General features: G+C 33.5%; 3 protein-coding genes across 3 annotated transcripts; 1 reads left to right on the plus strand and 2 right to left on the minus strand.

The window, feature by feature from the left end:
• Window positions 1-9,334: 9,334 nt before the first annotated feature.
• Window positions 9,335-10,444, minus strand: LOC131646267 (zinc finger protein 5-like). Its single transcript, XM_058916359.1, has one exon. The coding sequence runs from the start codon at window positions 10,340-10,342 to the stop codon at window positions 9,641-9,643; it is 702 nt and encodes a 233-aa protein (XP_058772342.1). The 5' UTR covers window positions 10,343-10,444; the 3' UTR covers window positions 9,335-9,640.
• A 35,935-nt stretch (window positions 10,445-46,379) lies between these two features.
• Window positions 46,380-52,710, minus strand: LOC131651299 (uncharacterized). The gene is made up of 7 exons (XM_058920967.1): window positions 52,272-52,710; window positions 51,825-51,970; window positions 51,532-51,569; window positions 50,864-51,432; window positions 48,808-48,894; window positions 47,779-47,841; window positions 46,380-46,711 (listed from the first exon to the last, which is right to left on the minus strand). Exons 1-7 carry the CDS (start codon window positions 52,323-52,325, stop codon window positions 46,655-46,657), a joined length of 1,014 nt encoding a protein of 337 aa, XP_058776950.1. The 5' UTR covers window positions 52,326-52,710; the 3' UTR covers window positions 46,380-46,654.
• A 10,553-nt stretch (window positions 52,711-63,263) lies between these two features.
• Window positions 63,264-65,367, plus strand: LOC131649321 (uncharacterized). The gene is made up of 5 exons (XM_058919087.1): window positions 63,264-63,775; window positions 63,870-63,990; window positions 64,075-64,296; window positions 64,442-64,543; window positions 64,756-65,367. The coding sequence occupies exons 1-5, from the start codon at window positions 63,264-63,266 to the stop codon at window positions 65,365-65,367; spliced, it is 1,569 nt and encodes a 522-aa protein (XP_058775070.1).
• Window positions 65,368-70,170: the final 4,803 nt, after the last annotated feature.

Below are 70,170 nucleotides of genomic sequence, written 5' to 3' on the forward strand. Positions count from 1 at the left end.
TGATGATTTGTTCCTAAGTGTAGCATGACGAATGACTTATGAATAAAATGGTTTAAATTGAATTGTGGCACCCTTGTTTTATGTTTCACTCTGAATTTTTATATAATTGTCGCGGGGTTTAGAAGGGTGTTACACCATGGTCCCTAGGTTTCCAATCACTTTCATTAAGTACAAATCATTCTAAAAATAATCAATCAAGTGATCTCTAAAATCCTAATTTTTCCTATAAATACCTAAAGTTTTTTCATGATACAATAACTAATAATCCACCAATTACATTAACAATTCTCTCAATTTTCCAAGTCAAAACCTTGTTTTTATTTTTTAGTCAAACATCATTTTTAGAAAAACCAATTTCATTAACCATTCTAATTTCTTGTTTTCAACTAACAATTACACATCACACGTACATAATTTTCCACTACACTAATTTCCAACCATCCAAACATTTTTCCTTGTTTTACCATTTGAGTCAAATAACACCAAACTTTAGTCGAAAAATCCTTTCCAATAATTCTCACGAAAAACTCACTAACCTATGACTTTTTTCAACACCTTTTACACTACACCATTTTCAAATTCTAACAATATCCTTCACAAATTTCCCTTTGAATTCACACCATAATCACATTACAACTTTTATCACAATTTAACCGAAACACCAACACTCCATAAACCTATCATCACTCTCCTTCAATCATCACGAAAACAATTCAAAACTACCTTCAAAACCTTCCAAAACTCAAATAACCATAAACCATCATTCCAAATTAATCTCTTCAAACAAAATTTCTAAACACGAGCCATGCACGATAAAAAACCAAACATAAAACTACAACATTATCATCATTCAAAAACTCCAAACAACCAAAATAACAACACAACCACAATCAGTGAAACGAAAATTCAAAATAAAAAGAAGAAACTAGTTCAGTTTCGGAACCAACCACCACATTCAGATTTTTGACGATATCAAAGCTCCCTTTGCCCCGTCCATGCACAACTTACGATGAAGCATAGCCATAGTGGATCATACCACCTTCAAACCGAACACACACGTCCCCAGCTTGCGATGACTACTCCATCCATCCGCGAATCTTGCTGCCATACAACATGCAACCAACGACAGGTTTACCTCTCTGTGAATACTAGATTCCCCCAAGCTCCGTAGGTCGTTCCTTGTTATAGATCCTTGTTTCATATACTGGAATAATATGTGATTTGTTGATGTTGAGAAAAAAGAAGAAGAACAAATGTCTTTGATGGCGAAAGCATAATTTCTTTTCTTTCTTTCATATACAGAGAGGAAGAGGAAGAAAAGATAAATGGATTATGTTGTTCAATGGTCTGGACCATATATTGCGAGTAAGGTGTTTCCAAATAGAGTTGTAGAAGTAAAAGATCCAGGAGATTTGTACAATTTCACCGTAAATGGACGAAGGTTAAAGATTTATGTAGGAAGTGAAATAGCTTCAAAGAAGGTTTCTCTGGTGCTTGGTGAACCTTAGAAGAAATATTCAAGCTAGTGACCTTAAACAAACGCTTAATGAGAGGCAACCCATCATTTTTTAATTCAGTTTTTTTTCTTTTCCAAAGAAGAGTAATAGCCAGAACTGAAGAAACTCTTCCCCTTTTACTTTTCATTGTTTGAAATTTATGAACTTGTCTGTTTATGTTGTTTCTTTCACTTTTATTTTGCTACCTTACTAGTGACATGATGATAAATAAAATATAAACTCGCTAGAAAAAGAACGAAAAGATCATTAGTGAAATTCCCTTGCAGATAGAATGTTGATAAAGAAAAGGTAAACCGACTACTTATACTCAACTTTCATATACCTCGGCTAGTAAGGTTTGAGCCAAATATTTCCATAGTTAACTTTTCCTTCTTATGAGAGTATTCATGCATTAGTCATTTTCTGGAATTTGTCCTTTTTCTGATTTTGAATCTAGTGTTTTAATAAATACACAATGAGACAATTGTTTATGAAAACTCTGAGCCTTTTTAAACCATCATGTTTCAATATGATAATATTCATTTTTTAACCACTTTGAGCCTAAAACCTTTCTTTCAGTGACATAGCCCTATCATATAGCCATTGACTTGGAAGACAAATTTTTTCCATCCTCTTAGAGTTAGGTAGAAATAATTATTTTATTTGTCTGATGGAAAAGAATAAATTTGGGGTTAATCTTGAAAGTTAGCAACGAATAAGTTTGGGGTTGGGGACTAAAGAAATTGGTCAAAAAGAAAAAGAAATAAAAACAAGAAGTTATAATAGCTTCTTAAAAAAAAGTTAAAAATAGGACCAACATTGTGCAATTATCTAGTACCAAGTACATTATAAAAGAGTGAGTTGAAAGCACTACTAAGGAATACACATATAACCACGGTAGGTAGAAAGATTCTATTGCGGATGATGGTTTGTAATAAGGTAACTTGTGGTGTATGTGTCCTCTTTAGAATAACATTAGACTAGTCGTGGTCGAAAGGTTGTAGCGTGTAACATGCCACAACGGTTGTTTTAAATAATCGTAGTAAAAGGTTGTGGTATTGGGTTCAATTCCTACTGTCTGCATTTTTTCTTCAGATTTCAACAAATTTTCCCATGATCCTAGAATCCAAATGTGGTGAAAGACTTAGCACACAAGCCTTATATATATATATATATATATATATATATATATATATATATATATATATATATATATATATATATATATATATATATATATATTCGGTAATAGGTTAAAAAAACTCAATCCACATCTGATATAATAAAATCATCTTCTATAATATGTTGACTAAACTTAATGAAGTTGCAATTTAGTGAAAACAACAATCATTAAATAATCACAGTGGTAACAAACATTAACAACAACAACAACAACAACAAAAATCATCACCAACAAACCTTAAACATCATGCAACATACATCAAACAACTTTTATTAACAAAAACAAAATCATCAATAACATACCTTAAACAACATATAACATACAACTTTTATTACTAACAACATACAACTTTTACCAACAACAACATAACTTAAACAACATACAACTTGCAACATACCATAAATAACTTACAAAATAAATTACCAACAACATACAACTTTTATCAAGAACAACGTACATTAAACAACATATAACACATATCAACAGACAAAATCATCAACCACATACATTAAACAACATATAACATGCAACTTTTATTACCAACAACATAATTTTTTTATCAATAACAACATACATTAACAACAAAATACAACATATATAAACAAAAATAATATCGTCAACAACATACAACAAATATATAAAAAAATCATCAACAACAACAACACACACGCGCACACACACGCGCGCGCGAGCGCACACACACACCACACACACACACACACACACACACACACACACACACACATATATATATATATATATATATATATAACACTTACTCTACATCCTGACCATTAATTCTTCTAAATCTATTGGTTAAAAATTATAAGTAATAGTTTTCCCTCTATATTTAATTACTTATTATTTCTAGCCATTAGATTGAAAAGAATTAATAGTCAAGATGTGGAGTAAGTTTTAATAACTTACTCTTAGAGTAATAATATCTCTTCTCCTATATAAATAAACAAAATCAACGATAACATAAAACGTGGAAAAGTCTCATGTACCTGAAATGTGATGAGGAAGTGAAACAAATAAACCTTTCCTTGATCCAAGAGAGATGAAGAATACATTTTGGAATTTTGTGAAGAGGTAGTATGGGTATCGTTCATGGAGTTAAGATGAAACGTGACAGGGAGAGAGAGAGAGAGAGAGAGAGAGAGAGAGAGAGAGTTAGGGTTTTGTTTTGAGAGAGATGATTGTGTTTAGTCTTGAATGAGCAAACTTACGACCGTGATTAAATATAGGTACATTTCATAATGGTTTCTATTATAAGTCATGGTGAAAGGTATTTTAGTTTTAATATAAATATTATGATTGACACACTCATTTTTGTAACCAAAAAAGAAAAATGGTTGGTGTTGAGATTCGGAGCTTGTATGACTTAACATATTACTACAATTACTAATATGGACCATCGTGAAATATCTTTAAATAAAAATAAATTTTTTGCACCTGACTGAATAAGAGCTCTTACTACAGTTGGCCTAATGACTAAGGTTATTAATAACATGTTACGTTAGGTATTGTTTCTTGTAGTGAAGAAATTTGATAACATATGGAAAACTAGATACATAACTCCAAAGGTTTAAGCCTAATATCCTAAATCATCTCACCCTGACATAAGCCACGTTACAACCTATAGAGGACCTCAAAATGTGTGTTTAAATATGACTTTGATTGATTTGATTAGAAAGTTTTCAAATTCATTGTTAAATGCTTATGTATATTGATTGAGTGATTAACCTATCAAATTAAATGGATAATGGTGAAATGAGAGACAGGTTGAGTACTTGTATGTCAGAAGAAATTTTATGAGTTGTTTGAATTTAAGCAGGGAAATAAGTTTTTGATCGTAAAAAGGTGACATTCAATTAAGCATTTCAATTCAGATGAAATGTGCAGTGTGCAAACAGATTACTTGAAGACAAGCAATATATTAAATTTGGGATTGTGATGAAGTCGTCATCACGTGACTTTTACGAGGAAATTGAGATGAATTTGTAAGAATAATGACCAAAATTCATGTCAAAGTGTGAAGAATTGATCAAAAAGGCAAGACAAGGAAGAAATAAATAGTTAGTGAAAATGGAAGAAAAAGAGATGAAAACATGCAATTTGCTTCTAGAATTCTCGCCCTCGCGATGCATCCTATCGTGGCACAACGAGGCTTGCATCATGATGCGATACTAACTTATCATGGCGTGATGGAACATGTTTGATTGACTTATAATTTTCTATTTAAAGGAACTTTTTGCTACTTTTTTAGGGTTCCGAATTTTAGAGAAAAAGTGATGGCTAAGGACATTCAAGGGCCGATTTTGGAGCACGTTGGAGTCATTGCAGATAAATTCTTTTGTAGATTTTGATGATGATGACTTATCAACTCATGGTATTTGTTAACTTATCAATGAGTAGCTAAGTTTTTCTAAATTAGATCTTTTTGAGATGAACCTTATTATTACTTTGTTGGGTTATATGGTTGTTTGAGATTTATTTAGTACTTTTATTACTATTATTTTTATTTTATTTAAATTTTCTTGTGTTTAGCTTTTTGTTGCTTACGAGCGTACGAATTGATGTAGATACTCAGAAATTTATAACCGTTAGTCTATTTATCTAATCTAATTAATTTATTCAACTTTGTAATTAACTAGGGGTGGATAATTAGAAGTTATTACTTATGAGTTAATGCACATAAACTCCTACTTTAACTTTGAATTGCCTAATAAAATAGGAGATTGTCGTATAAATTAGTGGGTTGCACACCAAGGAATTGGGTCTAGTGGTTTTGTTAATTCGCGATGAGATAATAATTTAATTGAAACTCAATAAATACATAATTTATTAACAGGTAAAAATAAGGGGATTCAATAATAAAGACATAATCGCCTTTCACATCTTGAATTTCATTCTTTTAATTCTCATTTTAGAACAACTTTTCAAATGAAACTCCCATATTTAATTCATTAAATTCGCACATAATTTTCTTGTTAAATTACAATCCTCATAGAGACGATATTCTTATTATTACTTCGACGTTATTGGTACACTTGCTGAGAGGTCATAATTAGGCTATCTTGTTGGATTCTTATTAGAGATTCTTAGTGTCTTATTAGACTATCTTGTTGGACCTTTATCAGAGATCTTTTTTTCCATATAAGGCTATCTTGCTGGACCGTTATCATGAATCATTGTCTCCTTATCAAACAATTTTAGTAGACCTTTATTAAGGATCATTTCCACCTTATTAAGTCATCTTGTTAGACCCTTATCAGGTATCTATACCATCTTAGCAGGCTATCTTGCTAGACCATTATTAGGGATTTTTACATCCTTATCAAGCTATCTTGTTAGACCCTTATCAAGGACCATTGTCGCCTCATTGAGCTATCTTACTCGAGTCCAATAAAATCAAAGGAGTGCATGTAATGGAGCGTCTTCACAGACTTAGGCAGAGTGAACTTATTAATGCCAAACAATAAAGGAGCGATAACGCAAAATCAGTAAACATGTCATCTGAAGGCATGCGTATTATCTTTAAAAGATTTTGGAGGACAATATTATAAACGTCCCCAAATGGCAGCAATGCAAGCAACTTAAAATAATACAAAGGACTTTTAAAGGTGGCATTATAATGAATTCAAATTAAGCGAAAGAAAAATATGAATGGGATGCAAAGGGCCTTTCAAGTGCTAATAGTCGCGAGTTGGTTAATTTATAAATACATAAATTTGTGAAGACATCTGCTATTATTCAATTTTAAATGTATGTAAACTTTTGTACTAATTATTAGTTAGAATAAAGTGGATGAAATTGGTAGAAATTATAATAAACAAGTTTGGCTTCAATGACTATAACAATTGTGTTCTTTTCTATGTTTAGTGATAAATATTTATAATATTATTCCTTTCAAAAAAATTATAATATTTTTGAACACAATTTAAAGTATTTTTTTATAAAGTATTAATAATTTTAGTTTTGTTTAATATAGGAAGTACATTTACACTAATAATATAATAATGGTAATTGGACAAAATATTTATAATATTAATATCAATAATTTAGTGAAGGAAATATATTCTATCACTAAATTAATGATTTAATATTTTGTGATAAGATATTGTTACATCACGAATAATGACGGAAATTATGTTTTAAAACTATTTTTTTTCTCAACTTTTAGTGAAGGAATAACATGATTAGTGACGGATTTATTTCATAACTATTTGTGACGGATTGAAAATTCCCTCATTAAAGTTTTGCGACACTGAGATTCAATTTGTATATATGGTCGTCACAAAATCCATCACTATATTCGTTTGTGACGGAAATTTAGTGCATTAGTTAGGGAAAACTATCCTCCCTAAATTCAATTTTTTTTAGTAGTGATTCAGATGATCTCTCTTTTTTCTCATTAACTTAAGCATTCACAAATGTCACCCGTCCATCCATACCTCCAATTTCGAGACCCCTTATGAGGGCCACACCTGTACAAGCCTCGCGTGAGGGAAATGCCCTTCCAAGTCTTACCCGAAGAGAGATTTTCGACCACCTAGCTTAAATCACCTCGCCCTTTACAAACCTCGTGTTTGAAGGACTAAGGATTGGATAAATTTTAATTAGGCCCTAGAAGAGAAGGGTCAAAAGAGAAGTCAAGCGAGCGTGGCATGTTGGATTATGAGTCGTATGTCCCGCCTCTGCTAGAGCTTGTGTCGCCTGACTCAGACCCATATCTTTCAAAGCCAACTGCCTCATTGCATGGTAGATAAGGAATCCTTGAAACGGCCGATTTAGTTAAGTTCGTGAGGAACCACTCCTCAAAACAAGAAGAGGAACAAGTCTCTCTATTCTCCGCGTTTTCGATGAAGAGTTAGGAAAAAACTAGTTCTTGGCTGCAATTCAACTCCTAGGTCATGGCTACAAATTCCCCCATTTTTCATAGTTCCAGATATTAAGATCATGACAATTCTCTAAGTAAATGAAAAATCTATTAAATTTTATTTTATAATAATATATATAAGAAAATTTATTATTTCTATTAAGGCCCTATTTTTATTATTAGAAAGATGCTTCCAGTCGAGACGGCCCTGATCAATTTTTCTATATAAACAAATTCAATTATCCATCCTTTACACAAAAAGAAAAGATATACGACCAATATCTATCAATATTCAAATATTATCAGAAAGGACGTAAATTATTGACTTTTATTTTCTTTTCCAGTTTTCAAGCTCTATATTTAAAAATTTACTTTAATTAAATCCTAAGCTAATAAAATATCAAGAAATACGGTCGTCCAAGGCATGTGTCTGGCGGCTGGTTATTTAATAATATGAAAAGAAAATACATCAAGAGAGCTCTATTTTGTCTTCTAGTATTTCAAAATAAAAATATATATGTGTGATATATTTTTCTTTTGACCCCTACGTTAGAGTAATATATTTTATTTATAATTTTAAATAATATTAAATTTTTATAGATACCGACTAATTAAAATAAGGATGTAATAGGTTATAGGGTTAGGTTTATCATGTAACTAACATATGCATGAATGCTTCCAAAATTTATTTGAAGAAAGATAAGACAAAGTGATCAAATATTTTTAATACAAAAAAATAATTAGATAAATATTTAAAATGCTTAATGTAATATATAGTCTTTGCTGCAATATTAGTTTGCTTGTAATTGTTAATTGATGGTGAATGGGAAGGAGGAACATGCATTAAAATATTAGGATTTAAAAATGAAGATATGGTAAGCAAAAAAGGAAAGCCAATATATAGGTTAGATTAGGATAAGCACAATGCCAAAAAGAAAATTATGCTTTTAATTATTTATAAATAAAATGATGCTGTTGAGCATATCAAAAACAGTAAAGTCAAATTAACAGTAAAATGTATTATAGTGATGATATAATTAGAGATTAGTATTAATAATCCCATGATGATTACATGCATGTATTTTTCACCATAATTACAACTCTTACATTATATTTTTTTAAATTAAAAAATTACTAATATTAACTTCCATAATATTAGTTTATTTTACAACTTTATTTAATTTTACAATTGTGTCACACAATATTTAATAAAAATGTAAAATTATACCTCTTTATAGAGTTGTAAATTAATGGAGATAGGGAAAAATCCACAAGAGGTTTTTATTTATTTATGTTAAGTACTCATTGATTACTTTTTTTTATAAGTACTCATTGATTAACTTCTTTATTAGAAAAGCAATTACACATGAAAAACTTATTATCAAGTGAGATGAGATTATAAAAAATATTTGCATGAAAACAAATATGTGATTTTATAAATAACTAATCACAATTTTTTATTATTTAAAAATAAAAATAAATTTTTCTTTCATCTACTCAATCACAACCACCCCATTAATTCAATTAAAAAATAATTAAATTTAAAATTTTCTCTTTTTATTAATTATTTTTAATACTAAAAATTTAAGTTCGTATTCATGTAATTTTTTTCCGGAGTTTATAGAATATACCAAAATCTTTTATATCATTATTATCACAATTACATTACTCCATTATTATCCTACCCATTCTAATTGCTCATGTTATGAAGAAAATAAATTTATGTTTTTTATATGTGTTAATTTATATTATTTAAATAAATCGAAACGATAAGAGTTCAATCTAAACAATCATGTGATATTAAAAAGAGAATTAAAATGATAGAATAAATGAGACAATTTATAAATGTAATTAAATGAAATATATAGGTAATTGCCAATGGCTATATATACTGTAAAATAAATACATCATAAGAATTGTAAATATTGTTCGAACAATCATTAATCAGACTCTTCGATAATTAGTTTGGTAAGGTTAGGGCCAACCAACAAATAGTGATTTCTTTTCATTTCCTTGATGTTTGAGAATTTATGCATTCAAATAATTCAAGGAAATTGCTACCATATCTTTTATACCAAACTATGTCCTTTTGAAAGAGCTTCTTGAATTTGACTCCAAATTGAGACCTAATTGAAGATCTAAACCTTTACTATGACTTTGATTCAAAGAAGGATCCAAAATGAAAGGCCTAACATCTTTATTAGAGAAAGTAAACATGCAAGTATCTTGTTGAGAGGTAGGAACATGATGAGGAGGCAAAGAATACCAAGAATTGGCATCATGATGAACATTTTTTGACTTGAAACTAATTTGAGACTCTTCACACAAAGAGAATTGATCAGAGTTGTTATAAGAAGAAGGGTCATAAAACCAATGAGTATCAGAAGAACCATGGTAAGAAGAAAAACCATGGTGATTCTTTTGAAAAGGTTGTAAGTAATAGTTTATGCTAGCTTTTCTAGCTTGAAGTTGCAATCTTTTTTTCTTCATTCTTTCTTTCTTGTGTGCATTTTGATGGCCTCCTAATGCTTGTGAGTTTGCAAATTCTTTGAAACAATATTGACACTCAAATTTTCTCTCATCTTGTTGGTCTCTAGATGAAACTTTTTCTTGCACTATTTTCTCTCCTCCGGATGAAAATGAATTAGAGGAATTCACACTTTCATCTCCTTCATTAGACTCTTTCACAAGTCCTTCAATATTATTCTTTATTGGATTTAGCTCAAAACCAAATAGTCTAAGCCTTTTCTCAACAGAAATATCACACATTTCCTTTTCCATAGTCTCTCTTAGATAAATGAAAGAAATATTTTTTTGAGGTTGAATTGGGTTGATTAGTTGGTATGCATATATGTTCCTTTTATAGTAAGCTCTTAGGTTTAAACATGCACTATGCATATATTAAAAAATACTAAACTATAGTTTTATGATACATTGGACAACATATGGAACCTAAGGTCAATAATTATACATTATAATAGAAACTTCAAAAGAAAAATACCATAAAATGGAAGCAGTCTTACATGCAATGTTTCTTATGAAAAAAAAAAAACTATTAATATTATAATTAACGGAGCATCGATATTTCAAATTAAAGATGTGTTTGATCTCGGAGAATATAACAACACAGGTATATTTATTTATATTAAAAAATTTGTGTATATTTTTTTCTCGACAAATGCTATATTTTATATGCAAAACCCTAAAATTAAACTCGTAATCACTTATTTAAAATATATGAATCTTTTATCATTTGATGCAAAACCCTAAATTTAACTCTTAATTACTTATTTAAGATGTTTGAATCTTTTTTCATTCGAATTTTTTAAAATGGTGTCGATGTATTCATGTTCGTATCTGCATTAATGTTTCATACTTCGTAATTGGATACACTTCAAACTCTCAATTAGGGAGAGATTCATTGTAATTTATAAAAGTGTAATTAATTAGAGGGTATATAAGCACTTAATGTTAATTATTGTTCCACTTGGCTTTCTTTTATATTAAAAAATAGATATATTCCTTGCTTAAGACATGATTAAAGTTATTTAACTAACTGTAGCTACAAAAAGTCAAAGGAAAAAAAGAAGTGATCATCTGGAAGAAAGATGCACTAACTTTATAACGTATCTACTATTGTACTAAAATTTGCATATCTAAGATTATTTTAGAGACTAACCAATGACTTTATGGCTTATTGTATTGTCCTCTACCTAAGCTTATCATATATTATATTAAAGATTGGCAAATTAATATTGCTATAATAGGTGCTAAGCATTAGCCAAGTCCCATCTACTAGAGTTATATTCAATTGAAGTTATTTATATAATGCTAACATCTGTACAAATTTGATTATTCAGCACTAATTATAGTTTTTAATAAACATCCACCATCCACAAGCACATTATTAAAAAATGTTAATATAATTTTCTTGACCATGTTTTTATATACAATATTATAGGAATAAATATTTGTTATTGAGATCACTTAGCCAAACAGATATTTTAGTGTATCGTTGGATAGGAGAAAAACATATATGAATTTAATTGAAATTTCTTCATTGGTGAGATTGAGATTGAAGATTTTATCGTGTGATAGACGTTTCTCAAAGTGACTTCAAGTATAGTGGTCAAATATGATAAAAATGCATGTTAATACAGTTTATTTTTTACTCTTTTAGTTTATTAATATCACAGACAGTGAATTTTTTATCGAGAGTCTGAAAGTTCATGCATGTAATACTGTATCTCCTTGATCAATAAATATAGTTCTTAAGATTATTGATTTTACAATCAAAAAAAGATAGTAACGTAGTTTATTTTCTATTTGTTTTTTATTTTTGTATAATCTTATGTTATATATGTGAAAACGGTAAAATCGTGAGTGCAGAAAACCTAATTAAATAATGTTCTATTATAAAAATTAATTTATAAGAAATAATGTTAATTTATGAGCATGATTTATAAATGCATATCAAATTTTCTATTAAGATATATCATTCATTTAAATCAAATGTTGGTTTATGACCATGTTTTACAAATGCTTTTCTAATGGAGAGAAAAAGAAATATAAATAAAAAAAATAGTAGAAGAAACTAAATGATGGAATATAAGAAGTGGGAAATGAGGTAAGCATATATACTAATAATAGTCTTCCATAAGATCTTAGCATATCTTCATAGAGCAGGCAAAGCCTATATTTTAAACAAAATAATATTTTTCAGGTGAATCAAGTCATCAACTATAGTATTATTCTACAAATAAAAGTTGGACAGTTGTTATAGTTGGGCCTACAATCTAGTTGCTTTTGGGACAATTTAGAAAAATCATAAGATTGTGTTTTATTCTATTGTCTTTTAATTTGATCTCCCATTGGTTGACTTATTCCACCAATAAAACTCTCATGCTCATCAATTCCCACTCCTTTTTAATTTTATTTAAGTAAATAATTGTTTGCTTTTGAAAGAGAATTCCAAGTAGGCATGCTGTCATATACTAGCATTTCTTATTTCATTATCCTAACATGTGAATAAAAAGAAGCCATGTGGGAGGAAATTGGGTTATGGTGGCTTAAGTGGGTGGGTTGGATGATTGATTGATTCTTAGCCAATTCCATTTTCATTACACGTTGGTTTAAATATATCAAATCATGGTGTTATCCATCAGCTTCATAAACTTGCTCTCCAACCATCGGATTCTATGGCCTTCACCTTTTTCATAATTAAATGTTTTTATATATATATATATATATATATATATATATATATATATATATATATATATATATATATATATATATATATATATATATATATATGAGTCATATTTAGTCAAAGAATATGAGCAAAGAGAGCTGTGTTTTGCCCAAACGTGTCTTAAGTCAACCGCTTGTTATGGGTCGTCGGTCGATTCGCGGCGCGGGGAGCGAGAGCCCCCACAATATGATTTGATAAAACAAAAGTGATTGGAAAGCAAATGTTTATTCAAAATCTTCAAGCAAATAATATGTCCATTGTTTGTGATTTGTTGTTCTAACAATTGATATTAGTTGACAATTAACTTTGATGCGAAATTTGATGTGGAAAGGCTTAACGGAACTGACAACTTTAAATTATGGCAAATGAGGGTTAAAGATTTTTTGATTCAACAATGCTTTCAAAAGGTGTTGTATAAAGCGAGACATGAAAGATGTGGATTGGTCAGAGTTGCTGGAAAAGATTAGATGAGCTATATGTTTATGTGTATAAGAGGAGGTGATGTAGCATATCATAAACCTAATATCTCCTAAGGTGGTTTAGAGTTTGTTTGAAATGAATTAGAGAATCCGTATATGTTCAAGACGTTGATGAACGAACTCTTCGTGAAGCAGTGACTATATAGTCTAAAGATGTAGGGAAGATTCAATTAGCGACAATATGGAAATAACTTAACACAATAGTCACTTATTGGGTGAGGCTTGCATTAAACAAGTAACTTCAAACACAAGAGGGGTGAATTGTGTTATATGATTTTTGAATTTTTTTTTTTTGCAAATCATTGATTTTACGGTTAAATATACAATACCCCCCTGTAATATAGACAAAATTTGCTTTACCACCTATAGATAAAAAATTGGATCACCGTCTTGAAAAGTTAAAATCTATGTTTTTTGCCCCTAAATGCACAAGTTACCCCCTTGTAATATTTTTTTTATTTACCCCTAGATTCATTATTTAATTTGTACGCTCAGGGGGGAATCCAAAAAATATATATTATAGGGGATAATACAAATATATATATATATATATATATATATATATATATATATATATATATATATATATATATATATATATATATATATATATATATATATATATATATATATATATATATATATATATATATATATATATATATTGTAGGGGGTAAAGTGAAAAAACACCTACGTACATTTCAGGAGAATAAAGTGGTATTAACACTTGATTTTAAGATTGATCATTTAAAAAAAATGAAGCCAAATTTAACATGTGAAAGATAGAATACTGAAATATAAAAGAGACTGTTTAAAAAGAGAACATTGCGATTTATACTCGTTCGGTCTTAAATTATGTAGTCTAATCCAGTCCCCAAGAATTTTCCATTGAGATTTCCACTAATAACTTTGAATTTTTACAATAGGATCAACCCATAACCTTCTTACACCAAGCTTTTAACCTGTTTCAGCTTGCAACCTTTATATCACTACAATTTTACAAGATAACTAAGTTCTTGAATTACAAGTACAACAAAATCTAATCAGAAAAAAATTATAAAACTCTTACTTTAGAGAGCGAGATTTCTTCATTGGAATTAGTTGGAGTCGGTATTTATCGGTATTATTCTAAAGGCGTAAATTGGATTAATATGTTATTTTGAGCAGTTAAGTTGTGGTCGGATTTATTAGTCGGATTAGTCAGAGAAGTACAATTGCGAGTTGGTATTAATTAAGTTAAGGAGCAATTGTAGTTGGGGAATATTATTGGGAATAATATTCGTTATGTTATGTGATTATTCGATTATGTGTGTTATTTGACTTAATTATGTAATTAGAGTAATATTATGAATTGGGCCTATATAGAATATGAGATTGGATAGTGGGTTAAGCCCAATAAAGAAAAGAAAGATAGTAAGAGTTATGGTTTTAGAGATTAAACCTCATAACTCATTTTGTGAGAAAGAAGAGAAAGAAGAGAAAGAAAAGAGGAAGAGAAGAAAGTTATGGCATGAAGAGAGGGATGACTCCATTGAAGATGAGACTTTTGCTAAGGTAAGGGTGGGGTTCTTACTCTCTAAGGGTTGGCATGATGATGGGTATGGTAGAGATTAGGCTTCATAATTGAAATTCATGATTGTGTTGCAATGTTGATGAATGTGGAATTGATAATGTTGTGTATGCTTTCTATTCTTCTATTTCATGAATTTAGAAAATGATAGGGTTTGTGTGAAATCAACTGGATTTTGTGGTTTGTTCATGTTTAATGTGTTGTATGAATGACCCATGGTTAGGAACATGTGTAGGAACCTTCTATGTGTGCTAAAATTCGTTTCAATTGATGTATGGATTGTATATGGGTTAATGGGTGTTGTAGGAGGGGATTAGGGAAGAAAAATGGTGAAATCTGAGTTTTCACGCATCTTAGGTCGACCTATGCAGAACCTGAGTCGACCAAACAGTACAGAAAGCCAAAAATCTATTTTTCCTTCAGTTAGGTCGACCTAGAGGAGTTTTGAGTCGACCTAACTGAGTTTGCGTCGACCTAGAGGAGTTTTGAGTCGACCTAACTGAGCTTGCATTTGTAAAGACCATAACTTTTGATCCGTAACTCCGTTTTAGGCGCCGTTCGAAGCGTTGGAAAGCTAACGTAATGAACTATACCATGATGCAATAAAATGATCCATATGATATAGTTTCCTATGATGTTTATTAGGATTAATTGGTGAACTATGCTATGTTAATATATGAAGTATGCTTTTTGCGATGAATTGACATAATTGTGTTGTAGTATAACTTGATGTATGTTTTCCTTATGACGATACAATGTTATTGAAATGATAATATGTGCCTTCCTTATAATGAGATAATGAGATATGTGATGATATGCATAATTGATAAAGATGTTGTATGCTATATGTGATTAATTGTGCGTATTTGATATGTATGAGTCGACGATGATGCCATGTGATGAATTAAGAATATATATGTCTTTATTAGGAAGTTGAATATAACATGTTATGATGATTACTTAAATTAAGGAATATGAAGAAGTTGTTGATGTTTGTTGTTGTTATGCAATATAATGAATTGTTGTTGTTGTAACATGATGAATCGTTGTTATTGTTGTATTATGTTGATAAGAATGAAGTTGAATAGAGGTTGTATGTCGATATGATGTGATGATATGATTGAGATGTGGTAAATTACTATGATACGGTTATTGCCATAGAACCTTGGCATTGAGTTGATGTTGTTTAGTTGATGTTGTTTAGTTGATGTTGTTATGTTGTTTAAGATGATTATGTCGTTCAAGTTGATTATGTCGTTTAAGTTGATTAAGTGGTTTAAGTGTGTTTGTGGATGTGCATCATTTGAGTCGCATCCATTGCATTGTTTGAGACGGCCCTTGTGGCAATTGTTTGAGACGACCCTTGTGGCAATTGTTTGAGACGGCCCTTGTGGCAAATGTTTGAGACGGCCCAATGGCAAACTGTTTGAGACGGGAGTTTTACTCCAATGGTACCACATGCATATGCATAAGTTTGAGTCACATTCGAGTCGCATTTGAATTGCATTTGAATTGTGTTTGGATTGTTGAGATGACGAGGTGTTTGTTGTGACGAGATAATGATATGTTTGTTGTGATGTATTTGATATCATACTTGTATATTTGAATATGTGATTAATGACATCGTTTCCGTTTTGAAAGTTGCATTATATTGATAAGTTGTTTTATGAGGAAACTTGTTGTGAGATGTTATGTGATGTGAAGTGGTGAAATTATGTATGATCTATATCTCCTATATTATTTATCATGCATTCCTTTATACTGTAAGATATCTCACCCCTTTGCTGATATTTCCCCTACCATGGGAAATGGGCAGGTACTCAAGATTAGTCATGGATGTTCGAGGTTATTGATGTGAAGTCTTTATGTTGCTTTATGGCAAGTCGAGTTGGTGTCCATTGCTCTGATACGTAGCACTCGGGGGGATTAGTAGTTATTACTTGATTGTTGTATTCTATGACGATATTTGTGTTGAGTTGAATTGAAAGATGTCTATGAGTTGAAATTGGAAGTTATTGGATAAAGTTTTGTTTCCGAATGTTATGTATCTTGGTTGATTACAATATGTAGGGGTGGGCAACGGTTCGGTTCGGATTCGGATTCGGGCCCAAAACCAAAAACCGAACCAACCCACGGGTGGGATATGTGGACCCTAATTCCGACCGGTCTGGTTTTCGGTTTACTCGGGTTCGGTTTGCAATGTCGGTTTTTTTCGGTTAGTGTTTTATTGGGCTATTCAAAATTTGAAGCCCAGATTTAAATTCAAGCTAACTTTTATTTTATTTTAATATTTATATAAATTGAGACAATTTTTGGGCCATTGTAAATTGTGGGCCAATTGAAATATTTTATTTCTTGGAGCCATTTTAAAATGTCGAAATTGAATGATTTCAACTGTTTTTAATTTAAAAAATCAGATTATTTCGAAGTTTTATTCATTCTGATCAAACTATTATATTTTTTTCCATTAAAAATTAAAGTTATTTAAGTCTAAATGTTTCTTAATTATTAAAATTAAAACATTAGAAAATATATAGTAAATATCAACTGTTGCTCAGTCCTTCAATTGTGAGTTGTGACAATTAATTTTATAAATAAAGACATGAATATGTCTTTTCTCCACAGATTCTTTATATTTTTCTTTGACAGTAATCCACAGCAAGATCCTAAAAAAAAAACAAATTTGAAATTAGAAAATTTAAGGAAATAGAAAAATATTGTTTACTTCTAATTTCTAATTTCACATACATAAACTAACAAATAGCTAGCTTAACCCAAAGTAATAATAACAAGTAGAAATCATATATCAACAATTTCTGTAAAACAATATTTTACTCTTCTTCCATTTTATCCCATAATCCACTTAATTCAATCCACCTATTAGACTTGAAAATATTCATGAAATACTACATGATTATTCCAAAAGAATGTTAAGCAAACATTAGCCACAACACAAGAGCACCCCTAAATAATACAAGAAATTCACAATAGATATAATTTCTACACATAAAACTAGTTTTTCAACAGCTCAAATCAACACTGCCACAAAACTAATTAGTTGTTTTGACTCTTTCTCTTAGCTTTCCATGTTTAAATAACAATATAAAAATTAGACTCCAACAACAAAGTTAGAAAACTCACCAACTCTAATGCTTGTTTTGTAAATAAATCCATCTCTAATGAAGTGTCTTTTTATCTTCCTGCAGTATACAACAAAAAAAAAAGAACTCTCAACATTAATGGATACATAAAAGTAAAGTAAATTATGCAGATGAAATAAAAATGATATTGATGCATTTTATTCTCCAGCCAAAGATATCATTTTGTTATCAAATTTAGCCAACTGTGTCATTTAGAGCTATCAACATATTAATGCTCTGTTATAGCTTATAGGTTATGAACACACATACTAAATCTCATCCTGTACAGACAAAGAACACTAATGTTAGTACACATACATGCACTTTTAAGCAATGGAAGTAACAACTAATAACACATTTGTAAGATGAACATTAGTATTTATAGGAGCAAAGGGAAAACACTATATCAAGTATAAACTATTTCTCACAGAAAAACCTAATCATGCATAGATTTAATCAAACATAAACTTTTACACACCCACGCACCAATAAGTCGTTGAGTGACAGCCGAGAGCTCCATGAAAAGCAATTGAAATCGTAGATCTGAAATAGTGAGAGAAGACAAGTCAAATAAAAGGGAAAAGATTTTGATAGCGATTGAAATCATAGATCTGAAATACAGGGAAAAGATTTCCATCCTACACTAAAAGCCCATGTATACTAAGAACTGTCTAGCAACATAAAGATGAGTACTATGTTATGAAATCATAGATCTGAGAGAGAGTGTTAGAAATTTTACCTCCACAAAATAAATGCTAGAAAACAACCGTTAAAAGTTGCTGCGATGAATGCAGGGCCTGGAATATGCCAAAACTCCTAAAATCTATTTACCTGAAAATAGCAAACAAAATACTTGTTGTGAATGAAGTATTATGAACACTAAATAATGCTTTAAATTGATCAGAAACTAATTTAAATAAGAAAAGGAAAAAAAACCTTATGAGGGTTCTTGTGTTGTTTCTCATCGTTGTCCACCTTGAATTGAGTTGACTCTGAATATCCTCAGAAACACCAGATCTTCTCCAAACACTAGATCTGCACACACAATGATCTAAATCAATAGATAAAAATAAAATATCACAAAAACGCATACAAAATCAAAATTATTTTCATAAATACAAAACTGTACAGTTCATCATAATCAATCCTAAATAACTTGTGAAACTTTAAAAACTGAAACATTAAACCCACTTTGAAAGCACAAACTAAACAAACCAAAAAACCCAATATTTAATACCTTTGAAGATACAGTAACACAAAACCTAAATCACAATCCTAAAAAAGAAGAAAAAAAAATAACCTTTCGTAGAAGTTCATGTCCTCAAAGTCGTAGATCCACCTTTGGTTCCATCAAATCAACTCATCAAAGTGATTGTAAAGCAAAGGCTACATGCAGTGAGAAGGTGGTAAGGATGAATGGGTGGTGAGGCGACGGTGAGAGAGGAAGATGAATATGAGTGAAACCAAAGAGAGAGGAGGGGGTAACGATGATGGTTGAAGACGGCGGCTGAGACTAAGGAAAGAAAAGGAAATGAGAGAGAATGATCTAGGGTTTTCTATGTGAGTAAGTTTAAGAGTGAGAGAAAGATACTAATGGGTGATATAAATAATAAATAATAAATAATTAATATAAAATATCATTTAAATTTGGTCGGGTTCGGTTTCCGACGGACCCAAAATAGTCACCCGAACCGAACCGGTCCAACCCAATTATATCCTAATTAACCATCCGACTAGACCCGAAAACCGTTCAAATCCGACCGAATGCCAAATAAATGAAACGGATCGGGCGGTTATCACCGGTTGATAATGTTTTGTCCAGCCCTAATAATATGAATGTTTGTTTGTTTAAGTCGAATTGTGACATCCCATCTTTGATGAATATTTGCGGGGTAGATTTGGGGTGTTACAAAGCAGTGACTATATAGTCTAAAGATGTAGGGAAGATTCAATTAGCGACAATATGGAAATAACTTAACACAGTAGTCACTTATTAGGTGAGGCTTGCATTAAACAAGTAACTTCAAACACAAGAGGGGTGAATTGTGTTATATGATTTTTGAATTTTTTTTTTTTTGCAAATCATTGATTTTACGGTTAAATATACAATACCCCCTGTAATATAGACAAAATTTGCTTTACCACCTATAGATAAAAAATTGGATCACCGTCTTGAAAAGTTAAAATCTATGTTTTTTGCCCCTAAATGCACAAGTTACCCCCTTTAATATTTTTTTATTTACCCCTAGATTCATTATTTAATTTGTACGCTCAGGGGGGAATCCAAAAAGTATATATTATAGGAGATAATACAAAAAAATATATATATATATATATATATATATATATATATATATATATATATATATATATATATATATATATGTATGTATATATATTGTAGGGGGTAAAGTGAAAAAACACCTACGTACATTACAGGAGAGTAAAGTGGTATTAACACTTGATTTTAAGATTGATCATTTAAAAAAAATGAAGTCAAATTTAACATGTGAAAGATAGAATACTGAAATATAAAAGAGACTGTTTAAAAAGAGAACATTGCGATTTATACTCGTTCGGTCTTAAATTTGTGAATACAAGATTACACTCAAAGATGTTTTTGATTTATGGCAAACTCAAATGAGCATCCAAACAACAAGGAGGAATCAGAAAAGTAAAGCATTTGATCACTCATGAAAGCACAAGATGATCTACTATGCATATAAGTCGACTCAACACAAGCTGAACATGAAAAATGCAGAAAATCAGCAGTTAGGTCGACCTACTGTCAACCCAGGTCGACCTAAAATGAAGGAAAATCCATATACTTCTGCTAGGTCGACTCACAGACCATTCAGGTCGACTCAAAATGAAGAAATCTTCATATCAGTCTGTTAGGTCGACCTACATAGCAACTAGGTCGACCTAATCTGAGAAAATGTTCCCAGAACGCACCAGAAGAGGATTCTGGTCGACCTACTCCTTCAACAGGTCGACCTAACTGGGAGCAAAATTCAGCAAGCACTGCTAGGTCGACCTAACCTCTACAAGAGGTCGACCTAACTGATCAAGAAAGTCCAAAATTCAGTTATTCTTGATTCCAACTGCTATGCAATCATATATATTGTGCAAGGGTTAATTATTCAGTAACACCAACGACTGAAAGATACACAAACGCTTCTCATCTTCGTTCTTCATCATCTCCAACACAATTACACATAATCATTCTTGCGTTGCGGGTTAGTGATGAGTTCGATAACGTCCATGGAACGGAATTGAAGATTCCTAGTGGGTGAAGGTTTGTGGGGTTTGTTGGTGAATAAAATCTGCGGGTTTTGTCCTCCACGACGGGTGGTTCTTGGGGGTTTTTATCAAGAGGTGTTCATTGAGGATTCGGCTGAGTGTAACGATTGAGGAACGGGGAGTTCAAGGAATCAAGACACTGCAGAAGGGAATCAAAGTGAAGCTCTTGCATAACCTTGATCTGACTCAAGATTAAGGGGGAAGAAGATTCAAAGGATCGACATAATTGGTTTATCGTTTATCGCTTTGTTATCTTCTTTGTATATACTACTTTCAACATTAATGAAAGATTACCCAATTTCAATTTGGAATTGGGGGCAGACGTAGTCGTAGCGAGGACGATCGACGAACTGCCTAAACAAATATCGTGTTCTTGTCGCTTTTACTTTCTCTTTTACTTTCTGTTCATAATTGGTTATAAGTGCAAAATTGATCAACGATTCAAGTGTTAAAATTGTGAATTAAAGTTCTGCACAAACATCACAATTCACCACAACTTGAATCACTATCAATTTGAACCTATCACCAAGTGTTTGTGTTTTTGCTTAATCCAATCTTACTGCATTGCAAATCAAAGTTGTCAATCTAGAAGTTAATTGGATTTCAGTTGTTAAACGTATTGGTTAGCTATCATATTACTTCACCATCAATTCCACTTACTTTTTGGTTTTGAAACACATACGACCTTTGCAATAGCGGTCCAGAATAGACGCAAGTCGATTCAGAACCGCTTTCGCTCGAGTCTGTAGAAAAATCTGTAAAAACTTAGTGAGATCTATTCACCCCCCCCTCTAGATCTATAGGCCAGCGTCTAACAAGTGGCATCAAGAGCTCTGGTTTATTCCGTGCTACGTGAAACACTTATTGGAAAGATGGCTTCTGGACCTAAAGGGGCTCATAATAGAGCTCCAGTTTTCAACGGAGAAAACTACGGCTATTGGAAGGATTGTATGTGTGTCCATATCAATGCAATTGATAGGAACATCTGGACAGCTATTGTCAATGGTCCATTTCAGATCACTATGACAAATGCAGCTGGTGCAGTTGTTCCAAAACCAGAAGATACTTGGAATGCTGAAGATGAAAAGAAATATGCATACGATTGGAAAGCGAGAAACATTCTAATCTCAGCTCTAGGAGTTGATGAATACTATCGCGTTTCCCATTGTAGATCAGCTAAAGCTATGTGGGACACATTGCAAGTTGCCCACGAGGGAACGGATGATGTCAAACTAGCTAGGATCAATACGTTAACTCAAGAGTTCGAACTTTTCCACATGGAAGATGGTGAAACCATCGAAAGCATGCAGAAAAGATTCGTTCACCTGAAAAATCGATTAAATTCTCTTGATAGACCTGTTTCCAATGCAGTTGCTACTAACAAAATCTTAAGGTGTTTGAACAGGGAATGGCAGCCCAAAGTTACAGCAATTAAGGAAGCAAATGATCTCAACACTTTAGACATTACCACTCTTTTTGGTAAACTAGAGGAACATGAACAGCATCTTAAATGCCTTGACATGCATGAGAAGAGGACAAAGAAAGAAAAGAACATGGAGAAAGAGGTAGAGAAGAAGTCAATAGCTCTAAAAGCTTCGAGCTCCAAGACCTCAAAACGAGAGCCAAAGGATAGTGACACAAGTGATGACGAAGACTCCGATGATGAGGAAATGGGACTGTTTGTGCGAAGATACAACAAATATCTAAAGAAAAATGGAGCAAAACATTCCGACAAAGGATTGATCAACTATAGAAAGCAATCAAACATGTTCAAACAAGATGACGACAACAAAGGAAAGATCAAAGGTCTTTGCTTCAATTGTGGGAAAGCCGGTCACTACAAACCGGATTGTCCATACCTTAAGAAAGAAAAGGAGAAGAACCAAAGCAAAGGTCATAACAAATCTAAAAGAGCTTACATAGCATGGGAAAGTGATTCATCTAGTGAAAGCTCGTCAAGCGATGAAGAAGAATCAGCAAACCTATGTTTCATGGCTCATCAAAACAAGAAAAAGAAAGCTGTAAGTCATCTTAAACCTGAACTCGTAGATAAGGTATCTCATTCTCAACTAAAACTTGCTTTTGAAGAATTACATAGAGATGCAATTAAAGCTTTCAAACTTTTGGCCTCAAATAAGAAATTATTTTCATATCTTGAATCAAAAGTTGAGAAAACCGAAAGGGATATGGAAGCTTTAAAACAATCTATGCTAGACATTCAAAAGGACAAAGTTGAATTAGATCCTACGTCATGGTTTGGTTGTGAGACATGTCATATTTGGCAAAAAGAAGTAAGAGATCTAAAAGTCAAGTTAGACAAGGCTCTACAACCAAAAATAACTTTTGCAGTTGATCCAAATAAGTTCAAAAGATCATATACTCCGTTATATAGTAAATACACTTTTGTACCTAAAGTATCAACTAGCAAGACAGCTCATTCTCATCATATTACCTGTCATTATTGTTGCAAAAAGGGTCATACCATTGAAAAATGCAAATTTAGGAGAATCTTAGTCCCTAAAGGAGTGTTTCAATGGTTACCTAAGTGCAACACATTATGTACTCACCAATTAGGACCCAATGAAGATTGGGGACCTTCCACTCTAAATTAATCTTGCAGGAAAAGTGTCTTGACATCATTGATAGGTGATGATCCCATTGATAAAGGATGTTCAAGACACATAAAAGAAGGCATATCTCTCTTGATATGTCATCTATGAAGACTGAAAACCAAAAGATCTACACTTAACAAGAGGGTGTCACACAATGAAGACAGAACACCTACATATTAAGAAAGCGGTAACATGCACATTGTTCACTTCCAAAAATTTCATTGATTCTATAATATGCTATCAATTAACATGCTTATAGTGACTTCATGTATGTTTATTCATATATCTCGATTTAATATATGTTTTCATCATTCTCATTCATAACATATCATATTTTGGGCATACAAGCAAAGAACAAAGCAAAAATACATCATATAGAAACATCTCTAAGGCTTTTTTTCATCATCTAAGGGAACTTAGGTCGACCTACTCTGTTCTTGAGTCGACCTACAGAAGAATCCTCTTTTCAGAAAACTAAAAAGGCCCAGTTGCGTCGACCTACTCATATTTTAGGTCGACCTAAATTGGTCGGTTTTCATGTTACTTCTGTTAGGTCGACCCAGCCTCACTTTAGGTCGACCTACTGCGTTAAGTTTTCCAAATTTGGGTCTGTTAGGTCGACCCGACCCACTCTCATTCATTCAAAACATTCCATTTGTTCATTCCCTCTCATCCTCATCACATTTGGTACGGCTAACCCTAACTCCTCAAACTCAAAAACTGTTCAAAATCACCCTTCTTACACAAAATCATCAACAACTATGCCTCCAAAATCAAGAAAGGGAAAGGAAGTTGCATCTGGATCATCCTCACAACCGGTAAGTGCTGTAGCCCTTGTTCACCCTGATTGTAGAGATAATTTTGAAAAATGGCAAATGAAAAGGAAGGTAGTGAAGCAGTACATCTTCAATCAACATGTTGCTAAAAATATGCATATTCCTGAAGTTGTGAGTCTTATTGAGCATCAAAATGTTCATCCCCTTTTGGAATGTGCCACACCATACTGTGAGAACACTGTTAGGGCATTCTATGCAGGGTTCACAAGAGAGGCAGGCTGTAATTTTAGGTTTAAGATGGGGTCAAGATCTCATATCGTTGACAAACGTGCTTGGATCAGTATCTTTGGTCTCAACATTGTAGGCGATGAATTACGTATAGAAGACGGGGACGTACCGGGAGTCTATGATCATGTGGCCTACATGAAGTCTATCCTCAAAGATCCTTCCGTCTTTGACAAACCTAATGAAACAATAACAGCCGGTCACCTGAAGAGAGATCCTAGGCTTCTAAATTGGGTCATCTCAAGAGTCATTCGACCACGAGCAGGCGGATTTTCCAGAATTGAAAGGAATGAGATTATGTTGATGTACTTGATTCAAAACAGAACACGTGTGCACTGGCCACACTTTCTAACTGCTAAGTTTGAGGAAGTAAAGCAGAAGACTACTGCTCTTTGTTATGGCTCGATCATACAAACAATTGTGAACCATTTCGGCATGAAGCTCGATGGATTATCATACATTAGCATGAAACAGAACCAGGACTTTTCCCAAACAACCTTAACTCTCATGGGATATCATTGGGATCCAAATAGGGGAACCTATTATCTCATTCAAAAGGGGACCGGAAAAATCATCTACAACTATGATGATCCTACAGAATTTGGTCACACTGCAGAAAATGAAGAAGAAGGAAATGATCAAGAAATAGCAAATGATGAGGATCATACCATGGAAGATGCAGCTCATGACACGGATGCAAATTGGAGATATGTTCCGCCACAACAAGAGGATATCCCTTGGGGATACACAGCTCCACCTCCTCCTGATCAATCCAACATAATATCTATGCTTGAAGCTATGCAACTTCAACAACAGCAGAACTTTGAAACTCAACAGCTTCAATTTCAAACAATGCAGCAGCTTCAACAAGAGAGATATGAGGAACAACAACGTCAATATCAATCGTTGTACGGCTTGGTTCAGGAACAAAAGAACGATTTTGAGACGTTTGCATCCAACTCTGTATTGAGGCAGAATCAGTTTGAGGAAACGGCATTGCATCGCCATGCTAACATAAGCCAAAGCTTCAATACTCTTAACATGTCTGTGCTGGATTTGTTGGAACAGGTTGAGGAAGATCGACCTCATACATTTCAAAGAGGAAGAGGAAGAAGGGGCAGGCGTTAGGACATATCGTTTATCATATCATCATTTCATTGCATTTCATGTCATTAAGTTCTTTTTGTTAAAACATTATATGATGTAGTACTCTTTGTTGTCTTTTATTAATCTCTTGGACTACTATGTATGTTGTTGGTTTTCTTTAAAACATGTTTAGTTCTTATGATTTCACCATTTACATGTTATCTATCTCTATGACTACCGGTATTCTTTATTTCTCTTGTTACTCTCCTACTCTATTTTCTTGTTTCTCTTTTTGATGTTGTCAAAGGGGGAGATAAATACAATAGATGCTAAGTGTACGGGGGAGCTTTGTGAAGAGACTTCCTGGTTGAGAGATAGATGCTGGATGTACGGGGGAGCCTTGTTGAGTCTTCATCACTTACTACCAAAGCTTTTGACTATTGGTTTGCCATCATCAAAAAGGGGGAGTATGTGAATACAAGATTACACTCAAAGATGTTTTTGATTTATGGCAAACTCAAATGAGCATCCAAACAACAAGGAGGAATCAGAAAAGTAAAGCATTTGATCACTCATGAAAGCACAAGATGATCTACTATGCATATAAGTCGACTCAACACAAGCTGAACATGAAAAATGCAGAAAATCAGCAGTTAGGTCGACCTACTGTCAACCCAGGTCGACCTAAAATGAAGGAAAATCCATATACTTCTGCTAGGTCGACTCACAGACCATTCAGGTCGACTCAAAATGAAGAAATCTTCATATCAGTCTGTTAGGTCGACCTACATAGCAACTAGGTCGACCTAATCTGAGAAAATGTTCCCAGAACGCACCAGAAGAGGATTCTGGTCGACCTACTCCTTCAACAGGTCGACCTAACTGGGAGCAAAATTCAGCAAGCACTGCTAGGTCGACCTAACCTCTACAAGAGGTCGACCTAACTGATCAAGAAAGTCCAAAATTCAGTTATTCTTGATTCCAACTGCTATGCAATCATATATATTGTGCAAGGGTTAATTATTCAGTAACACCAACGACTGAAAGATACACAAACGCTTCTCATCTTCGTTCTTCATCATCTCCAACACAATTACACATAATCATTCTTGCGTTGCGGGTTAGTGATGAGTTCGATAACGTCCATGGAACGGAATTGAAGATTCCTAGTGGGTGAAGGTTTGTGGGGTTTGTTGGTGAATAAAATCTGCGGGTTTTGTCCTCCACGACGGGTGGTTCTTGGGGGTTTTTATCAAGAGGCGTTCATTGAGGATTCGGCTGAGTGTAACGATTGAGGAACGGGGAGTTCAAGGAATCAAGACACTGCAGAAGGGAATCAAAGTGAAGCTCTTGGATAACCTTGATCTGACTCAAGATTAAGGGGGAAGAAGATTCAAAGGATCGACATAATTGGTTTATCGTTTATCGCTTTGTTATCTTCTTTGTATATACTACTTTCAACATTAATGAAAGATTACCCAATTTCAATTTGGAATTGGGGGCAGACGTAGTCGTAGCGAGGACGATCGACGAACTGCCTAAACAAATATCGTGTTCTTGTCGCTTTTACTTTCTCTTTTACTTTCTGTTCATAATTGGTTATAAGTGCAAAATTGATCAACGATTCAAGTGTTAAAATTGTGAATTAAAGTTCTGCACAAACATCACAATTCACCACAACTTGAATCACTATCAATTTGAACCTATCACCAAGTGTTTGTGTTTTTGCTTAATCCAATCTTACTGCATTGCAAATCAAAGTTGTCAATCTAGAAGTTAATTGGATTTCAGTTGTTAAACGTATTGGTTAGCTATCATATTACTTCACCATCAATTCCACTTACTTTTTGGTTTTGAAACACATACGACCTTTGCAATAGCGGTCCAGAATAGACGCAAGTCGATTCAGAACCGCTTTCGCTCGAGTCTGTAGAAAAATCTGTAAAAACTTAGTGAGATCTATTCACCCCCCCCCCTCTAGATCTATAGGCCAGCGTCTAACAAAATTATGTAGTCTAATCCAGTCCCCAAGAATTTTCCATTGAGATTTCCACTAATAACTTTGAATTTTTACAATAGGATCACCCCATAACATTCTTACACCAAGCTTTTAACCTGTTTCAGCTTGCAACCTTTATATCACTACAATTTTACAAGATAACTAAGTTCTTGAATTACAAGTACAACAAAATCTAATCGGAAAAAATTATTAAACTCTTACTTTAGAGAGCGAGATTTCTTTTTCCTGATCAATTAAGGGGTCATTTTGCTCCTTAAATGATTAGATACAAGTTCTAATCAATTAGAGAATGAGATTTCTCTTTCCTAATTGGTTAGGAAGCATCCTAATCGATCATTCAGTGGCCAAAAACTAGTTTTAGAAAGGTTTCCAAATAGATGAAGTTTTGTAAAAACATTTTGTGTGTGTGCGTATTGTCTTAGTATTTTGATAAATATTCACACTTAATTACACATTATTGATCCTAAATAAATAAAATTACATTAGGAATGAGCTTTCACAAATTTTAGTTATTTTGGTGTTGATCATTGCACTTGACTATCTTTGTCCTCGACACAAGAACTTTCTTAGTTTTACTTTTTGATTTACTTTTATATTTTCTTCCTCGATGATGTTCATTATTATTTTTCTATATTCTTTTGTTTTCATCAAAACCTATTATACATGTTAAGCACATATAGTCACAACTTAGGGGTAAGGGTCGATGAAGAAGACAATGCAATTATATTATTGTGCTCGTTACCATCGTTATGCAATTATTGCTACACTCTTGTCTCATTCTCAAAAGAGACATAATGTAGAGGAATGAACTTACCGAAATGGAAATAGGGTAAAATTGAGGATGGAACAAACATAAAGTAGATTTTGAAAAGAAGAATTCTAAATCCAATAACAGAAAATAGTAGAGTGTTATGGTTGCAAATAGATCAAGAATCCAAGGAAGGGTTATCCAAAACAAAGAGGATGATTCAACAAGTTCGTGAACAAGGTTAATTTGGTGACTCTTGTATTCAAGAAGATATACCTTGAGTTTCATCTAGAAAGCGTACAAGAATATGGATTCTTGACTCGGGATGCTCTTTCTATATGAAGTCGCATTGGGAATAGTTCACCACATTCAATTTAGATAGTTTTAAATTTACTTATTTTAGTAATAATAAAGTATGTGATATCACTGGAATGATACAAACTAAAACTTCTATTGACATTGGTGATGTGCGAAAGATGAATGATGTATATATATATATATATATATATATATATATATATATATATATATATATATATATATATATATATATATATATATATATATATATCAAATTTGAGAAATAATTTTATTTTCCTAGATACTCTACAAGAAAATGGTTTCTCTTACAAATCTGATATAGATAAGGGTAATATGACGGTCAGGATTGTCTCAAACGATTTGAAGACCCTATTTTAATTTAAAATCTAACCTCTAATAAAAATTTGAAGGCTTTATTTTAAAGATAGTACGACATTTTACCAATGACATGTGTAAATCTAACTTATCAATAGAAATAACAACTTAATTTATTAATTTATTTTTTATTGAATTATAGTGACTTAATAAAAGATAACATAAATCTTACAAACTTTTCAATATATTATTATAAATAAATTTGAAAATTATATCTTTCTATAATAAAAGAAAACGCTAAATCAATTCACAAATAATAATGTATTATATTCCATCATACAAATTTGATAATAAATGATTTTGATGAAGGTTAGAAATGATGCATTTACAATTAATAAATAAAAAAGACTACATGAAACATCTACCAACTATGTGGGCTACTAAAAAAACTTTTATGAGTGGTTTCAGATATAAGGTGAGTTTCACTAATGATTTTTATCACAAGGTTTGGGTATATTTCTTGAAGTAAAAATATGAAGTCTTCATGTTTTGGAATGCATGGGTAGAGAATCAAAAGGACGGAATAATCAAGTATTTGCATTTAAATAATTGAACATATTAAATTGATTCAACTTTGAAAAAACTATATGCAACACTGTATTGAGAATCATTTTTCAATTCGAAAGAAACTACAACAAGACGATATAACAGAAAGAATAAACAGACTTCTTAATGAAAGGGCGAGATGTCTTTTGTTGAATGTTGGAATCTCTAAGGGGTTTTGGGTAGAGATGGTTAACATTGTGTATTATCTCATCAATAGGTCAACACGGGCTTCTTTTGAGGGGGAGATTGCATAATAGGTATGGACATGTAACCCCATTTATCTTGACAATTTAAGAATTCTTAGATGTTCAACGTACATGCATATATCCAGTGAAAATTGATCCAAAATTTCTCTATAGTTGAAAAAAAGTGTATTTGTCAATTTTGTAAAAGGTGTGAAAAAGTTCAAGTTATAAGATCCAATTTCAAAGAAAATGGTTATCAGAATAAATGTTGTCTTTAATGATGAGTTCATGTTAAAGTAGTCAATTGCAACAAATGTGTCAGTATCTAAAGGGGAAAATTCCAATAATGAAGTGATTCAAGAGGATATTCATTCACTAACATTGAGCAATAAGCAAGTAGAATGTGAACCACAAGTTAAAACTAATTTGGATACCCAAATTTTCAAGGGCCTTAAGATTGAAATGGAGTACATGATTATTCTCTTGTGCATGACATGGAGCATTGTCAAATCAAGAAAAAATATATATGTATAAAGACTTGCCAGCTTATGCATTTATTACACGTTATGGATATTTGTTCACCATTTGAGAATTTATACCTAGCCAGAAGAAAGATACATTTATGGGTGCTATGATGGAGTAAATGGGTTCCTTGAAGAGAAATCAGACATAAGGGTTCGTTTAGCTCCCAAAGGAGGAAAATTATATCAGTTGCAAGTTGGTGTACAAGATAAAATCAACTGTAATAGAAAAAAAGAGAAATTTCAAGGCTCGTCTTGTAGCCAATGGGTACTCACAGCTGAAAGGGATTGACTATGTCGGGATTTTCTCTCTTGTTATCATACATACTTTTATCAGAGCACTATTAGATTTAGTAGTCATCTGAGACATTCATTTAGAGAAAATGGATGTGAAAATATCATTTCTTCCCGCTAATCTAGATTAGAAGATTAGCGTGGAGAAATCAGAGGGTTTTAGTGATATTAGGTAGGAAGACTGGTTTGTAAGTTGTAGAATGTTATGTATGGTGTGAAGTAGTGTCCAATTATACATATTTTGGATTAGGTATAATGATGTGGTTATGATTGTTGTGTTTATGTTATAAGTCTTGATGATGGTTTTTTTATTTTTCTATTTTAGTATGTGGATGATATATTAATTATTTCTAATTATTTCCATGAAGTAAGCTAATTGAAAATCTTGTTGGAAAGGAGTTTAACATGATCAATAGGTGTTGCTAAGAAGATTCATAATATAGAAATTGATGAGGATAAAAGTGATAGAAAGTTACGACTCTCTTAGAGATGCTATGTTGAAAATGTATTCGAAAAATTTGGCATGATCAGTTTGAAGGTTATGAGTAATGTATTAGAAAATCACTTTAAGCTCTCACTAGATCAATTTCCAAAGACATACCCAAAAAGCTGAGTATATGTCAAAAGTTTCTGATGTCAATTTTATTGGTTATTTAATTTATGATAAGGATTGCACTAGACTATGTTTGGCACAAATTGAAAGCCGTGTTTTCAATTTTATATTCATACCAAGTAAGCTTTATAGGGAAGTAGTCAAATGAATTTCCAGATATTTGAAAAGTATATTAGGCCAACGTGTCGTGTTTAGTGGTGGATATGGTGATCCTTTAAGTATAGAATATGTTAATTCATAACATGTATGAGATTTGGATGATAGGAGTTTTACAAAATGATGTCTTTACTCTTGCAAGTACAAACTAGTTTGTTGAAAATCATCAATTTAGTCTTTGGTGACTATGTCTACGACTAAATACATGGTATTAGTTGAGACTTTGACATTAGTTGAGACTGTTTAAGAGTTTTTATAAGAGATTGAAGGAGAATAAATTAGTTTATGTAAACTTAGCTATTAATATATAAATTTTAAGCAATTTTTTTAGAAAACTTGTAAAAATAACTTATTTTATATATTTTTCAGATAATTTATAAAAAATCTTATAATTTTTTTAAAAAAATTATTTTATTCTTTATTATAAAAAAAAATTATACATGAAAGTCTATCTCAACAAGTGTTTGTATTATAAACTGTAAATAAATTATTTACCCAAACAAAATATATAATCACATATATTACTCTCATATCTCTATCATATTATCATACACAAAATATAGATTCAATTTATCCCAACTAGTGCAAGAGAAAGTTCAGCCACCTTATCAATCCTCACCTTGTAAGGATATATCATCATTATCTAAGTGGTTTTCTAATATTTTATGTGGGTCATATAGAATGCCAAAACTGACTGCAGTCAGTCATATTATAATACCAAACAACAAAATACTATCTATATATGTAGCTTCGCAGAAACAGCATATTAAGTTGAAATGTTTGTTTAAGCCTAATGCGTTTCTTAATCAACTGAATTTGGGCATTAAAAGTTAATGTTACATATAAGAACATTCAACCATGTCTCTATTTGCTGACTCGTTGGATCGTAAGTTACAAGACTTGTCCCTAACCTCTGGCTGCATAGAGAGTTGATCAAAGAATTTTTGGTCTAAAGTGTTTAGAAATTGGACTTGAAAATTTGTAGGAATAAATTATATAAAAGATCACATCGATGCAATTGTTATTATATGTTTGAGTCTTGTTTTAATTTTCAAACTCAAAGTATTAGAGTTGATTATATCTCTTATTTCTCGAATTTTGAATTTGATTGTAAGTGATAGATGATTTTTAATTTTTTTTTTCCTTGTTAAAATTACAAATTGATAAATAAAATCTTTTCTATTAATGTTTATTTTATTTCTTTTGCTTTTTTTTAAAAATGTACCAACATCGAACATGTATACTTTTTTTTCTTGCTTTCCAATACATCTGTCTGAGAGATTTATACCTGCACCCCCCCCCCCCCCCCCCCCCCCCTTTTTTTATACCTAACACCCCAATATTTTTTTAATATTGAGATACAAAGAATTTCCGATACATCGGAAATTTCAAATTTCCGGTACATACCAAAAATTTTAAATTTATGGTATCACTTTTTTTTTGCAAAAAATATCGGAAATTTCGAAAAAATCCGATAATTTTTTCAAAATTTCCGGTATTTTTTTGAAACTTCCAGTAAAAACTCATAGAAATTTTTTTAAATCCGGTATTTTTTTCAAAATTTCCGGTAGAAACGTATATTTTTTTAAAATTAGTGACTTTAAGCAAGGGTATAATGGTAAAAGCACAGCTTTGGAGGGTGGCAGGTAGATTTCTCTCTAGTTGACCACCAACAACCACTATTTTGATAATCAGTAATCACAATTCGATCATCGTCAACCACCTCTCTAATATTAGTCGACCACCACTTTTATCATTGTCAATCATTTTATCTATCTTTAATCATCAATCTTGCTATCAACAATCACTCTAATTACCATTTCAACCATCATAAACCACAAGTTTGACCACCATTGACTATTACATTTGACTATTACTAGAAATTACTATTTTAGTCACCATTAACTACCACTCTAACTACGCTGAACCATCACTTTGATTATTGTTTATCACCACTTCTATTAATGTCTAACGACAATCACTATTTTTAACCACTAATATTAAATTTAGTGTTGTAAATATATATTATTTATATATTAATTACTTTGAAAAGATATATTATTTATATTATATTAATTCTTTTGAAAAATAAATAATATAAACTATTATAATTAAGATATATTTATGAAAAATACTTTTTTATATTTATGTTTAAAACTAATTTTGATTTAAAAATAATAATATTTTTGAAAATTTTCAAAACTCAAAATAAAAAATAATTTTAAGTTAAAAAATAATACTAAAATATTAAAAAAATCACCACAAATTATTGTTAGTTAAAATTTTACTTCACTTCATATTCACTTTAGCAAAATAAATGTTTGTTAAATTTGACATATTAGAAACATTTTCTTTTTTTAACTCTATTCAATGATGATTTGATTTGACCATAGGCTAGAATACATTAGTCACCAACAGCAGTACACCAAGCAAACTGTCGGAAACTGTTGAGATTGAAACTTGAAACTAAACGGTTGGTAGGTAAGGGAAAATTACATGTAACACACTAAAACTATTTAAGGGCCAACTATTAGACCTAACACAACAATCTGGTCTAATATTATTGTTCAATTCGTTTTAAATTATATGAAGTTTTGATTATTTTACATTTGTGTTAATTGAAAGAGAGAAGGATGGAAGGAGAAGATTCAAACATCATCTAAATCTTTTAACTATAGTGTGAATGATAGTGAGATTAAAGTAATTTTCAGGTGCTAATCCACTATAGACTAACCTTCAAATGGTCCATCATATGCAAATGCTATGAGAAACATTTTATAGGTTTGTTTGGTGAATAACACAGGACCCCCTAAAATTATATCTAGGACCTCATATAATTTTAAAATGTTGATAATATCCCTCTAGTAATTAATCATTTTAAAAAAATAATTACTCAAAGTTAGATAAAAAAAATGGTACTTATAACTTATAACTAAATACATAGGAGAAACATGTAAAAATGAAAAGGGAAAAGTTATATTTTGAACTGATTTAATTGTAATTTATAAAATTTGGTGTGCATTTATATTGGATAAATTAAAAAATCTATTACAAATTTTGTCTCAATATTTGTGTAAATTCGGTGAATCGTATTTTTTGTTCTTCTCTCCAAAAATTTGGTTGTCTTGTATATGTTGTTAAACTGCTTACCATGAAGGAATCTGAGAAGGATAGGGCTCTAAAAGATTTTACACAATTCTTCACCACTGATTTGGTATTTTTACTTACATGTTTTATCTGAACTTTTAAAAATTTCAATCTGAATTATGAAATCTATGAATAATTTATTTTATATTTTTATTGGTAGATATTTTTCTCCCGGACAGTGTTATCATGGGCACAATATATTGGGAGACAGTACGATATTATTATGCTTACCATTCATTCTAATACAACAAATAGGCTAAGAGGCGGGAACGAAAAACTGATTCTTGGTTGTAAGGTGAAAGAAAATTACAAGAATAAAGGAAAGTTTGAAGTTATTTGTAGTAGAAGAGTCAGTGCTCCTTTCGGTTGAGATTTGTGTTAAGTGGTTGTGGTTTGAACGTTAAGGTTAGATGAAGTATTCACAACCACCATCTAGCTAAGGATTTAGACGGTCATAACATATTAGTTCGTCTAAAACCCGAAGAAAGACACTCTGTGAACGACATGACAAAGTACAATATGACGTCAATGTACATAATGAGTGCATTGAAAGAGGAATGTTGAGAACCTGACAAGTGTGGTACAATTGTATAAAGCAAGATCTACATATTGGCCTACTGTTATAGGTCTATTGGCAGAAAATGCAACATTTGTTAAGCTTGGTTCATGATGAGAAGTATTTATGTTGAACCACAAACTTGGATGAATCGGATGTTGTGGATGATATATTCTAAACACATCCTGATTCAGTGAAGCTTTTGAACATGTTTTATCTGGTTTTGATCATTGACTATACATATAAAACTAATAGGTATGAGCTACCACTACATGAGATTGTTGGTGTTACGTCAACCAAGTTGAAATTTTTTATTGGGTTTGCATACTTGGAACATGAAAGGGAGAAAATTTTCACATGAGAACTAGAGAAACTGAAAGAGTATTTCACACTCGAGAAGTTATTTCTCAAGGTTATGGTGACTAGTCGGGAACTTGTGTCGATGAATGCCATTGAAGTTGTTTTCCCATCCTCAATCCACCTCTTAAATGTTTTCGATGTTGCGGAAAATTATGGTGCAAAGTGCAAATAGTTTGTCGAGATTAATAGACAAGAGCGTGTGATAGAACTATGCAACATTTTGATCAAGTATGTGATGATATCCCTTCCTTTGTTGATTATCTTAACCAAACATTGTTGTCACACTCTATAAGGAGAATTTTGTTGTTGCATAGACTAACCAAGTCACATAATTAGAGAACACGACAACAAACTGGAACATTTTTTACGCAAGTTTAATATTATTATGCAAATACTAATCAATTTATTTATTACATATTTCTCTAATATTATTTGATAGGGTTGAGTTTGCTCATTGGAGTAGTGTCACAACAACACAACCTTACGCCCAACTATGATATCTGAGATAAATGAACATGGCTATGTACCTCGCATCAATATATACATGTGACTTATCTACCAAAATAGTGCATCCAATGAGATGCAACATGTATACCCTGGCGGCCTTCTAGTACATAGAATGCTCCATTAATGATGCATAAGTCTCCTAAAGCCAAGAGAGACAAAATTAGGCACTCCTATTAAACCTAAACTCCTCAAATATCGTCCTTCTTGTAACCTCTCAAGTATGTATTTGCACTCATAGTTGCAAGCTCGGCGCTCATCAACGGGGGGGTGAAAAGTTGTATGTGAGTGGGAGATAGAATAGGTTCGTGACATTGTACATGGTAATTGTCATCTCAGCGAATGTAAGATGAAATGTAGATGTCTCCTTATGTCATCGCTCAACAAAATTAGATAATAATAATAATAATAGAGTGTCAAGCATTATAATTAAACTATCTACTAACGGCGGCATGCCAACATCATTTACCAATGTCCTTACCTCCTTTGGCATCTAAGTTGCCAAGAATTTCTTCAGCTTTAGACTAATAGTATAGACCTTCAATGGGATATGATCTAGTAACAACTAATGCAAAATACCATCATTTATTTTCAATTAATCATTAATACTTAAAATAAATTTAAATTAAAATATTTATACCTCTTCCTGTCATAATTTGAAGACAACATGATCGACATACTATGTCAACAATGTAAGGTCGGAGGGACCTCCAAGGAACCCCTCGTCTGCGGGACCATGATAATTGTCACATATATCATCCTGATCAGACACCTCTGTCACAACGGTTTTTGATAGTTGAAATGAACGTTGAGTCCGGAGATGTATCTCCTTATTACGTTGCATGTGTTCCGAATATGCATTTTTGATTATTTTCAAGGTTGACTTTGAATATTAAATTTGTTTCTATGTTATGATAGGTTGTAGATATGGTGCACCCTGATTCTTTTCCTAAAGCTATTGTGTATGATGATGTTAAATTGGGTGATGTCGAAGATGATGTTAAACCAGCTGATGTCAAAGATGGTGTTAAACTAGTAGATGTCGAGGTGGATGCTAAACCTATTGTTTCTTAGGTAGATGTTCGTGAACAATTTAGAACTAAACAGGAGTTTGTTGAGCGTGAACATATGAGATGCAAACTTGGGTTAGGTGTTGTAATTGGGAGGATTGATAATGGTTATGATATAAGACGTGCATTTTTAATAATGAGATGTGAAAGAACTGGCATGTACCAACAACCAAATCGAAAGTTGAAACGGGATGACACTGGATTGAGAAAGTGTGATTGTCCTTTTAAGGTTCGTGGATATCGTAAAGTGAATAGCACATGGAAACTTAATGTGATTTATAGTATACATAATCATTACTTGTGTCCTAAGTTAGTCGGGCATCCCATTATAATTCGCCTTAATCCTGAGAAGAAGGAAGTTGTTTCTGAAATGACATTGAAGATGGTGCCTTCCAAAAATATACTTGAAAATTTGAAACGGAAAAGACCTCAAAATGTCTCAAATATAAAACAGATATACATTGTTTGTGCCTTAAACAACAAGGTGATATGAGGACCAAGAACTGACATGCAACATCTGTTGAAGCTTTTGGATGATGATCACTATGTTTTTAGATACAGAGTGTGTGATGATGGAGTCACAGTTCAAGATATATTTGGGACTCATCCTGATTCCATCAAGTTGTTCAACACATTTTTCATTGTGCTTATAATTGATTTAACATACAAAAAAACAAATAGGCTTCCACTTCTGGAAATCGTTGATGTTACTTCGACGGATATGACTTTTTCAATGGATTTTGCATTTTTAGAAAGAAAAAAATGACAACGTTACATGGGCTTTGGAAGTGTGCAAGACTACGTTGAAAGACCAAGAAAATATGCCAAAGGTCATTGTAACCGATCGCAATACCGCACTCATGAATTCAGTTGAAAAGGTATTTCCTACATCCTATGTATTACTTTGTAGGTATCACATAACCAAAAATGTGATAAACAAACTTAAACCTGCATTAGGGACCAAATAAATCAAATGTGAAGATGGGAAAATGGTAAAAGTGGACGTGGTAATGGAAAGAATAATGGATGTCTGAAATGGTGTTATAAATTCTTCCGCAAAAGAGTTATATGCATAATCTGTCATACAGTTTAGGAGTGTGTGTGCGAGATATCCAAATTTCCTAAAATATGTTGAGAGTACAATTCTGTATCGATCAAGTTACACATTTTGACAATGCAACGACTAACAGAGTTGAATTTGCACATGTTATACTAAAGAATTGGTTGAGAAACAGTAAAGGTGATTTTTGTAGAGGTTGGAACTCCGTGAACCAAATGATTTGAAATCAACATATTGATATGCAAATATCTTTTGGTCAGAGCATTACTGTATTAGAACACTGATTCAAATACAACATCCATTATTCACGATTGGTTGGCAACATCTCTCAGGCGGAATTGAATTTTATTTATCATGAAGCCAAGCGAGCAGAGAAAACAAGACCAGATGGTTTAAAGTGTGGTTTTAAACTTAGGAAAATGTATGGTCTTCCATGTGATTGTTTAATTGCAAAGAAAATGAAGGTTGATACACCAATACATATGGATGAGATTTACACTCACTGAAAAAGACTATGATGATGATGATGATGATGATGGTGTGGTGAAAGATGATAAATCAAACATATCTATCATGAATAGGGATGGCAAAAAAATTCATACCCGTGAATAAAATTTGTCATAGGTATGAGGCAGATAGTTTGATGGATATTCGCAGATAAAATAAATGGATATTTAAATACCCGTTTTTTAATGGATACAGATACGGGTTTAATAATACTCATGCCCGCGGATATCCGTATTCATTAAGAAATTATAAAAATTATTTAAATATCATTATTTTATTATACTTTATCTTTTTATCTTCGAAAAAGATTAGTCTTGTTATATTTTTTTTTTGAAGTTTTCTTTGAAGGAAACCTTTCACATTTCATACAAATTCTATTTGACCGTTTCATATTTAAACTTTTACTATACTCCATACCTCACTTCAATAATTATATCATCCAACCAACCATTATCGCTCTTCCTCTATCCAACTAGTGTCTCTCTTCCTACTCCCTTGTCGTTGGCTCTTCCACCATAACTCAGAGTGACAATATTTTTTTTGTTAAAAATGAAATGTATAAATATTATGTTTGGATGTTATTATATTTTGGTGAAAGATAAGGAAATTAATATGATAAAATTTTATTTTTAAATTAAGAGTGAATCGTATGAATGTTATGTGATAATAACTTTGTGTCTTTAAAAGAAGTTGAAAATGTTTTTTTTCAAAAAATAATTACATTACTAATACTATTCATGGATTTCTGTAAATATCTACTGGTATCTAAAAATTTGCAGATTACCCGCTTAGCGGATATCCGTACGAACATGGGGCAGATACAGATATCATATTTATCTAATGAGATGGACACAAATATCATACTACCCACCCCATGGATATTCAGTTACATCCCTAATCATGACCGAGTGGAAAGTGATCCAAGAGAGATTCGTGAAAGCTGACGACAACATGAAATTGCACATCAAAGAGCATTTAAGGAATTTTGGCTATCCTGAAATCACTGGTTTGAAACCATCCTCAAAACTGGTTGAAACGAATGGTGCCCCGAAAAAGATCAAATCGACCAAGATTGACAATTCTACAAAGCGGTATCCTTCTTACTTTGAACATGTTGACTCACATTTTCGAAGTTCTCCAACTCTTAAATCAATTAAGGAAAATTCAAAGGCAGCCCCATCCATAGAAATAGATTTAGGTGATGCCACATGTTTTGATGCTTTTTAGTTTTTATCTAACTATGTATTTAGGTGATGACTCATTTTTTGTATGTATTGTTGACACAGCCTTGATACATATGTAATGTCTATTCAACATTAATTGTATAACAATATGGGTCAGTTTTAAGAAAATTTTATGTTTCAAAATATTACCAAGTTTCTCCCTGCATAAAACAGGTTATGTATAACACCTAGAGCATTTTCGAAGATGTACATGTGGATTAACCTCATTTTAGCTGCAAAAATATCAAAAAGGGGGTGTTTAGGATGTGCATCTTTGTAGCAACTCTTTGAAAAAATAGGGTGATTCTTAATATGCATATCCGAAATATCCTTAGAGACATGATAGGGTTTATAAGGTCCATAATGATCTAAAACTTGTATAAATATGGGTCTCTCATCTCATGTTGTTCATAAAAGCACACCATACCATAATGAACATATATTGGCATGCCGCATTTGTCTACTTCAACGGCGTGATACCCTCACTTGAATTTAGGTCAGTACATCTCTCTTGTAGATCTGAAATCTATAATGGAGAATCTCCTACGATACTCAGACAATAGAAGAGTTGTGAAGCTCCAGTATCGTTCACCCTAGATTGACAATGAAAGGAAGATTCAATTCCACAACTTTGAGCTAAAACAGATGAAAATTTAAGGGTTATGTAAAGTACATCTCACTGTTACGAAACAAAAAGTCTGATTCCGATCTAGCTGGATGCAAAGATTGTGAGATCGACTGAAGATATTCTAAAGATGTTGCAACATCCTGCTGAAATATAATTTTAAATTTATGTTACGTATCTACCATATAAGAAAAGTTATATGTGTGGAAAAGCCTTTTCTAACCTTTGCCCATTTTGTAACACCTACTCATTTTTTTGGTTATTTGGTCTTTGTACATTGAATTTACCCATTATATTATTAAACAATTCTACCCCTCTTATTATATCTTTCTTTCACACATTTTCACTTCATTTTCCCTACTTTTTCTCTCTCATTCTTTTTCTTTTTCTCTTTTTCTCTCGCCGTTTCTCGCTCTCTTCTTTTCTTTCCCGTTCGTTTTGCATGTTGTTCTTGTGTTTGAACGTTGTTGTTCAACGTTTGATGAACACGGTTTGCTGTGTTGAGCGCTGAGGACGATGATGAACACGATGATGGTGATGTTGATGTTGTTGGGTTTGTGATGAACGGTGTTGAACGATTTTGGATGAATGAGTTGAGTTGGTTGAAGATCTATGAAGATGATGACGAAAGCTGCGATTCTGAATCTCGGATGAGGTATTTCTGGTTTTTGTTCTTGATCTCTCTTCCTCTCTCACGATTCTGAAGGGTTTTGATTTTAAGGAAAATGCTGAACAAATTGTTTAGGTTTTTTTATGAATGTTGGGATTTATCTGTGTTTGAAATTTTGATGTTTGATGAACAATGTTCTTCTGATAATTTCTGAAGGGTTTGTAAAATTGGGAAAATGATGATCTAGGGTTTTGGTTGTTTTTGCTCTGCGGTTGTTTTCTGAACAGCAGTCTCTCTTGAAATATGTGCAATGATTGTTTATATACTGTAGAATTCGGGTTTTTTTCTGACTTGGTTAGCAGGCCTTTGATAAATTCTGTATTGGGCTTTCAATTCTCATTTTCTAAATCGTGCGGGGAAGGTGAGTTATTATTATTACTCAATTTATCTGATTTTTGATGATTTTTGACCTTATCCATTGTCAATTCTCATTAATAGGACTTTTTTTCCATATCCGACCCTTCAATGGGATTAGGGTTTCAGGAGATCTCGGTCGCAAGTTCTTTTCCAATATGGTATGTTTCAAGTTCCAACCAATGTTTTGTTGTTCTATAATATTCATTGTTAGATTGTTGTGTTATGAATCTTGGTACAAAGACTCTTTAGTTTGGCTGAACCAACTTTTGGTTTTGTTTTCTGCAGGAACTTTTTGTGGTGGTTATGCAGATTGGTTAGCAGAATTTTGTGGGAAGTGGCGGTTCGAGTCGGTGATGCAGCCTGTTATAACAAGGTGAAGGTGCATAGACTCTTAATTTTTCTCTCTTATCTTCTGAACTGATGCAGAGTTATTGTATGGCTTGAATGGTAATGTAAACTATTTTGAATGTTGATTTGAATGTAAATATGGTTGATTGAATTCTGGATTGGGTTTCAAGTAGGATATTTAGGTGTTATGGGTGAGTCATTGATGGCAATTTGGTTTCACTCATGCAGGTTTGATTAATGATTTGAAGAAAAACGGAGTGTTCGATATTGAAGGAAACAAAGGGAGAGGGAGGTCAAAGGGAGCTGACTCTAAACAGTGTATGTAATTCTAATTAACATATTGGTTTATCATGCATGATTTGTCCGTCCTTCCTTTTTTGCATATTGAATATCAATGATAAACTGTCATGGCATTTTTGCAGGTCTGAACTGGCCCGGTTTCTACGGGAACCAGTTTGTTATTCGTTTCGGTTGAGCTTTATGCATGGTTGCAGTTATGATATGGTTTGTTTTTTCCTGTATGAATATGCATGGTAAGTGGTTGAATGGTATTTTGGATTGAGTGTGGTTTAGTGATTCCCAATACTGCCAACTTTATTGTGCTTCTGATTTCTTCGTCTTCTCTCTCTTTCGATTTTGACTTTGATTTTGTTTTTGTTGTTTCAGATCTGGTGGTCAAACATAATGTGAATGCAAGTTTGATATCAATGCTTTAGCTATGCTTTTAACTATAAATTATTTTGGAACTGTAATACTGAAAAATTGTTTATTGAATCAAAATTGCTTTTTTTAACCGGTAATAAACACACCGTAATTGTTTCTGATTTTGGATGATATTTGATTGCATATATGTTAAAAATAGAGATGATAAACAACTTAGGAGTAAGGCATAAGCGAATGAAGTGAGCACATGCCATCCTGAAGACTCTACTCCAAATGGTTAACCAATTGTTCCTTGTGGCTTTATTGCATGGAGTTTGTTTAATGACACATACAAAATATCAAACAATAATAAGAAGTTGGTGATCAACAAAAAGAACATAACATGGAAAAGTGACAAAAAGGCCAAATTCGGGTCTGATGTTTATCCTAAGAATTTTCAGTCTGGAGGTTTGAAATGGAAAATTGTTATTAAGCTATATGTCAAAGTTCCACGTAATAACAAGTCAACTTTTGTTCATAAAAAAAGATTATCCACGATAAATATATTAATAATAAATTACTTATTTATATTAATAAAAAAATATAATTTACAAAATTTTGCATCTTTGAGTCAGGGTCCTGCCTCTGCCACTGAACACACATGGTGCTAAAATACATACAAATAGCAAAGAAATATAAGACTTTGCAGAAGAAAGAAACCAAATGACATAGTCGATCTTTTAAAAATAAAAAAAAAAATTTGTTGAACAATTTAATTTTTCTTTCATTTCATTTTTATTATATTTAAGGAACAAATGCGCATATCATACCAGTTCCCGTGCAAGCGAACGGCTAATCAGGTTAAAATCTGTGTGAACGCATGAGTAACACACCAGACCGTATGAACGCACGGGTAACCAGACTCAAATCCATGTGAACGCATGGGTAACACTAGGGGTGGCAAAACGAACTGTGGCTCGCCGGGTCGGCCGCGCACCCGCCCAAAAATGGCGGGTTGGGTTGGGATTTTAGGCCCGCCGCTCGCCAAAGCCCGTCCCGCCAAAACCCGCCCCTCCTTTAAAATTCACTCTTTTTTTAGTTAATTCTAGTAATTGCAATTCTTGATGGTTTATTTTATACATTTATATATAAATATATGTAATATTTTTTAAGTAAATTTGTTAAAAAGTTGTTTTTATAAAAAATTATTTTAAAAAATAAGTGAAAAGTTTAATTAAAAGGTAAAAAAAGCCTATTAATCTTGGCGGGGCAGGCCAACCCGCCATCTTGGCGGGGCGGGCATGACTTTTATGCCCGTTTTACTTGATGGGCATGCCCGCCCCGCTCGTTTTTTGGCGGGCATAAGGCGGGGCGGGCGGCCCCTTTTGCCACCCCTAGGTAACACACTATTAATCGTGTGGTGGCACGGATAAAACACCAGTACCGTGTGAACGCACGGGTAAGCAATGTTGAGAAATACATTTCTTTTTTATTTATTTTGCACAATTATTTTTTTTTAGCTAAACAAGTTTTTTAAATTTTTTCTTATATTTATCTTTGACTACCTTTTATTATTTTTCCATTTATACAATTAAATTTAAATATTTTCTATTTTATTTGAATTTCAAAATCAATCTGGTGACGATTTCACGGTCCACACCAGTACCTATCAACGCACGGGCAATCATGCCGAAATTCGTGTGAATGCACGCACGGGTAACACACCAGTACCGTGTGAACACACGATTAATCATACTAAAATCCAGACGAACGTACGTGTAATACATCAGTATCGTGTGAACGCACGAGTAATCATACCAAAATCCGGGCAAACGCACGGGTTATTACATTTTGTGTATAATTAAAGAAAATAAAAGTAAAACTTATGTTAGTTGTACTACCGACTTTTCATTTTTTAATATTTTAAACCATAGTCCAAAATTTAATAAATACAACATTAAACTTAATTCTTTTTTATCATTCTCTTTATGGACTTTTATGTAAAATTATGTTTCTACTGATTTTTAACTAATTTTAATTTTGGATATTTATTTGTCTCATCTCTTAAACTTTATAAATCCTTTTATTATTACAATTCTATCAATCTTACAAAAAAAAAAACATATTTTTTTTATTTTTCACAATTGTTTTTTATAAAATATGTGCTTAACAGTTTTTCTTCACAATAGAAATTTTTAAAAACTTATACATTTATCTTGCAGTCTATTTTTTTTAATATTTTTTTTATTTTTTATAATTTGTTTGAATTCTCATGACAAACAGGTGCGGACACACTTTTTTAATATTTTTTTATTTTTGATAATTTGTTTGAATTCTCATGACAAACTGGTGCGGACGCACGAGTTTCCCACTAGTTTATATTACAATTATATATGTAATGTAACATATTTTGATATTAATTTGTATTTTTCTTCAACTTTCTGCATCCATTTGTTACTACTTAATGCTTTGTGGTTTAAGCTTACAGAGTGCATTCCGGATATGCATCTTCGTAAATAGAGTGCATTCCGAATATGCATCTTCGTAAACTTCTTTGAATTTTGAAATTTTCGGATATGCATTTTCGTAAAACAAAGTGCATTCTGGATATGCATCTTCGTAAACTTCTTTGAATTTTAAATTACAGAGATTCATCTTTATATAAACCCTAATATGGTTGCATCTCTGAATATATTTGAGCAACATAGAATGGCTTTCTCACAAAAACACTGGGTATGTGATTCAAATGCGTCCAAAAATAAATCTTCAAAATCTAAAAGAGACTTTTGACATTGGTGACCTAGCACCCAATGAGATTGGAAAAAGTAATACCCAAATAAATATTTATACCATTAGATAAATTGATTATAAATCTGTGTTGAGTTCTCCTAATTCAACTTATATATTTGTGACGATGCTTAAACAAAGCATAATTATGAAAACAATTTTTCACATGTTTAGAAAAATAATGTTATAAAAGTAACTTTTTCTCAAGAGTTTATATTTGAGTCCATAAAATAAATAATTTATTCAAACCACATGAAAGGAGCACAACAATTATTCCAAAAACCGCATGAAAATAATTTGATAAAGTGTCACCAAGATTTTCTAGACAAAAAATACGACTTTCACTACAAATAATAACAATAATCAATTTTCCGTATCTATGACCAATTGGGTGCTTACGGACGAATCAATGAAGATTCCCACCTAACATTAAGATCAGCATAATGCTCAACATCCTTCCAAGAGCATAAATCTTCCCAAAAAAGCACAGACATGTTTTTTTAAACAAAAAAATAAGGCAGACATGTTTTTATTCGACAAAAAAGCACAAACATGTTTTGAACCGTATAACAAACAGAAGGAAAGATATCAAGGAAGAAAACAAATATATTTTCTAAATCTCAATTTTAATCTACTTTTGATAATGTAGAAAACCGAGAACGCATTAATATCTCCCGATTAGGAATAAATTGATTCGAGTTCCTATTTCTTACAGTTATAAGTTTGGGCAGAATATGTTACAGACCAATACTTCCCACAAAACTTCAACTGATACTTGTTCTCAAATGCAAAACTGTGACTGTGAATATACGGGACATCCAAATCCCACACTGAACAAGACATTAATACTAGTAAAATTTGTCATGTATGTAATTTCACATCACCTAATAAGTGTTTTATAAAACTCTGCGATACAACAATGAGTCAACTTTAGCCTCCAGCGTAGAAGAAAATCAACACTGCTGCCGTTTACGAGGCAAGAGTGCAAGAAGTAGTTTTTTCCTTGGACCCTGCAACCCAAGCAGCCTCCATAAGTTAGATAATATCATAAAACCAAAGAGTGTACTCAATACATGCACATGAAAACCCACATTCTTTTTGTTCAATCGCAAATTGTCTAAGAATGAAAACAACAATAGCAAGAATTAAAAATCAGAACACCCTGACTATCAACTTTCATGAGACTTGGGATGCAAAACTTTAAGGCTGAAACACAGAAGCTAGATAAAGCGTTGAAAGGAGTTTGCAAAGACTTTTCAGGAAAACAAGGAAACAGTTGAGAAGGAGGAGTAAGTTCATGCCGTGGGAGGGGTCTATAACATGATTAAATACGGGTCTTTGACAGGCCAGCTGACATTTTCCCAGCTAAACCCACCAAAAAGTGGAATTTGTGCAAGCTCCTTGAGTATCTCTTAAATTTATGTAGATAACACGGGGAGAGAAACAGAAAAGATTGAAGCAGAGCGGATGATTGCAACCAGAAATATGAAAGGGAAGAGATGAAGGAAATGGTGAGATGGGTCTTTGAGGGAAGGATAATAAGCCAAACCCCCATATCAATAGATGGGACATAAATGCTGAAAGGAAAAATAAATTTGAGGATTTAATGGTCAAACCCAACTTAATGAAGAAAAACAGTGGGCTTTAAGGAAAAGCGGTGTAATTTGGCTGGCGGGTTAACCGCTGATGATTATAAAGGAGAGAAAGGCATTAGACATTAAAGAGAGGGCATTTTTTTTCCTGAGATATTTATGTCATAGGGCATTGGGAGGTGGAGACCGCAGAAGTTCTGCAATCTATACTGTTTTAAAGGGAACGCTTCCCTAAATCTTATAATACAGATCCTAGTTCTTAGTGATTTGGATGGGCATTGAACAAGGCAGCTAGTACTAACATGATGGGTGCATATACAAGTTAGCAATACTTAAAAATAGATCCTCCAATGCAATCACACTTACTGAACTAATGCTACAGAGTCTCAGATATGTATAATATAAGAATAAGAATGCCTTAATTCATATATTTGGTGTTGTTGAATTCAAAATATAAGCCACAAAATTTAAATAACGACAATTACCATAGGAATTCCAAGCTCTTTGAGATCATTTTCTCCCATCTGCTTCAATGCAGTCATATCCACCTGCAAGAACTTGTCAGTGTATAGGAAACTGGTAGTACCAAATTAGATATATTCATAGTGCGAATATAAAACAAAAAATCAAAACTATACCTCATTTTTTAGTATATAATTTATTCATATATGAAGACAATATTTATTAATGTCATAAGATAATATATGATAATTAGAGCTTGAACACTCAACAAAAGCATTTTTGGCTAATATATATATAGGAGCAACTCCGGTGAAATACTTGGCTAATACGAGAAATGAGAACAATTGATTCTAACCGTTAGTTTAAAATTAAATTGAAGTACCAGCTCATATTATTATTTATGTCACCTCCATACATTTGAAAATTTTGATCAGATTAGTGATTAGTTTAGAGAAAAAAGGATGACAATAATAAGAATCAATTATATGTAAAAATTGAAGAAAATCACAGTCCAACCTCAACGATGAAAAATAAAAAGTACGAGTTAGAGTAAAAATAAAAAAATTTGGCTATTAACCTGCCTATATAGAAGAGGCTTCTCGTATTGAGTATTTGTAATCTTAGTAGAGCCAGTTTCACAAAATAAATCGTGGAATCCCATAGAAACAAAAACCAGTCAAAAGTATTTCTCTTTTCAGCGAAAGATACAAAGAAAACTTGTTTTACAACCATTGTTAGAACTTCAGATGGTATTTTAAATAGGAAATTTAGACGGTTCATCTGTTCAATACAAAAACAAACCGAACCATCTGAAGTGAAAAGCATGAAATAAGTCACATGGCAAAATACTGCTTAAAACTATCATGGAGGATCAAACAATAAAAGGTTCCCTTGATTTATAAATTGGCCTCTCCAATCATTTTCCATGGAAGAACTCCTAAAGGCTATAGCCAGCTAATGAGTAAATGATTTTGGACACAATACTCAAAAGGATGTGAAAAAAACTTAGTATAATATAACTTCTAATTAACATAAATAAAAGAGTGACATACTTCCTCGGCCTTGAAGAGTATGACATATTTTTGAAGTCCCAGTGCTTGCAACAGGCCATCGACAGTTTGTGTTTGATGTTCCTCGCCCTGAAGGTTAACCAGAAAAGCTACAAATCAGAATGAACTATACAGATAATCCGTTCAGATAATTAAACATAACTGAAACTCATCCTCATCTAACACAAGTTTCCAAGATCAAGTCATAGAGACCGATAATAAATTAATAACTATAAAAGCAATTTGCATAAACTTCCACCCCAGTAGTTCAGAATATTAATGCCCAAAATCTAAATAGTAAATCGGACAAAGTTGTTCCAATTGTTTAATTGGGAATTCAGGCCACAGTAGTAGAACACACAAATCAAGCACTTTTAATACCAGCATCAACACATCTAAGGATGCTAAAGGTACAATCATCAAAGGAAGTAACTTTTGTTCTTTATGGCAGAACATGTTGCTAAATCTATCAATGGAATATAAAAAGGGGTGTTATCTACTACATCGCTTTAAATTTTAAATAAAAAACAATGTTAGACTAGCCCGTCATTATTATAAGCTTGTTGAGTAACCCTAATACTATTCATATAGCAAATCTGTCATTTTTCTTCGAATTTGGTGCTCCTCTTTTAATTCAGGTCAAACTTATACAGGTATGGATGGTTATAAAAAATCTATGGTGATGGTACGATACATCGCTATAAAAATCTGTGGTAACGGTATGGTAATATAAACTTTAAAATATATATACAAAAATTATTTTTAAATAAGCATGACTAAGATGTATAAAGACATAAACTTGAGAAGAAAAAGAACTTGAATTACATGAAAAGGAGACTAGAAATGGCATTGATATGCATTACTGATTAAGCATAATCGCATGAATTAACAATTTTTTTTTACTGAGTTAAACAGTTGACAATAGAGATTGATTATTTAACTATAGCATATAATCTTTCCAAATTTACTATATTACAAAATCATACAAAATCAAGAAATACATACATGAAATTAGGAAAGGGAGTATTTATATAGCAAAAAATAGGGAAAGAATATTTGAATAGTAGGAAAAGAGAAAATTTCACAGGGTAATAGATAAAGTGTCAACATTATCAACACACAGAATGTGAAAATCCTAATTTTCTAAATAAACTAGTGAATACTGAATAACAATATTGTATTACTGATCAGACTCCGGGGACAGACCTGTTCATACCCACAGGCCCACATGAACTCAAATTTAGCACCCTATTATTTCGCTAGAAAATAGTTTTGGAACATACCCACAGACACTTCATGAATACTCAATATTTTTGTGAATTGTGAAGTGAAGATTGCCTAAACTTTATTGAGGTCATATCTATTTTTCCAATACAACCCCTCATGATTAATTTATTCACTAATCACCAACTTATCGTAAACCAGGATTTCCAAAAAGAGACCTTGCGAGCAATTAAAATATGCATATTGTAGAGAGATTCACACATGGTAACATATTCAAATATAAGGTCTGATTGAACATCCAGATTTTTTAAAAATTAGATTCCAAAAACAGTCCCTAAAAAAGAATATCATGAATTAGATAATTCCAATTAATCGCCCCCGAAAAATATTAATAATTTTACTGCCACCATTGCTAAAGAACAGAATTGTTTATATTTATTTAAAATCTATTCTAATTATTGGCACCAAAGTTATATTTTTATAATTAATCCCTAGCATATGATATAGGCGACCAAAAAGGCATAACAGATTCAACCGATACATCCAACACATGGTCATATGGAATTTTCTTTACAACAACAACAACCAAGTCTTATCCCACTAAGTCATAAAGTTCCATCGAAGACCATATTTCTATCCAATTCGTTAATCTTGAGATCTTTCTTAATAATTTCTCTTTAAATTTTTCTAGGTCTTCCTTTACCTCTAGTTGTTTGACTCTTCTCCATCTAATCTACTCTCCTTACAATATAATCTACAGATCGTCTTTCTTTAAGTAACAAATAATAAAATTTGACAGAAGGAATCTAGAGGTAAGAGAATAAGTAAAATTCACCACAAATGGAACCCTTTGTGCAACGCTGCTTGATGGAGGATGCTGGCCAGGACGAGATGCTACAGGTTTGGCAGTAACTGGAGGCAATGATGATATTGTGGATCTTGACATAAAAGATGAAGGTGCAGCACTTGGAGGCCTTGAAGTTTCAATAACATCCCTACCTGCATATGAAACTGGTCTGACTCCATCATATGCCCTGTTTAAAGGCCTTCTCTGAGGGTCTCCAACATTTCTTTGGGGGGAAATCCCCCTGGAAGAACTTGGAAACCCATCTGGTGATCTTTGCCGAATTTGATCCAGTGTCCAAGGAGAGTATGAGCTTCTCATGGATTCCATACGCATTAAATCATCAGAACTTCTAGCTGAGGGAACTGGCCTGTACAAGCTTGTATCCCTTGGTTCAGGCATGCGCTGCTTAGAATTAAAACTGTTCGTCGGAGGATGAGCTGTCTTCGACAATTTTTCACGGAGATCGATATTCCTCTTATTGCCATTACTTTCAGTTCTCCTCGATGCATTTTTTTGCATGAGTTTCAGTCGGAGATCATCTTTTCCAATACGCCGATCTAAGTAAATTAAGGGAAACGAGATTTTTATTTAAAAAACCCATTGAATAATATAATATGGAAGGGAAAAGTCGCTGCTGAGGGAGAGAAGAGAACTACCTTCCTGTCCATTTTGCAAGCTTACATCTCCTCGCTGTCTGCAGAGAATCCAAACAACATAATTCAAGAAATCGAACTTTAATTGCATAATACAAACAACAGGCAAACTGCTTAACCACTGGCACTAATCATTAAATAGCCCAAAACATTATCCATGGTGAACTTTCTGAACAAAAAGAGAACGCGCCAGGGTGTGCATGTGTGGGAATGTGTTTAAATATATAACGCACGATCTCCGACAACCAATCCCATAGTAGCTAAAAACACTGTAGAAACCACAGGCACAAACACACCTTTTATTGCCGCCGATCCCATTTCCATGCCACATGGAACTATCTGCATTATTTCCAATTCTGTCTCTCACAGACCGCTTACTCCCAGCTGAAGACATAGAAGAAGAGTAAGCAACATCTGCCGCAGATACATCCCTCTTCACAACCTAAACTCAAGTGCACAATAGCATGTCATTCGCATGAATCCCTTTCATCATATATCAGACTAAAACAACATTTCCATGCCTAAAACCGTAAGTACTAACAGCTGTTAAAATTGAACATTATACTAGGTTCCTTCATTCCCAACTAACAATACAAGAACTTAATGTCAACAAACAAAAACTAAGAAAAACACTAGCAAAATAAAGTTTCACAAAATCTAAGTAGCAGAAACCGTTAAAAGAAGTTCCTTTATAAAAAGGACAAATTAAAATCAAGGGAGAAAAAAATTGTTATTCAATATACCTGACCGCTGCGTCCAAGAGTAATGGTAACTCGACCCCTCGATGAATTAGACATATCAAAAGCACAAACCCTAAATTATCAATTAAGCGGAAATTTGTGCAGCTACGATACGATACCAACTCGAAAACGAGGCATGAACAGAAACTATTTGAAGCAGAACAAGCGTATTGAAGTGTTATACTAACCCTAACCCTAATTTAATTTCCGCGAATTTGAAGCAGGACAAAAGGTTCTTCGGGTAAGGGAATGGAATGGAGTTTGAGATTCAGGAGGAGGAATTGAGGTTTGGGATGAAATGAGAGGGAGTGGTGGGTTTGAGACGGAGACACGGAGTTGAAAGGGCACGGTGACGCTGGGTAATGGTCGGAACGGTGGAGCACCGAGTTTGGAAGTGGTTTTTTTTTTTTAATGAGATTGGAAAGTAATGTTGTGAGAAGGAAAATGGTGATTGTGGGATGGAACCAAGACCGTCGGATCAGTAGACCACGGTGGTGGGACCAGACTGGTTTCCTATTTTGTGTTTTTTTTTTTTGGTATCTTTAGAAAAATCAGACACCTCAAAATTAGGGGTGTTCAAAACCAAACCGGCTCAATATAAAACCGCAAAACTGAATCAAACCAAATCAAAAATGCCAAAAACTGTATTTGATTCGGATGTGTTTGGATCATTTTTTAATAAAATCGCGCGGTTTGATTTGCGGTTTGTAATTTACAAACTGTTTACGGTGATTTCCGGTAAACAACCGCTAGTCCTCCAAACTATAAAATATATTTTGGTTACTCGCAGGATCGACTAGATTGATCCTAGGACATAGTCAAACGATTGTCTCTTGATATGATTTGAATCATGTTGTTTGTTTTGACTTCAAGAAAACTTGTTTGTGATGTGATCGAATGAATATTCACTTAAAAAAAACAACACTTGTTACATATGTTAATATGACTTTCGACAAAAGAAACGTAAACAAAAGCATGTAAATTGCAGGAATGTAAAGTGCAGAAATATAACGTGCAAGAATGTAAAATTGCAGAAATGTAAAGTGCTTCGAAATGAAAGTTAAACAAAGAGAATAAAAGGAATTGAAAAGATACTTGAATAAAGAAAGATACAAATGTATTTAAAATGGTGTTGGTGTCATACGTACATTTCTCAGCGAACTCGTTCTCTAAACACTTGATACTTGAGTGATTTGTGAGTGATTTGTACAAAATGAACACCCGGAATCCTAACATTAAGACCCTTATTTATACTAATTTCGACCCTAACGGTCCTACACTAATCTGATGCCACGTTGCCCACAAGAATCCCTGGGATGCCATCTGTCCTTGTGCAGTTACACAAACTACTTCGAAATTCAAATCCTCCCGCCTGAATCCTCTTTCGACGCGTGGCAACGTGATCAGAACCGAGAATGCCACGAAAACACGTTCAGCCTCAGTACCTTACGTATTTCGCAAAATGTTTAAGTCTTTAAAGATAATTCACTTCGAATTAGCTCCAACTCTAACTATCTTCGTTCCAACTCAAACAATCATTCTCGAAACATGGCCATCAGCAACCATTTTTAATCTCAGAAATGGTCATCAGTAACCATCTTCCTTCGAATTCTAACTCTTCAAAGAATATTCTTTCTAAACGAAATCTTCAGCCAACAAATTGCCCCAAATAAATGCCTGTTTCGAAAACAATAGAAATAGGCGTTTCTTGTCATGATGAGATTTCGTTTTACTCACTTCTTAGATTTCCAAGACAACTGACTAACGTCATAATCATTTATGACTCCACTTTCAAAACGTCTTATCATTTTCAAAGATGTCTTATCAGAACTTACATTCCCATGTTCTGGCATTACTTCATGATCATTACTCCTATATACTAGGAGTAAGGCTAATAATTATTCGAACGCCGTTGGATTAAATCAACGCCTGCCGCGTGTCTTTTGACTTTTACCCAAAAGATTTGAAAGGGTTTCCGTTAAACCTTTAAATACTTGAACTTCTACCCTCGCATAACTTCCACTCCTATTTTCCTTACCTTCAACATAGACAAGAAAAATCCCCTTTGGCTTAGTTTAACCTATTTCTTAAATCAAACTTACTCATGGCGTCTTCTTCAAATGCTCTTCAACCCATTCAAAAGCTTCAAAATCCTACACATATAAAGAATCAAGAACACATTCTAGACCCAAATGATGCAGAGGCGCGCGCTATCAACGCTTCTCAGGTAATCATCCCTTTTGAACTTTCTGGAAAAACTCATGCTTTCATGGGTCCTTTACCAGGAGGAAACAACCCCTCTTTGAGTAAATTTTGTCCTGCTTATTATAAAACCAGACCTTTAATTAGCAAGAATAAGATAGATGAAGAAGGTCATCCAATCTCAGCTGATCCTGACAACACAAAAGAAGCCCTGACCGAAACTTCTTTGGTCTTAGAGAAAATTAGGTTAAACTATGTAACCAATTTTGTGAAAGTCTTTAGGTCAATCCCTTTAGCAAAAGATCCTGAATTGTATTACGCTTGGCTAGCGAAGGTGGAAAAACAAAAGGCTTCTTTCTAGAAACAACTAGGGATTTATGACCTAATTCAGTTATCCAAAACAGGCTTAGAATATAACCAAACCATGTTAGTAGCGTTAGTTTATTTCTAGGATGCTTCTCACAATACTTTCCACCTTCCATGTGGAATGGTTACCCCCTACCCTCTTCGACGTAGCTGCTATTACAGGGCTTCGACCAACTGGAGAAACCTTCGACCCCAATTTCATGGATACTGACACCATCAATTTTAATGAAGCAACAGTCACTTATACTGCTTTCATTCAACAATACCACAACGAAACGACCACAGAAGTCTCAGATGAAGAACATATTACGTTTCTAGCACTCTGGCTTTCGAGATGCGTCTTTTGTTCTAGGTCCATACAAGTAGCAAAGAGATATCTTTGCATGGCTAACCAGCTGAATGCTGGGAAAAAGTTAAACTTAAGCTAGTTAATTCTAGGATTTCTCTACGAGAATCTTGGTGAGGCAACAGACCTTGTTAAGAACTACAAAACAGGATTTCTTCTTTTCGCTGGTCCTTTCTGGTTGTTGCAACTATGGCTTAATGCCACTTTTGAGGCTCACCTCCCATACAAAAGTGTTATGGATGAAGAAAGTACAGCTATAAAGAATCGAACAGTGGAAGGAACCAGACTAGCTTACCTAACTCCAAAAGAAGAAACTGGCAAACTTCGTGAAACCTTCTTGGCATACATAATGATGTTCGCTAAACGTTATCAATTCAGTCCCTCGATGGCTCCATTCGTACAACGGAAAGTGGGTCTCGAATGGTTTACTCGAGAATTTCCAGCAACTTCTTCTGACCAACAAGCCGAATCCATGGCTATCTGGGAAGCTTTCCTCGTCCCAAAGTTGTTATATCACCGACTTCGATCTCCAAAAAGTCACTGTCGTCTTCTTTGTTATCAACCAAATCTGGTTTCGAGACAATTTGGGTTGGTTCAACTCAAACCAAAATGCTTGTATGACAAAAGGAATCACATGTGTCTACACACTTCGCATTTGGCAGAAGATGAATATGAGTCAAAAATCTCCAAATATGTTGGCATCACCACTTTGTCTCCCGTCTCTTTCGAACCTGCTTTTTACTCTACCATAGATTTTCATCAATGGTGGACAGATTATTATTTCATGCAAATCTTCGATGCTGAAAGCCTTACTCGGGAACTAACTGGAGCTTTTGCTGATGTGCAGGCGAACTTCCATAAAGGTACTTCGACTCACATTAAAGAAATCCAAGCATTTCAAAAATTCTTTGAAACTATCTACAAGCCTGATGATCTTAGTCGGACCGTTCGTGAGGTTGCGGTCACTTTACGTGAAAAGTTTTCTGCTAAACTGGATAAGTTGAAATTGTCCACGTCTGTTCGACCTGAACTACGTTATAAAGTGGCTTTCGAATTTAATCCTCCAAAATTTCCTCCACTACCTAGTGCTGATTTTGGTGTGGCTTTAAGCCCTCCTTTTCCAGACTGGTTTGTGTGTGGGAATCTCATAAAAATCCTTCAGGAACAATCTAAAAAACGCGCTGAACGAGTGGTCCCGACTAAGCATACCTTGGATACTTTCAAAGGACATCTTCATATAGGTCTTGAGCACGTTCGCGTCTTGACTCCAATACCTGAAGGTTGGGGTTTAGACAATCTTTTGACTAACTTTTCTTTCTTCACTGAAATACTGATTTACATTTTGTTCACAACCGTTACTCGAAAGAGAAATATCAAAGAGGCCCCTGCACAGAAGGGTTCTGGAGCTTCGAGGAACACCAAGGCAAGTGGGAGTGATTCTGTCACTACTGGCAAGAAACCCACGGTACATGCATACCTTATATTTTAACTTGTGAAATTTTATGAATATTACTCACTTGGTTTTAATATGTATTTCAGAGCTCGAAACCTCCAACATCTTCGAAGCGAAAAATTCCTCAGACAGCTGCTTCAGATGACGAAGATAAATCTCCTCCTCGTACTAGACAAGCAATAAAGAAAAGACAGAAAGCTGCCACCCCTTCAGCCAAAGGAAAGGGATCTGGGACTTCGAAGCTCACTTCATCGAGTGACAAGGTACCTTCTGATGAATCACCCTTGAAGGCTGCTAGTACTATCCCCATTGTAGAGAGTCACAACTCAAGCCCAGACAACATTCCAACCAAGGTTTTTGGATTTCACAACATAATCATCTTTTCAAATTCTAATTCTAATGATTTAGTTCACATCTTACCTTGTAAATGTAGGATGATGCTGGCACAGCTACTTCTGATCTCAAAACCTCAAGTCTAAACATTGATCTTGACAATCTTCGAGGTAAATGTCTGCCTTTTCGAATGACAGACGAATTTCTTGCAACTTTCCATTTTTATCAATTCTAACTATTCAACACAGGTCACTACAAGAAATTGGTTCCCTAGCGTCATATATTTGTGACGTGTTATTCACGTGGGAAGAAAATGCCTGTTCTGACGTGATTACCACGTCGGAATATTATTTTAATCAATAATATTATCAAATACGCATTCCCATGGGGGATCAGGAAAAAATAATTTTTTAAAAAACTTGTGAAATGTGGTACACGTCGCAAAAAATAAAACAAAAATTTATGAACTTTGAAATCTGTAAAGTCAAATGGGGGGAAATAAAAATTTTGAACTTTTCAGTTGTGAAGTGGTAATCACGTCGGAAAAATTTAATGCTGACACTGACCTGACCTGCGCAGGCTTTGGCAGGTGAAGACAGATTCAAAATTCAAAACTTTTTTACCGTTGAAGTTTCCGACGTGTCTGCCCTGTCACTATATTAGCGACGTGAATCCAATTTCGCTGCCAACTGGACCGTTGGCAGCTTGCGACGTGTCTTGCACTTCACTCCTTTCCGTCAAGTCATTCACGTCGGAACTTTATTGATAAAGCTGGCAGCACGCTTCCCATTTCTTCCTCATTTCCTGTCTTCCTCATTTCTTCCTCTCCTCTTCATTTCTTCCTCTCTTCCTCTCTTCCTCATTTCTTCCTCTCTTCTCATCTCTTCTCTGTAACTCCATTGCCATTCTCTTATTCTCTTCCTTTTTTCTTTAATTTCATTCTCACACCATTGTTGAAGGTAAGTTATTTGGTTTATTTATATTTTTTATTTTGTTTATTTATTACTTGTATTGATTAAATTCTAACTTATTTTATTTTTTTTTATTCAAGATTTTGAAGATTGGAGGAGATAAATTTTTTAAGAGTTGAACTTGAAGATTGGAGGAGATTAGAAGATTGAGGTTTTTTTATAATTTTAAATATAATATTTTGAAGTATAATTTTGTGTTATATTTGTGTTGATAGGTAAATATTATATTTTTAGTGTAATGTTTTGATATATTAATTAGATTATTGAATATTGTTAGGTTATATAGTATGTAATATTTGTGATTAATTGGTGTTTTTTTTGGAATTTTTGTGATATATTAATGTAGTATGTAATATTTTTGATAATATATAAATTGTATGTGTTTTTATAAAAATTGTGTGATATAAATTGTAGGTTATGTAGTAATTTATGGTAAATAGAAATATTTATGTTTTTTAATAAAACATATTATGTTTTTTATTAAAATAGATTTTGGTTATTAGAGATAATTTGTTTAGTTCATGGTAATATATATATTTTTAATCCAAATATAATTTAGGAAAAAAGAATATAGTTTAGTAAATTGAAATTATATATTTTAAAATTTATAATATTTAGATATGTTATATTTTTTTGTAAATAGATATAATATTATTAAACAAAAATTATATATGTTATATTTTTTGTAAATAGATATAATATTATTAAACATAATTTATATATGTTATATTTTTTGTAAATAGATATAATATTATTAAACATAATTTATATATGTAATTTTTATATATTATTAAAAATGATTTATAAATGTAAGTTATGATATCTAATTAAACATAATCTATATATGTAAATAGATACAATTTTTTTATGTATTTTTGTAAATAGATACAATTTTTTTATATATTTTAGTAAATAGACACAATTTTTATATATTATTGTAAATAGATACAATTTTTTTTAAAGTTAAAATATATTATTTAATGAAAAATAGAGGTTTAATATGTATTGAAAAATATAATATATTTTAAAATGGTAAAAATAAATTTTAATATGTATATAGTATGTTATTATTATGTTAAAAAATCGTAAAAAATAATATTATTGGTAAAAAGAATATAATATTATATTAATATATATTTGGAAATAGAATGTTTTTTAAAATGGTAAAAATAAAATTTATTATAAATGTGTATATGTATATATTATGTTAAAAAATGGTAAAAAAATATAATATTATATATATATGTTAATATGTTATATGTTATAGATTTTGTATATGTTAAAATGTGAGAATATTCTTGTTATAGGTTTAAGATTATGCGAGAATATTCTTGTTATAGGTTATAGATTATGTGAGAATAAAGTATATATATATATATATATATATATATATATATATATATATATATATATATATATATATATATATATATATGTGTGTGTGTGTGAGAATATGTTAGATAAAAAGTTATATATATAATTCACATAAATGTTATGGATTAATTAGTGTAATGATTGTACAAATATGCAGTATGGAATATTATCTGTACTATCGTAGTTGGATGTACGATAGATTGGAACCAGGAAGACGTGCACTTAAACCAAATTTCGTAGAAGGAGTTGATGGGTTTATCAAGTGGGCATTTGTTCAGGAATGTTGTCGAAGTGAAGGGGGAGTTAGGTGTCCTTGTCTTAAATGTGAATGTAGGCGTATAATTAGTGATCCAGAGGAAGTAACACGTCATTTGCATAGAAGGGGTTTTATTAAAGATTATTGGGTGTGGACGTCGAACGGTGAAAATTTGCCGATGAACGTGCCAGAGACTAGTAATACTCATGCTTCAAGCAGTAGACCGACTATGGAATATGAGGAAAACTTTAATATGATCGGTGAGATGGTTGAGGATGCTTTTGGCGTGAACGTGGCATATGATCAACCTGAAGATTTTGATGGAGAAGAGTTGCCAAATGAGGAAGCGCAGAGATTTTATCAGTTGTTGAATGAGATGAATATACCGTTGTTTGAGGGGTCATCAGATTCAAAATTATCGATGTGTGTGAGATTATTGGCTGCTAAGGCAAATTGGAATGTTCCAGATCAGTGTTTGGAATTCTTCGCAAAAATGATGTTGGACTCAACTCCTATGAAAGACAACTTACCTACAACATTTAAAGATGCAAAGAAGTTGGTGTCGAAGTTGGGTTTAAATGTAAGAAAAATTGATTGTTGCACTAATGGTTGCATGTTGTTTTATGACAATGAGTTTGGTACTAATGATGGATTGTTGGAGGAATGTAAGTTTTGTGAGAGTCCAAGATATCAAATTCAAAGTAAAGTTGTTGACCGTAAGCAAACACGTGTCGCAGTGAAGTCAATGTTTTATCTTCCGATCATACCCAGGTTAAAAAGAATGTTTGCTTCAATGCATAGTGCAAGTCAGATGACATGGCATGACACAAACAAAACAAGTCCAGGCACTATGCGACATCCATCTGATGGCGAGGCTTGGAAGCACTTTGATCGAATACATCCTGATTTTGCCGCTGAACCTAGAAATGTCAGACTTGGTTTATGCTCTGATGGATTTACTCCATATGTCCAAGGGTCGGGAACCGCATATTCTTGTTGGCCAGTAATTGTAACCCCTTACAACCTCCCTCCTGAGATGTGCATGACAAAACCGTACATGTTTCTGACATGTATCATTCCAGGACCGTCGAGTCCAAAAGTTGGAATTGATGTGTACTTACAACCTCTAATTGATGATTTGAAAAGGTTGTGGATTGGAGTATGCACCTATGATATATCTCGCAAACAAAACTTTACTTTGCGAGCAACCTTGATGTGGACGATTAATGACTTTCCAGCATATGGCATGTTGTCTGGTTGGGGTACACATGGAAAAATGGGTTGTCCGCATTGCATGGGAAGCTCTACGGCGTTTACGTTAGAGAAAGGGGGGAAGAGCTCGTGGTTTGATTGTCATCGCCGATTCCTACCAATAAATCATACCTATAGAAGAAATAAGACAGATTTCAAAAAAGACGAAGTGGTAAAAGATCTCCCTCCGCCTCGTCTGTCACCGGGTGCAGTATGGGAACAAGTTTGTCACCACCCAAAATTCACAGATACGGGTAAAGCATGTAGAATTCCAGGGTACGGGGTCGAGCACAATTGGACAAAAAGAAGTATATTTTGGGACCTCCCGTATTGGAAAGATAATTTGTTACGCCATAATCTGGATGTTATGCACATTGAGAAGAATTTTTTTGATAATATATTTAACACAGTGATGGATGTTAAAGACAAAACAAAGGATAATGAGAAGGCGAGACATGACATGAAAAAATGGTGTAATCGAAAAGAGTTGGAGTTGAAGCCTCAACCGAATGGAAAATTATTAAAACCCAAGGCTTGTTACACTCTGACTTCACAAGAAGCTAAAGCAGTTTGTAGATGGTTAAAAGAATTGAGAATGCCCGACGGATATTCTTCAAACTTAGCAAGGTGTGCCGACGATAACACTGGGAAGTTGCATGGCATGAAAAGTCATGATTGCCACATATTTATGGAACAATTGCTGCCAATCGCGTTTGGTTCTCTACCAAAACATGTGCTTAATCCACTGACTGAAATTAGTCAATTTTTTAGAGATATTTGTGCCTCAACTTTAAGAGTGGATGATATCATTAAGTTGGACCAAAATATTCCAATCATCCTCTGTAAGTTGGAACAAATATTTCCTCCTGGATTTTTTGACTCCATGGAACATCTACCTGTGCATCTTGCATACGAAGCTTATCTTGGAGGACCTGTTCATTATAGGTGGATGTATCCATTTGAAAGGTTTATGGGTGATTCTAAGAGATCCGTGAAAAATAAAGCTAGAGTTGAAGGATCCATATGTTCACATTACTTGCATCGGGAGACATCACATTTTTGCAGTCACTATTTCAACAACTTGATGTTAACCCCAAGAATCATAAGGAATCCCGTGAATGTTTACGAAAGAAGCCAATTCACCCTATCAGTCTTTGGGCTTCCAGGTCGTCCATCTGGAAAGAAAGGTGTTCATTGGTTGACCCAACAAGAAATGCAATCCGCACATGTTCATGTGTTGATCAACTGTGTCGAAGTTAAACCGTATCTTGAGTAAGTATACCCAACTATTATTTTATCTATAGTGTGTAAATATTATTACCTTGAAACTTATAGTTTTGTTTTTTATAGGGAATTTAACAGCGTCTATTTTCAAAGCACCGGTGTACAATCAACAGCCGGTGACATTCATGCACAATTTCCATCTTGGTTCAAGGATAGATTGTCATGCATTGTTACACCGACACCAGAAATACTCCATTTGAGAAATTTGTGTGAAGGCCCTATTCTAAGCGCAAATGAATGGCACACATACTTCGTGAATGGATATAAATTTCACACTGAGACTTGGACTGAAGGGAAAAAAACAAAAAATAGTGGTGTATTCGTAAAAGGAGTTACAGATGGGGGTGAAGATGATTTCTATGGCTTTGTTAAGCATATCTACGAGTTGGTATACAATTACTTGGACTCGGAGAATAAAGTTGTCTTGTTTTACTGCGAATGGTATGATCCAACTAGAGGCACAAAAATAGACAAGACATATGGTACTGTTGAGATTCAAATGGGGCGAAGGTACAAAGAGTACGACCCTTTCATAATGTCACATCTTGTTAGGCAAGTTTATTATGTTCCTTATCCTTCATTTGTGCCACGTAAGCGAGGGTTGTGTGTTGTTATAAAAACAAAACCAATAGGCCATATTGAAACTGACGATCTAGTGGAAGATCTTGCTTACCAAGTTGATGAAGTTGGACCAATTAATGATGTCATTGCAGTTGAGCAAATTACCAATTTGTCTGATATAACAAATGAGGGGTATGAAGTTGATGCTTCTGTATTGTTGGTTGAAGATAATGTGAATGAAGAGCACGAAGGCGTTGGGTCTGAGGATAGTATCACATCAAATGATGATAATGATATGTATGAAGAGCCTGTAGATTTAGAATAATAAATGTATTTATAAGAGAATGTGTTTTTTGTAATTTTACTTAATGAACCATCTATTGAATGTGTTAATGAATGTATGTGAGAAACATGTTTGAATATATTTGTGTGAATGTATATATTTTATTAACTGTGTATTCTCAATAAATAGGTAAAATGTCATCCCAATCTGAGAAGGGTAAGGGTAAGAAGACCCGACGCCCAAGGCCAGTATTATGCCAGTCTCCTCAGACAGCAGTTTGCCCCCCCCCCACAGAGTCAGTTACATTACATGTCCATGGCCAGTACCCAACCTCTTACGTCATTACTCTCCTCTCAGGGGAGGCCTATGTCTGGGTCACCATCTTTTATTCGTCCACCTCCGTTTCAGCAGACTGCAGGACATAGTTTTTCATCCTTCCAGCAGACACAGGGGCCCCCAGGATTCCAGCAGACTGGAGGATCCTACACTCCATATCCCACACAGGTGCCCTTATCCTTCCAGCAGACACAGGGGCCCCCAGGATTCCAGCAGACTGGAGGATCCTACACTCCATATCCCACACAGGTGCCCTTATCCTTCCAGCAGACACAGGGGCCCCCACGCTTCCAGCAGACTAGGGGATCCCACACCCCGCCTCCCACTCATATACCTGCACGTGAGGATGATCATGTGGATCCGGGTGGGGATGATACTGTGCAGGATGAAGATGATGTTCAGTCTGATGGTGATGGTGTTCAGGGGGAGGATGATCCTAGTGAGATTCATATCATTGACGGTAGATATTATATTTGGCCCGCTGGAAATTCGTAAGTATCTATATTAAATTTTTATTAAGTTTACATTTCCTTGTTTATATAAATTTATATTTAATGCATGCTAATTAACATAATTGATGTTTAGGTTTGGGCCGAGTCGGACTGCTGCGAGGTGTGTGTACTATGTGATTCAGCAAATGTATAAAGAAGCTTGGACGACTTTTGGAGATGTTCCAAATAAAAATGCTTGGTTTAATTGTTTTAAGGTATAATTAATATATTTTTTAGAGTTATTGTTTTTTAAATTTTTTTTACTATAGTTTTCTAACTATTTATTTTAATGTATTCAGGAAAAGTGTACGTGGGATCCAATGAGCGAGAAACTTGTTAAAAAAAATTATTTCAGCAGAACATCAAAAAGACTTTCTGACACATTGCAAAATGTTAGAAAGCGTTGGGAACGTGATGGTAGTCGTCCCGGGTGGTTGGGCCAAGAAGTTCTTGAGAAACTTATTGCATATTGGAATTCAAAGGAATTTAAAGCTAAATCTGAAAATGCTAAAAAAATGAGGGCATCTGAAAAAGGAGGTCACCTTAATGCAGTTGGAAGTATAAGCACTTACGAACATTCACGACGCATGGTAATTATTGTCACTTTTTAAAGTTATGTTTTGATTAATTATTTGTTTTTTAATTAAAGTTAATTTTATTTTTTAGGCTAAAAGGTTGGGGAGACAACCACTCATGATCGAGTTGGTTAAAGAAACTAGGACAAAAAAATCGGGTGATTTGGTTGATGAGCGCACTCGAAAAGCTTTGGTAAGTTATTCAATTTTTATTATTTTTTTTATTTAATGGCAATTTTGTGATGTTTTTTTCACGTGGCAAACAAAAAAGTTCCGGCGTGATTTTCATGTGGCAACTCTGATGTTGTGTCATGTAAATCACGTGGCAACTAATTTTCAATTTATTATTTAATATAATTTAATTTAAGTTATATATACATAATTTTTATTCTATTTTATGTGTAGGAGGATTATCAAACAAAGCTTGTGGATTTTTTGGTCGCTAATCCCAAATATACTCCTAAAGAAGGAGAGCCGCTTCATCCAGATGTTGATTTTTATATTTGGAGTGAAGTCGTTGACGGAAAAGGGCCTAATGGATGTTTTTTTGGTGCGGGAAATTTGGCGGGAAGCTTGAGAAGTGGTGATAGAAATTTATTTCAAAGAGTTAGAGATGGGGAAGGATCGTCACGTCCAACACAATTGACACCGCAAGTAATGGAAACAATAAGACAGTTGGCTCTAACTGAAGCGAGACGTGAGTTAGCGCAACGTGAGGCGGAGCTAAAGGCCCAAATGGATGAACGTGAAGCGGCGCTAAAAGCACAAGTGGAGGGGCAACAACGGCAAATAGAGGCAATGGCGAAGATGCAAGCAGAGATGCAACAACAACAAATAGAGGCAATGGCGAAGATGCAAGCAGAGATGCAACAACAAATGCGGTTATTTATGCAGTCTCAACAAAGTGGTGGTCAACCGTCTAGAGAAAACGTGGGAGCAGCTGACATTGAGCAAGAGAATGATGATGATTTCAACCTTGATAATTATCCCGATCCCGGTGATGATTTTTTAGGATGAATTTTATTTTTATTTTAAATTAAAATTGTGTGAGATAACAAAATTTTATTTATTATATGGTAGTATTTTCGATATTATATAATTTATTTTAGTAGTTTAATATATTTTTGTATTTAGTTTATTATTATTATTAATTTAACTAAATAAATATTTTTATTAATATTTAATAATTTCCAACAAATAATATTAATAATAAAACTTTTTTTATAATAATAAAAATCAGATTTTTTTTTAAAAACATTTTAATATTTGTGGCGTGTTTTCCATGTCACTGATTTGTGACATGTATAACACGTCGCAACTTTTAAAAATAATTTCAAAATTAGCGACGTGTTTTACATGTCACAAATCAGTGACATGGAAAACACGCCACAACTTTTCATCGTATGCTGTGCCATTCTGCTTTTTGCAGAGTTTGTCTGACCCAGTTGCAGATGAGTGTTTGGTAGTTGTGCAGAGTTAGCGACGTGCTTTCCATGTCACAAAGTTGTGACGTGATAAACACAACACAATAAAGTTCCCACGCACTCCCAGGCGACGTATGTGTTCATGTCGCTAATATTGGGTTCTGACGTTATTTTCCATGTTGTGACATGGATTCCACGTCGCTACAGACGTGATTTTTTGTAGTGGGTGCTCCTCGACACAAATCTCCTGTGCTTTCTCCAGTCCTCGAAGACGCTCAACCCCTTGCAACCATCATTCCAACTGTGCCTGCTGAAGAAAGCCATTCAAATGATGAGTCTCCACCTATTCATCAAGATGAAAATATGGGGGAAAATCCTCAATATTCGGATAGTGATAATGCAGCCGGACAACCAACTGGCAGCGAAGATATTATATCTGAGCAAGATGCTACAGAGGAAACTTCCAAACTGCCTACACCTGGTCCTCATGAAACTTCGACCTTCGGAACTATCGTCACTCCTGTGACTACTTCAAAGCAGGCCTCCGCAATGCTTACTCCTTCAGAACTGGAGCAACTCAAGAAAACTGATCCCGTAAGCTTCCTCAAAACCATGATGAGTGTTGGTAACGTTTCGCCCATTGGGCTTGGAACTTCTTCTAATGTCTTGGCGGATACTGGCGACAAGGATGATATTCCTAATCTCCTTCGCAAAATAAGGGAAAAGTTCTTCGAAACCAACCTCGTTGAAGCTCTAAGCAAGGATTCCACCAAATGTTATAGCTTAAACAATCTTTTGAAGAAAGTGGATCTACTTCTGGTCTCAGAGGAAGTCTCAGAAGTGATTGTTTTACTGGGCTTTCTGATTGATCAACTCCAATCTAATCTTCTTCGAAAACGGAATATTGACGAGCAACTCACAACAAAGGTGACTTCTCATAGTTCTTCTTGGAAAGCTGCAAATGATGCAACAAAAAAGGCTGACGCCCTTAAGCTTGAACGTTCGAAGAACCAGGAAGAATATGAAGATTGTGAAGCGAATATCAAATCCTGGAAACAAGAAATTGAACTCCTGTTAGCTGAAGATTTCGTCTTGTAATATTTGTCCTTCGAAGAAGTGGAAAATCGAAGGAAAGATGGTTACTGATGGCCATCCCTTAAAAATAAAAGATGGCTACTGATGGCCATGCTTCGAGAATAAAGATTTCTAAGTTCGTTATGAAGATAATGAATACTGAAAGCTAGCGAAAGTATGTGTCTTCGGGGACTTAGACAAAATTTATAAAATATATTCAAGTATTACTACTTAGCGTGTTTTCGTAGTGTTTTTAATACACTGCCACGCGTCGAAGACGGACTCAGGCGGGAAGATTTGAAATTCGAAGACGGTTTCGTAACTGTCCAAGTAACAGATGGCGTCGCTGGAAGTTCTTATGAGAGACGTGGCAGCATATTAGTGTAGGACCGTTAAGGTCGAAACTAGTATAAATAGGAGTCTTAATGTTAGGATTCTGTGTGTTCATTTTGTACAAATCACTCACATATTTACTCAAGTATCAAGCGTTAAGAGAAAGAGTTCGCTGAGAAAATGTACGTATGACACCACCGCTTTAATACATGTGTATTATCTTTCGTTTTCGAATATCTTTCAGAATTACTGCATTCCATTTACTTCTTGCCATTTACATTTCTGTATCTTTACTTTAATGTCATTTACTTTCGAATTACTTTCATGTCATTTATTTTCAAAGTCTTTAACGTTTCTGCATTTTAAGATTCTTTACGTTTAACAGTCCTTTTAGTTTCATATATTATGTTACTTATCTTTTCATTAAAATCATACTTACATATAACAAAGTGATTATCAAGATTACTTGTTCTTTAATCGAACAACGCTTATTGAAGAAGACGAATCATGAATATGGTTCGAATGAGCATTGATAACAATCTTTTTGACTATGTGTCCTAGGATCAATCTAGTCGATCCTGCGAGTAACCAAATCATATTTATTATAGTTTGGAAGACTAGCGGTTGTTTACCGGAAATCACCGTAAACAAATTGGCACGCCCAGTGGGACAGTGTCAAGCGGATTGTTTTAATCAATTGCTTTATTTTTGTCTAGACAATATCAAGACCTTGTATGAACCTTAGGAACGGTAAATTAACGAACAGTGCACAACCGATTCCCAAACGAAGGTACAACAGGAAAATGGTCGTACGGCCAGTACAGGGGGTGATCAAGATCCCCCACAAGGTTCAGGATCAGGAGCGGCAAATTTGACTTTCACTCAAGGAACACGGGATACAACGGGTTCAAATGGATCGAGACCTGCAGATAATTCCCAGGCTATGCCTGAAAATAATACAGGATCCTCAGGGACTATTCCAGTTTCAGTGTCGACAACCGCACCCTCATCCACAAGTGCAGAGGACGTACCGTTTTCCTCGACAAATGCTGCAAACAATTTGTTTGGTCAAGGCACGAATTCTGCTTTCGAATGGAGACCAAATAATCCATATGGAATGCCATACCTATATGGAACAGGCGTACGAGGGGCAGGACCTATATATGCCCCAACTAACAATGCGACATTTTCACCGAATGTTGGTTCAGTGGGTCGAAGTGCACACAACACTAGTTTTTCTACCCAGATGCCCCACTTTACCACAAATAACCAAGCAGCATTTCGACAAGAAATGGATGCAAGCAACCATGATATGCTAGGGGCTTTGGCCAGAAAATTGACTTCAATTTTAAACCCACTAGTGACAAATATTGCTACTACAAATAGGGAAAACGTGGAGACTTTCCAAAAGATATCATCTCAAATGAATCGAATGGCAGAGTTCATGGGAGTAACACCACCTAGAAGGAAAGACAAACAACCTTCGAATCAAGAAGAGAGGCCCATTATGGAACGTGTACAAGATATAGTTCCGTTGTCTAGGACAGCCACTAGGGATGTAGGCCCCTCACGAAGAACAGAGACGATCGAAGGAACTCCAGTAATTAACTTAGAGGCTTCAAATCAAAGAACCGTCCCCGTTCGACAGGAAACAGAGGAGGAGCGACCCAGATTAAGGGTTGTGGGTAGGAACGAACACCCAGATGAGGTTGTTCAAAGAGTCAGAAGAGAAAATCTGGCTACAGAGAATAACTTAACTGCCATGATAGAAAGGGTTATGGCCAATAATGGCCTTAGTACTGGACTTAGACGTCCAAATTATACATCCCCTATATCAGATTATATCATGCAGACAGAATTGCCTAGGGGCACTAAGGTACCCAAATTTACAAAATTTTCAGGCGAAACTAATGAGTCAACGGTGGAACATATTGCTAGATATTTGACAGAAGCAGGAGACTTAGCGGGAAACGAGGATTTAAGGATCAAATATTTCCCTAGTTCGCTGACAAAGAATGCCTTCATTTGGTTTACTACTTTGCCACCAAATTCGATAGATGCGTGGGCATACTTAGAAAGGTTGTTCCATGAGCAATTCTATATGGGCCAAACTAAGATAAGTTTGAAAGAATTGGCCAGTGTTAAGAGAAAATTCACAGAAACAATTGATGACTACTTGAATAGGTTCCATCTGTTGAAATCAAGGTGCTTTACAACAGTCCCAGAGCATGAACTTGTCGAGATGGCTGCGGGTGGTCTGGATTATTCAATAAGAAAGAAGCTAGATACCCAATACCTTAGGGACATGGCCCAATTAGCAGACAGGGTTCGACAGGTCGAACGTCTGAAGGCAGAAAAAGTTAGGGCAAATAAAAGTTATAAGAAGGAAAGGGTAACGTACGTCGAAGCCGAGGACGCTGATGATGAGTCTTTCAATGACTCATATAGCCCTGAAGAAGTCGAAATAGACTTGGCTGAGTTGAAAGAAGCGCCACCTTATGCCTGCAAATTGCTAAATCCTGCAAATGGAAAAAACCCAGTAGAAAACGATAAGAATGATAGGTTCCCTAAGAAAACTTATACATTCGACGTTACCAAGTGTGATGAAATATTTGATTTACTGGTAAAAGATGGCCAAATGATACTGCCTCCAAATTCCAAAATTCCTCCGTTGGAACAACGGAAGAAAAGAGGTTTTTGTAAATATCATGGTTTTTTAGGCCATAAAACTTCTCAATGTTTTCTTTTCAGGGATCTAATTCAAAATGCTATCAATGATGGAAGGTTGAAGTTTGCTGACAAGACCAAGAGTCACATGAGGGTCGATACCAATCCCCTGAACATTGCTGACGCTAGCCTCTGTGAGGTAGAAGATATCAACATGGTGGAGGCATCTGAAGTCGAAGTTGTGGAAACTAAAACAATGTTCAATGGAAAGCAGGCTACTGAAAGCCTAAATGGTGACATAGTCTTCAATACTGATGTTGAA

This window comes from Vicia villosa, linkage group LG2, assembly GCF_029867415.1.
Source record: "Vicia villosa cultivar HV-30 ecotype Madison, WI linkage group LG2, Vvil1.0, whole genome shotgun sequence".
Classification (NCBI taxonomy): domain Eukaryota; kingdom Viridiplantae; phylum Streptophyta; class Magnoliopsida; order Fabales; family Fabaceae; genus Vicia; species Vicia villosa.

Bases quoted from the DNA above. Each gene is read 5' to 3' on its own strand.
- LOC131646267 (XM_058916359.1), bottom strand. From the start codon at position 10,342: ATGGAAAAGGAAATGTGTGATATTTCTGTTGAGAAAAGGCTTAGACTA.
- LOC131651299 (XM_058920967.1), bottom strand. From the start codon at position 52,325: ATGTCTAATTCATCGAGGGGTCGAGTTACCATTACTCTTGGACGCAGC. The intron at 51,570-51,824 runs GTGTGTTTGTGC...GATTCTCTGCAG, and splicing joins GGGATCGGCGGCAATAAAAG to ACAGCGAGGAGATGTAAGCT. The intron at 47,842-48,807 runs GTATGTCACTCT...AAGTTCTTGCAG, and splicing joins TACTCTTCAAGGCCGAGGAA to GTGGATATGACTGCATTGAA.
- LOC131649321 (XM_058919087.1), top strand. From the start codon at position 63,264: ATGGCCAGTACCCAACCTCTTACGTCATTACTCTCCTCTCAGGGGAGG. The intron at 63,991-64,074 runs GTATAATTAATA...TAATGTATTCAG, and splicing joins CTTGGTTTAATTGTTTTAAG to GAAAAGTGTACGTGGGATCC. The intron at 64,297-64,441 runs GCATCTGAAAAA...TTTATTTTTTAG, and splicing joins AAAATGCTAAAAAAATGAGG to GCTAAAAGGTTGGGGAGACA.